The sequence below is a fragment of the Wolffia australiana genome, chromosome 4 (genome assembly GCF_029677425.1).
Source record: "Wolffia australiana isolate 7733 chromosome 4, ASM2967742v1".
Classification (NCBI taxonomy): Eukaryota; Viridiplantae; Streptophyta; class Magnoliopsida; order Alismatales; family Araceae; genus Wolffia; species Wolffia australiana.
Genome location: NC_135838.1, coordinates 10,039,357 through 10,111,445, shown reverse-complemented (window position 1 = coordinate 10,111,445; position 72,089 = coordinate 10,039,357). Strand labels below are relative to the sequence as shown.

The 72,089-nt window shown below is 40.6% G+C and overlaps 5 long non-coding RNA genes, 1 other non-coding gene and 1 pseudogene across 10 annotated transcripts; all 7 read right to left on the bottom strand.

Annotated features, from left to right (window-relative positions):
* Nucleotides 1-21,745: 21,745 nt before the first annotated feature.
* Nucleotides 21,746-21,851, bottom strand: LOC144702833 (small nucleolar RNA R71). Its single transcript, XR_013581407.1, has one exon. It is a non-coding gene; the product is annotated as a small nucleolar RNA R71 (small nucleolar RNA).
* A 14,934-nt stretch (nt 21,852-36,785) lies between these two features.
* On the bottom strand, nt 36,786-42,965 carry LOC144701882 (uncharacterized). Of its 2 annotated transcripts, none has more exons than XR_013581133.1 (2): nt 42,953-42,965; nt 36,786-37,328 (listed from the first exon to the last, which is right to left on the bottom strand). It is a non-coding gene; the product is annotated as an uncharacterized LOC144701882 (long non-coding RNA). The 2 variants fall into 2 exon arrangements; XR_013581132.1 differs by lacking the exon at nt 42,953-42,965 and adding an exon at nt 37,613-37,704.
* Nucleotides 37,838-38,481, bottom strand: LOC144702608 (uncharacterized). Its single transcript, XR_013581277.1, has 3 exons — nt 38,434-38,481; nt 38,204-38,332; nt 37,838-37,921 (listed from the first exon to the last, which is right to left on the bottom strand). It is a non-coding gene; the product is annotated as an uncharacterized LOC144702608 (long non-coding RNA).
* On the bottom strand, nt 38,672-39,505 carry LOC144702607 (uncharacterized). The gene is made up of 3 exons (XR_013581276.1): nt 39,397-39,505; nt 39,029-39,112; nt 38,672-38,926 (listed from the first exon to the last, which is right to left on the bottom strand). It is a non-coding gene; the product is annotated as an uncharacterized LOC144702607 (long non-coding RNA).
* Nucleotides 42,966-45,966: 3,001 nt separating the features above from the next.
* LOC144701883 (uncharacterized) lies at nt 45,967-47,060 on the bottom strand. Its single transcript, XR_013581134.1, has 3 exons — nt 46,747-47,060; nt 46,516-46,644; nt 45,967-46,231 (listed from the first exon to the last, which is right to left on the bottom strand). It is a non-coding gene; the product is annotated as an uncharacterized LOC144701883 (long non-coding RNA).
* Nucleotides 47,061-48,486: 1,426 nt separating this feature from the next.
* Nucleotides 48,487-64,514, bottom strand: LOC144701881 (uncharacterized). 4 transcript variants are annotated; one of them, XR_013581131.1, is made up of 9 exons: nt 64,048-64,514; nt 63,832-63,922; nt 63,655-63,719; nt 57,506-57,562; nt 55,625-55,688; nt 55,452-55,538; nt 49,120-49,203; nt 48,889-49,017; nt 48,487-48,606 (listed from the first exon to the last, which is right to left on the bottom strand). It is a non-coding gene; the product is annotated as an uncharacterized LOC144701881 (long non-coding RNA). The 4 variants fall into 4 exon arrangements; XR_013581129.1 differs by having other exon boundaries at nt 63,832-63,888; nt 64,048-64,513; XR_013581130.1 differs by lacking the exon at nt 63,655-63,719 and having other exon boundaries at nt 64,048-64,512.
* LOC144701880 (uncharacterized) lies at nt 49,832-55,445 on the bottom strand (annotated as a pseudogene).
* Nucleotides 64,515-72,089: the final 7,575 nt, after the last annotated feature.

Sequence of the window (72,089 nt, the reverse complement as noted above, 5' to 3'; positions counted from 1 at the left end):
CTTGATTGTGTGTGCTATTTAGAAAACAGTTCACTAAAATATGTCTATGGTCCCTTATTGAGTTTATCATAAACCCCAATAAGATTGAGTCGTCTTACATTCGTCAAGATGACACATCTGCCTTCCTATAAAAAAATATTAATTGTAGAGATAATATTCATAACATCAAGTTAGATCAATAAAGTTATGCTTTTATCCTTCTTTTTTTTACCACTTGTTATCAGATATTTACGTTCATTATTCACCATTAGGATAAGATGAAAAATATATCTTTTTTCTTTTCCTCTATTTACAATTTTTGAAGGCAGTCCCCACTTGACTCCGCATACTCAAGTGGCTTTCTCGCATCTTCTTGGAAGTTCATTTAAGGTATCACTTATGTATTAGGCGACGATGCGATGGAACGATGCGAACACTTCTCTGAGCACCTGAAAGGTATCACTTATGTATCGTTTCCTTTCTTGCACATGGGCATGGACGAGTGGGATCCGAGTGTAATTGGGATATTTATACTCGCTCCACGCGTATAACAATTGATAAACACTTAACTTTGTAAATAAAATCCCCCTAGGTGGCGTCTAGGGTGCAGTTGGATCGGTCTACGGGCACAACCACAGGGTTGGCCATACTCGTCACCGTGTTTTTTGCCAAAAAAAAGAGGTCAACACACAAGAAGCCCACTCTATAAACTCAATCAAACCCCTTCTCAACTAAAGTCAATAATTTTGGAACTAACCCATAATTTGAATTTGAATGGCCTGTTTTCAAAGCTGAGAAAACGGACAATGGATCTAGGTTGGAAATAATGTGATCCTAACACTTTAAGCATTGGAATGAAATCTAATGGCTGGGACAGCTTACTTAATCTCTTCTTCCCTCTCTTTGTATATTGTTTTTTATTTCTGCTCTTAACTTGTTATTGGATAACTTGTGCATCATATTTCTTTGATCCATTACTGTTTATCTTGAGAGTGGGAGCAAAATTTCAATGATGAATATCAAGATCGGGGAAAGAGCAGAACTTGGTCGTTCCTAAAAGTGACAACATGCATTGTACGATCTTTTGAACATTTGATTTAACTATCTCCTAATTATTATAGATAAATCCTCGTGTGGGTAGCCTAACCGTCAAGCTCTGTGACGACTAAACTAACAATTAAAAGTTACTGCTATATCAAATATAAAACATATTTTAACCACTACTCCTTTCTACCAAATTCTGTTGCCCACGTTTGTCAAACAGGGAAGGGCAGTCTAGGGTTTGATTTGTGCTTGATATTTATTTACTCGACAAATAAATACCAAAAATATATGTTATTGTAAAAGATATAAATATTGATTTCATTGCTTTTAACTAGTTTTGACTAATTTCCCTTGACTTTCTTGATTTCCTCATTAGATAGCAGTTAAAAAATTGAAGTAGATATAAAATAACCTTAAAAACCTTTTTTACTCCTAATTACCCTATTTGAAATTTAAGTTACTCTCCCATTACCTTCTGATCTTGGATTTGACCCTTAACTACCCTATTTTATGGAAACTTTTAGAAATACTGTTGCATAAGTCAGCGCCTTCAAATGTCTTATTGTAACGAAATTTCAGGTTTATTAAAAATTCATTAAATTGCTCACCATGGTAGTGGATAAATGGTATAAGGTGTTTTCCAAAAGTGTACTTTGCTTATCAGTTCATCCAGGAATAACTACTGATAGCTTGATGGCTAACCATACCTCGTGTTAGTTGTCAGACTGATGAGCTCAAAGGATTATATATGTGGGGTAACTAAGAATGTTTAAGGTTACTTGAGAGAGTTCACAAATACTTTTTATATTCTAGAACAATAGGTGTACTTGGCACTCGATGGGCGAACAGCTTACGCCGTTGAAAACTTTTAATTGATCACTACATTATTAATTTATATGCTAACATGATTAATGAATGCGGTTAGTCCTCAAATTAAAACCTAAACTGATACATGTGCCATGAGGGTCACACACACGCGACTAGCAGATGTTGTGGATATACTTGAAGGTATATATATATTTGATGAAAATGATCGGATTCAGTATTAATAATGGAGGATCTAGGATTGTGATATGATCGCCTAGGTATATTTCTTACTCTAATTCATATTTCATTATTTTGTTGGGTTTTAGGGCCATGATCAACATGAAACTATTGTAAATGTTATAATGGAATGACTAAAACAAAATGCTAATGAACCATTAAACCTAATTTTCAAATCCCCTTGTCAGATATCAGATCTGTAATTTCTCTATTTATTCAGTGAGACCATTAAGCTGGTCAAGTGTGTATCCTCATTTCTTAATTCTTTATGTCCTTCTCGAATAGCTTTTACTTCAACAATATTATACTGAAACATCTAAAAAATTAAAATATCAGTCGAAACATATTATAATCATTTTAAGGTTCTCAAACGCATGTATGATGTTTCATGTAACTAAACATGAAGTATCAATAATTTAACTTTAATTGTGAGAAGGCCACAGGGTGTGATATATGCCTGTAGAGTGGAGGATGTCATGGTGGATAAAGGGAACACATCTCGGCAGTCATAGACAATATGAATGTCAAATCTTGGTGGCCATGTTGGTTGTGGGAACAAGATGCATTCACCAGTTTGGGAAAATGGAAGCTTAAGGGCAAATTCAAACAAGGAAAAATCAACTCTAAGGCCTCGCCAAATGAATCCATTAAAATAGTGGCGTATTTAGAGGGAAATACGGGCAGACAAATAACTTGAAATTCAATATTTAAAAAAAATCGGATATTAAATTATTATAATAATTGAAATTCAACGGCTGTATTCCATGTTTGCAATGATGACTTGGCATCATCTAGATTGTTTCCTCTAAAAGGAGAACCAACTCTTTAAGTGATGGGGCAGGGATGCTACCCCAACCAAATTTTCCTGTCCTGAAGTATCTCTGGTATGGAAGAACTAGAATTGCACGCAACAAAATTTGTTTCTCTTTATACATAAAAATGTCATACTTTTGTTGTTTTATCTAGTTTGAAAACTTTGACCATTTTATTTGTTTTTTTTATGCGTGCCATCCCTTCACAGATAAACATCATTATTGTTTATATTACAGTATTATGGAACCCTTTTATATCCCCTTGACTATAATCCAAGTTCTGTAACCATTATTAATCTGTGCTTGTCTTCCATATCATGCTATCGAATCGGTCATCTCATATATTCAAACCTTCAAAAGCCATAAGAACAGAGAGAATTGGTCCAAGTGTTTCTCAATATTTATCGGTCTTCATAACATGATAAATAAATGGAAATTTTTTTACATTTTAAATGAATAGGACATTATTAATTCATAATTTATCATATTATTGTTTGAATCACCTAATATTTATGCATACGCTATAAATTCTAATTTTTATACATTATGGATTTATTTTACTTAACTACTTGACTTCTTTCAAGTCAATAAGTTTTATTACAGATGAGTATTCTATAGTTTCACATGTGGATCAATTCACATGAATAAGAATATACAAATATTCGAAAGTTGAAGACTTTTGAGAGTTGAGTGTTTCTCAAAAGGGAGCTTGAAATGATAAAAGTGGTATTTTGGGCCTTCAAATGAAAAATCATAGGAAGCTGAGCCACAAACTGACCTGTTCATTGGACTCCAAAAAGCCTTTCAAAAAAGGAAATCCCTGATTACAAGGGGAAACTCTCAACATATGGAGAAAAAGAGGCAAAAATGGGAAGAAAGAGAAAGTAGAACATACCCAAGGGGCTTTTAAGTAATTTTTCAATCTATACTACTCTTCTCTCCCTTGTTTTCCCTCATCCTTGATGTACTCTAGCAATTGTCTGGCCCGCAGGACAATGCATATTACAGAATCCTGGTTGTTCAACCTATTTAATGTAAGTTTGTTGAAGTCTTCATTTAGTCTCACCTCATATTTGCATTGAAAATGCCTGATCCTTGAAAAATATAAAGATCCAAACTTGAGAGTAAGTATTGAGGGCACACCATACTTGCATTGAGGTTTTGGTAACATAGGTTTCCATTCTCATATCATCATCTATCGCTGTCCCTTAAAATCCATTATTTTCTCACTCTAGACATTTGCTTTTCCCTGCTTTCTCTCCATAGAATAATTTTATTCCCCCACTCTTTATTTATACATATCCCTAGTTTATCCTCTCAATGTTCCATAAAGAGTACCCTTCATTTTCACCTTCAAATTCTATCTCATACTTCTTCTACACCCTCTCTTCATTTTCTCTCTCTATCTCTTCTTTTTAAAAACTTTTGTCTCGCTAAAACTTTTAATTTTTTCTCTTAAATCCCTTCCATACTATCCCTAGGTCATCCTTAATCCTTCTTTTCAAATTTAAAAAAAACATTGCGCTTGAGCCCATCATTTAGGGAAAAAAATGTGGTGTGTGTAGGACTTAGGCAAATTCAAAAGAAAAAGAAAAAAGGACTTGGTCAGATTGACTAAGTCCTGACCATATTGGTTCAAGCTCAATAGGGCTTAGCCCATTTGGCTCAATAGGGCTTAACGGGTTTGGGCTAAACCTTAGTGGGTTGATATCTAGCGCCCCCGCCACCGGCGATATCTAGAAAAAAATATTTTCCTTTATTTTATGTATTTAAAGATTAGAAAATAGAAGAACAGAACTCTAAAATTTATATAACTAATATTCAGTATTTTTAACATCTACACAAAAGTTTAAAAAAATAGCTCCCGTTTTTTATATTTCTAGTCTTTTTAGTGTTTATTAAAATCAATAAAATTCAAAAAAAATATTTATCTCGTGTTTCTAATGTTAAATGAAATTATGAAAAATTCTTCAAAATATATTTAGTGTTTTTCTATGAATTTGTTCTTCAATTTAGATCATATGAATTTATGTAAATTGATTATAAATCCATAAAAGACTCATAAATTATATTTCTCACTTTTAAACTCAGTTTTTCATTCCAAGCTTGAGAAAATTCTGAAAATTAAATTTCTGACTCTCTATGGATCGACCCCTTACTTGCCGTACATTAATTATATAGTATTTAAGGGAAATTTGCATTGAACGGGTTGGTTAAGTCTGAATAAAAGTAGTGACATAAAACCCTTAAATTTGGACTTAACAAATGGCGTCATTGCCGGGGAGACAACGCCACTTTGATTTTTGATTTCCTTTTTAGCTTTCGGATTTATGCTTGTTTTCTTTTCTATGTGCTTTACTGAAGTTGAACTGTATATATATACTTGCTTGTGCAATGAGAGAGGATCACTAGGTGATCGATAAACTTTTATCTTTAGATAACTGATTTAGTTGTTTTTGTTTTGTCTGTATTAGTTCTTTTATGCAGTGTAGAAGATCTCTGAACCAATGTTTAATAGCTATAGAATGTGTTGGAAAAACTAAGAATTTAGAAGAAAATTGTGCAGATTTTGCAGAGACGTTTGTGCTATAAATTAGGGATATGGCGAACATTCGTAATGATGTGAATAGAGTGATGAGATTGATGAAATTTTATGAGGCAACTGAGAGTGACATTCATCACGGGGTCCATGGGACCATAGATGTGAATGTGGATTATAGAATAAACTCTCATCTTTACCAAACGTCCCATCATTTGATGAAAACATCAATAAAGATAATTATGAGTACTTAAATGAATTTGTGGAGAAGTGTGCTTCTAATAGCACTGCGCGAGTGACTTCAATTGCTTTGAAAATGAGCTTTTTCCCTCATACTTATAGGGATATAGCAAAAAATTCGTTCGGGCCTGTGGGTAATAGTTTTTAAAGTTGGAGTGAAATGGATAGATGTTTTTTTCAACAATGTTATTCAGTTGGAATTAATAATGCCTATATGAAAGCAATTGGACTGAATCTTTTAATGATGCAAGGAAAAGACTGAAACACCTTACTAGAAACTTTCCTAATCATGGTCTTCCTGATTGGCAAATAGTTCACTTTTTTCTGATGGGTTGAATGGCCATTGGAGAGGTAGAGTAGATATTGCTAGCGGTGGCACTTTTATTGATAAAGAAATTGATGAATTTCCTAATGTTATTGAGCAATTGGCACCTAGTTGTGCATATCATCATGGCTTGAGTAACAATGGGAGACGTTTAGGGCTAGAATGTCGAGGGCTGGTTGATGTTAGTGCATCCGAACCTGATTTGTGAAAAGATAAGGTAGAGAGGGACTTAGGCAAACTGGGTAAGGCTGTAGCAGAGCTTGCCCATAACATGAAGAAGATGATGAGCTCCTCTAGGTCATTTACTTCCCCTTCTACTAGCCGTAAGCATCCTTCTCCTCTTTGTTCCATTTGTAAAAGTATTCATCATACTAATGACATTTGTCCTACTCTTGAACAGGTGAATGCTTATGAGGGAAGTAACCTCCTGTATGTTTGGAATCAGAGGGGAAATTATGAGAATTAGGGATGAAGCACAGAACGGGAAGCCTTCCAGCCACATCCATATGATCAGCAGAACAACAAAAATTATCAAAATTTTGCTTCTAGGCCTTGTCCTACTTTTATTTCAAATTCGCAAGATTCATAATCTAACTCCATGATGGAGATATTGAAGCAGATGGTGCTGAATCAAGAGGAATTTTTGGATAATCAGAGAATAGTGGATGCCAGACTAGAGAATTTGGAATGGAGAACTGGTGGACAAGAAACACAAATTCCTCAAGGAAACTTCTGAGGTGACAAAAAAAAATTGTAAAATGGATGTTGTTGGCACCATTAGCCAATATTCAGCTCGACTTTTAACCCAACCCAGTGTTAATCCAAGAAATATTTATTTTATTGATCATGATATTGAATCATTTTAATATCATGAATCTTATCATGAACATATGCATCTAAATAGAATTTCCAGATTACATAATGGGAAGGAACTAGCTGGTTCATTTGAGAAAAAACCTTGTGATGAACCTGATATGGAGACAGAAGATAGAGTTGTTGATGATCTGGAAGAAGATCTGGAAGAGTATCTAGAAACAAAAATCATACTAAAACCTAACCCAATTCAGAATATTTATTCATAATCAACATCTTTGAAAAATATTTGTACTCCATCTTGGAAGCAAAATATGATTCAATTATCTAGGAGTGTTAGTTATATTATATTAAAACAAAATCCTAGGAAGGAATGGGACCCAGGAGCTCCATTGATTAAATGTGAAATTAGGGAATGATATTTGGTAGCTCACTTTTTGATATAGGTCAAGTGTCAATATAATGCCAAAAGATATTTATGATAAGTTTAATTTTTTAGAATTAGAGCCGATTTCGATAGAATTGCAGGTAGTTGATTGATCAATTAGACAACCATATGGGAAGCTGTTGAATATGATCGTGAGAGTACATAATTGTTTTCTTCATGTTGATTTTATTGTAGGTGATATTACACTTACTAAAAATTTGAACCATGCACCTATACTCTTTCGTAGGCCTTTTTCTAGCAACATCCTAATGAACCATTGAGTGAGGCCAGGGACAGTTTAACTCAGAGTTGGCAATAGAAGATAGAGATTCAAATTTCTAAGCTTTTGAAATTCCCAGAAAAGCAGACCAGGGTGAACGTGTTTGTGATCTTGTTGATGAAAAATATTTTGAGTTCCGCGCATCCGCTCTGAATTCAATTGCACCTAATGAAGATGAGAAGGTTACAACTGATCTAGATGTTGATGTTACACATAATATGGGTACATCTAAATTAGAACTCAAACATCTACCTAGCTCTCTCAAGTACGCATTTTTAGGAACTCACAGAACTTACCGTGTTATTATTTATTCTCATTTATCTCACAGTCAAGAAGATGCATAGTTAAAAGTTTTAACTTTGCATAGTTAAAAGTTTTAACTTTCACTTGGTCTAATGATGGTATTAATGGCATTAGTAGAGAGGTCTATGAGCATAGAAGTTTTATTGCAAATAACATCAAACCATCTAGTGAAGTCCAACGGTGCCTAACCCCAGTAGGTGAGGTTACATGGCTGCTGTACCTGGGACCCACGAGTGACTGGCAAGGGCATGCATGGCACATCACTAGCAAGGGTGTGCGGGCGCGCGAGTGCGTGGTGTAGGGGGCGTGCCAACACGTGGATATGTACAGCGCACATATGAGCGAGTGTAGTGAGGCGTAACGCAGGGAAGAAACGGGCATGCAAATATGTAGGTGTTGACGTGCAAATACAGGAGAGCACATGATGTGGGAGCACGTGGGCATCTAGCGAGTGCTGGTGAGTGCGGGCTCATGGTGCACCGACGAAAATTGCAGATTGGCCACAATGCATAAGCTTTGGATCAGCGGAGGGCACATGGTAGTGGCGAGAAGGTTAGTTTTGATTGGGATTTCAGGATCACCGTGCAGAGTTCAAGAAACATGTTCTTAGAAGGTTACAGCCCACTAACTGTGTCCTTCGTAAAAAATGAGGCAGAACCAAAACTATATTAAGGGCTGCAAGTCTTGGGCGACCAATAACAGGTCTTGAAGAATCTTCTTACAGGCTGAACAATTATTGGAGGGCGAATTATTGAGCACTCCAATAGATGAGATGACAATTGGTGAGAGTACGAAGACGTGCCTTTCTTTCGCGGAGTGTTCTCCTTGTCCTGATCTGGTCAGTGTGCAGACATATTCTCCAACGAGATACTATATAAAAATAGTAAATGGTAGTCTTCCAAAAAGGAGAAGACGGTAGCCCAATTGATGAAAAATCCAACTTATTTCCAACGGGGTTCCTTGGGTATGTTTCCCTTATATAGGGTCGGGAGGATGCCCAATTGCATCAAATAAGGGGAACTGTCTCACGACGCGAGATTCCCCCTTTACTACATTAAAAAAATAATGAAGATGACTATAGATCAGGCCCAAACGCGAAGCCCCATTCAACAATTCAGAAAGAAAAACCAAAGTACATGGATATAGAAACAATGCCTAGGCCCATTGTTAGGACGTCTATTGGAAGCCGGGGTTGTGGACATCGAGACGAGTGTCATGGCGTGGTTGATGTCATCCCGTGTCTTTGTTGGCATAATGGTCCCCCATCACTTTACGTTTGGAACGACCTGGATAATCCATTGTCCGTATGGCTTTGAATTCTCTTCATACACGACTAAATCCATTAAGCGTGCAGTATAAGTGGCAAATGGATCATTCCATGCATAATGATCTCAGTGAGCTTATCTCGCATTGCGTTCAAGAAGAGGATAGATTGAAGTCTTAACACTGTGAAAGTGCTCTCCTCACTGTTGCCTCTAGAGGAAATTCAAGGACAAAAGGACATTGCAACGGAAACCAAGCTCCTGATGATCGCCTTAAAAGAAAGAATATAAGGAATATGCTTGCTTATTTTGCAAGCGTCGTGGACATGTGAAGAAATAATGTGCTATATACATTGCTCGGTGCAAGAAAAAGGTACATATTCTTCCCTTGTTTATTCATGTCCACACATGGTGCACAGATTCTGGTGCTACTACTCACATAAGTTTATCAATGGGGAGCTGCCTCAACCATCGCAAGACGAATGAAGATGAATGACTCATCTATCAAGGTGATGGGAAATCGATGGAAGTTGACTCTATTGGTGTCTTCAAGTTAAAGTTAAGTATTTGTTATCATTTGCATTTGAATCAGACTTTTATCATTTTTAGTCGACACTATCACAACTTCATTACACCAGACATTACAAATTAGTGTCCTGGTACGAAACACATATTATGTAATGGAAATTAATCCTCTTTATGGCATAAAAAGTTGCGCTATGCTTACTTCAGAAATAGTTTTCAATTTCTTTTTTTTACCTTAGTTGTTTTCAAGATGGAATGTACAAGGGAGTTTGCAATAATGTTTTCCTTTGCTGACCAATCCATACAAATGTTGTACTTTTACATTTGTTCTTTGAGTTTGACCAGTCAACCTCACAAAAATGGGATCGGCCTGGGTCTGAATGAACCGATCCTTACGTAAGTTTTAGGTCAATGTTAAAGTTACTAACCGGACCAGACAGTCAAACCCTAGAAGGATCAAACATATGTGCCAGACGTGGACGTTTGCTACCGAAGAACGTTTAAAATGTACAATGTAAAAGAGCAAGTTTTAAGAAAGTACACGTAGACCACCTTTTGCCAGACAGTTTCAAACATCAGGTTACAAAATCCCCTATAAAAAAGACTACTCAAATGAACTCTGCATGCAGTTTGGAATTCTGAATTTCTTTCCTTCCTTTCATTTGTAATCGCCTTGTAAATGTATCTTTGTTGTCATGGTATGATGATCATGTCGGCACTGTTATTGTAACCACATAGTAATGACCCCTACACTCTGGATGGAGAGAGATTGAGGGAAAAAAGTTGACTCAGAAGGTGAGAAAGCAAGTGAAAGAAAACAGAGTACGAGATTAAAACACATGAAAGAGGATGATATTGCTAGAGTTTGAGAGAGAGAGAGTTAGCAAGAGGGGGGAAGATATTGCTAGAGTTAGCAGAATATGGTAAAATCAAAAATGAGACTATGGGAGCGTGAGATATTAAATTATATACCCCATAAATAAAAATTAAATATGTAAAGCATTGCATGATTCTAGTCCACCATATATATTCGAATCAATTTGATTACCTTTTGCTAAGAATAGAATTTAGGCATCCCTTATTCCAAGTGGTTATTAACATTTTGCACAATTTTATTCTAATTGTAAGGTAATAATAAAATGAGACATAATAAACGTGATTGATTTTATCTTATTTATTATTAGGGTCTAGATCCTTGGTCACACAGTTGTTGACTTTGCGCAGCCATTCCATTTCATGAAGCAACTTTCGACAACCATAGTTTGCGGATCTAACAGAATTTCAATCAAGATTATTTGGTTCTCTAATTGAAGAGATCTTGGATATTGATACAGTTTATATTGAGCACTAACATGTTTGTGCTTATGAGTTGGGGCAAGCCTCCTACTGACGCAATCAGTAGTGTCAGAGCTAGGGTTGACTTTTTAATGGGGTATATAGTGTAGAAGGCTTGGGCCAATTCATAGTCAGTTTTAATATTGAAAACAAGAGTTTGCAATTAGCTCTGCAAGTATATTAAAGGCATAAAATAAGATAGTGGAGGTCAATGCTCTGAAAATGTTGATGGATCAGATAAATTATATGCAATACCTTTCAATAAGTACCTAACAGAATACATAATTGTTCCAGAGTAAAAGACGCCAGGATCATCATACATGAACATAGTAGCTGAGATACAAAGTCAAACATCTGGCATGTGATTACAAGATCACCGCTTTTAGACACATGAACCACAACATAGTTAATCCATATACTTGTATTGGCTATCCTAATCATATATTTAGCTCATACAGAAATGTCAGTGTATCAAGCATTGAAAGGTAGCCAAGAGGTTCATGAGACATCTTCGAACAAGAAGAGGACTTAGACGCGCATATATGAAATTGGATCATTGAGAGACCCGTATGTATTATTATAGTGATTTTGAAGTTTACTATTTTCTCCAAATAGCACCAAATTCATAGAATGATACAAAGCATTAAGTCATGAGAATTCGTTAGAGAACTCTGTCACATGTCTGGGGGTTATTGGTAAATGAAAATAAATTTCCTTAGAAATATTGATATTTTTTATAAAGGAAATAGTTCACAATAGCTAGGTATATATGATTGTTGTAACCTCAACCCTCACTGAGTATGAAATTTTACGAACATCTCAGATTGTTTGGATAATCTTATATATATTTAAGGTTGTTTGTAATGTTAGGTTAATAAATACACAACTTAATTATGTGAGGGATTTTTATATTTGTTTCTTAAACTATGTTAACTTAAATGTTAGTTTACGTGGCCAAGGAATAACCTGGGGGGGAGTGAATTAGTTTCTAGATTTATATTTTAGTTAGCCTAGGATCTTTCCACCTAACAAATGAGTTAGGGGGAATGGGAGATATAGCTATTTGGGAGTAGCCGTCCTGAGATGGTGATGTACCCTGACCGAGTTTGTGTGAATCCCTCCCAAGAAAATCACTTGCAAATAGGACTGAACAAAATTATCAGACAATGATAAAGTCCTTGAAGCTTTCTCTTCCTCAACCCTCAAGACTTCATGAGATGACATTGCTGGGGCTACTTCGACATGGCCCCCAAAGCCTTCTTCTTATGGCCTTTATAGCCTAAACCTGAGTGAACACAAATATATAGTAATAAATGATGTCGACGTTCGATACCACCATATATTATTGGTACTAAGCCATCATACTTGGTGTCGTTCGACATAAGAAACCCTAACAGGTTTATGTAACTACGACATGATGAAGATGCGTCCTACGTGTAGTACGTGCAGGATCTGACTCGAGGGAGGCACCGAGCTCGAAGCTTGGACGTGATTGCCAGGTGACGACGATGGTGTCCTCTCAAATCCTATCGGAGCAAGGAAGGTGTCAAAGGCAAATGCAACCAATCCGTAGTCTAAGACACTTGAACTACACTCGTAGTTTTCTCTTAATCATCTCTTCTCTCCCTTATCTAGTCTGATCACGCTCGGATCAAGACAAAAGTATACCGTAGAAGCTAAACTAACAAGTGGCAGAGAGAGGCTGTACGTCATCAACGGGGGCTTGTCGTGCAGGTTGTTCCTCGATGTGATGGCCGGAATAGGTGCGATGGAAAGGAGCCGAAGAGTGCTGGCAACTCGACTAGCAAAGTAGCGTAGGGGCAGTAAGACTTTAGGGGCAAGACCAGGCAAGGATGTCAGGCCGTGATTGCACCCGTAAAATGGCCAATTGGCCACCAGCTGCCGGCTCGATCGATGACTGAGCAGCGGCGCTGAATAATGATGGCACCTCAGAAGTCTCGTGACCTGTGAGTCCTCAAGTCAAGTCGTGCTGACGAAAAATCCACGGCATGGTGGGCTCAAGCAAGGCTCTACACCAGGCACGTGTCGGCGATAGTGGGACCGCAGGGGTAGACTTGGGGGCAACCTTCAAGATTACCATGAATCCCAGGATGCTGCCAAACAAGTCTGGAGTCAGCACAAGGACCCTCGTGGTCAATTCGTAGTCTGATCAAGGGACGTAGGGGGGGAAAACTTGGGCTAGTGCTTAGAAATTTCTGTGAATTCCAGGATGCTCCTTACCCGGTTCAAAGTCATTACAAGGGACCCTCGTGGTCAATCAGAGCCTAGTCGCAACACCGCCGGTTGTGGTAGAGTGGCACATGACGTTATTTACCAGAGGGTCAATGCAAGACCAGTGGCGGCAGCCTTGCATAGAACCACCAAGTAGGTGGACGATGAAGCCTTAATGAGTCATTAAACAGAACTCCTATAACGTAGTCCAATGAGCAGATTGTTCGGAAAGGTATTTTTTGTCATCCCTAGTAGAGATCTTATCGATTCAGCCGAGTAAAATTTGCCAATAGGGCGGATGTCCATCGGAGGAGTGCAGCAAAAATTACGAGGAATTGGGTAGGATTCACATCTGAATTCTGCTCGGGGTAGGCAAGGAGGATCAATCTCTCATTGGCAAACCTCATGAAGGGACAGATCTACTAAAAGATTATCAGCATTGGGTGTCGCTTCCCTAGTTCTTGGTCCCTCCTCTTCTTTATTCAAGGAAAGGTTGGAGGGAGGCGGGACCTGCTTTCTTCTAAACAAAACATACCGTAAGACAAAAAGTCTGCCTTCTTTAGGGCACCCATTCTTCCCTTACGTAGAGGAATTAATGGGCCCGTAAAAGATCAATAAGGGGGGGGGGAGGGGAATAACTGTCCATTAAGGGATCCGTATATACTACGCCCCTTCATTACAAAATAAAGGGGAATATAAGAAACATAAAAGAAGAAAGGGTGAGATGGGGAAGAAGGGAGGGGGAGTCCAAATTACTAAGGACCCCCCTCCACATGACAACAAAGAAACATGGACCTATGGGACACATCAGAATGTGACGAAAACAAATAGACAAATGTGAAAAACACAAAATGATGCTGGGGGGTGGGGGGGCGTGGACGACGTCGTCGACGGCCCTTGATGGGGTGTGCCATCAATCCTCTCAGGGTGGGAAGAACTCGGCTCTGTCAAGTTCGGGTAAGCGGCAGGGACGTCGGGTGAGGGCCTGGTTGGCGTGGCATAGATCGCTCTCTATCGTGAGCAGGTCATTTGGACCTGCAGGTTAGAGCCTTCACGATATCCTATCCCATGGCATCATTAATTACGCCGAACAATATATGATCGACTGACTCCTACCAATCGGGCGAGGTCGTCATGAAAATAGTGACGGTAAACTCGCTCATATTAATGGGGTTTAGAAAGTCAAGGGTGGGGGGAGATAAGGGGCTTGGTACAGGATAGGGCCCACAATGTTAAATGAGTAGCTGGTCCCCCATGAAGGAGGGACTTTGGCGATGTAGGCGTGTGCGCCCAATCATAGGAGGGTCGAGAATGCGTCGGCGCTATGAACATGTAGTATTCTGGCCGACTCGGGAGAGTAATTCTTCAACAAAATTCTCACCAACACTCAACTTCCCACATCGCACCCTCAAAGTCCACTCTGCGAGTCAGTAGCCTGCTTACACTTTGCATGCCTATATGCAGATCTAACACGATGATAATGCAATGACAAAAATGATGGGTGAATGCATGAAGATGACCTTTTATGGGTGCTAGGGTATCGGGTTGTCGAGCGACTTGGTCACTAGCGATATCGGTTGGGCTCAATCCATTGGGGTGGGCCTTTAGGGAATCAAGCGCGTGCTCGGTGCGCGGGGGAGGGAAACAATGATTGGCCATTACATTGCAGATTGTACAATCAATCAGCGCAATGTGTCCGCTGCTCATCATCCTGGTCATGCAAGAGTGCGGGGTCCGCACTGGGTTGAAGAAACTCCTGAACGAGTACAATGGGGACGACACATGTGTGCTTCAGGAGAATGGCACGGGCCACCGGCGGGTGGCGCAGTTTGTGGGACGACTAGCCCGGCTGGCTCTGGTAGCTAAGCGAATGAGACGGGGCGGTGCTATGTGTAGCATGGTTCTCTTGACTCATTGCACGGGCGGTCTGCCAGGCGGCACAACTGACTAGGTACTATAGCACATTATCGTCATTGTATCTAGCTCTTAGGGAGCCACAGGATAGCATACAATCATAAGATCCACCGTGCGGGTTGAAATACTCTTCGAGGTCGGCTTCATAGTGTAGAGGTATCACGCGACTAGTCGTCCCTAATGCAGAAATGAACACGTGTTGGCTTTGTCGGCTAAGGTGACATGGTGATCATAGATCTAGGGATGACCCAAGATAAAACTTCCTATTTTCAGACAAAGGACGTCACACAGGATGGTCTCATCGTACATAGCCATCTTTAACGAAATGTGGCATTGTCGCTTTACTAGCAATGACCCAATGTCACTCCACGACAGGTCAAATGGAGTAGGATGAGGCAAGGTGGCAAACCCTATTCGGGCCACAAATGTGTGAAATGACATTAACACAATGCCACTATTCACAGTCAAGTGACACTCTTTGTGATTGATCTTGAATGGAGTAGGATGTGTAGAAGACTGATGTCCATATAGTCGTGTCACATAGTGGGGATGTCATCTACGCGACAAGCCCAAGGTGAACCTGCGATCTAACGTCAAGTGGGATGGACGTCCCAATTGGTGCGTGGGAGGTGAGCGATAATGCTTGTCACTCGTCGAGCGTTAGGGCATGGAGCGGGTGCAAGAGTCGCACCGGCATCCATTATCTCGATGTACCTTACCCGCGGGTCAGGTGACTCGTATCCATTCGGGATCCTCATCTACGTGGTAGTCGTCGTTGTGTAACGGCTTCAGTTCTCCCTTCTTATCATGCTCGGCCTCTCCCATACCGATCAGGATGGCCGAGGATGGAGATTGGCTAGCCCATGCCCGTCCCCTTTGCACTTAAAGCACATAACTGGTGCTTAACTAACGGGGATGTTGCTGGCCGAAGTACTGCTCATGAGGGCCCAAACGGGTTGGGTAGAACCTACGGAGGTGGCGCGGGTGATCCCTTGGCCTTAGGTGTTCTGGAAAACCCAAATAATCGCGGGTACTACAGTGCAAGCGGGCATGGTTTGAGGCGTAGAGTGAGTGGCATACCCGGCGGCCTCGTCACTTGGATGCTCCATATGCTCCACTCGGTAGTAGGCTTTGTCGACCTCGGGGGGGTTGGACTTAAGAACCTCACTATACAGAGTCCACAATAGCCCGTGGGAAAATAGATTGATGATCATTCCCGGGTCCTCTGCAAATTGACATTGCATTCTCCACTCCTCGAATGCCTTGATTTTTGTGGCAACGACGTCAATGCAACATCTTCAGACCCGCCGCCACCGTCAATCAAGACACCCCGCATCCTGACTCATCACGAACATCAACTGAAGAACCGCCATGATAACGACCAAGTCAACGCACCAGCACTAGACGCATCGGCAATAAATGCGTCTCCACTTACGCACGACATGTCTCATGTCATGACACGTTGTCAACGCCAGATCCAGAACTGCCCCTTGACGGGACACGATAACACGTCATCCACTTTATTTTATTTCACGTATTTTTTTTTTCCTCCAAGGCCTCTATGTAGGACAAAGTTGTAAGAACCACTTAGTGAATTTTCTTTTGAATTTCAATTCTTCAAAAAGAAAGTTTGCCCTAGTTGTCCCCTCTCGAGCTGCCGTCGCTAACCCCTCTTGTAGTTGTCGCCACTGCCATCGACCACTCCTGCCCCCCAATCGTGGACTGACCACCACCCTCACCCTACACCCCGGCCACCCGTGCCCTCACCTCGACCGCCCGCGCCCACTACACGCTCGGCCCCCGTACACCCACTGTGTGCGTGACCGCCCGTACCTATCACGCGTCCGGTCGCCTGTGTCCCTCGGCGGCCCGTGCCTGTTGCGTCCCGTCTGCTTGTGCCCGTAGAGTTCCCGGCCGCCAGCGCATGCGTCGTGCACGCCGATGCCCTCGCAGCCACTAGTCACCGCGCATACCTTTTAGGTGTCGAGGTGCTGGCCCACACCCTGCAATGGGATGACTCCCCCCTTGATCCCCCTCCAACTGACTGCGCAGTTGGATCCGCAACACCCTATCACAGCGCATGTCAATCGTCCCGCCAACAACACGTTGAGAATTTCTTGCAGCCTCATCACGCACTTTTGAATGCTGAGGTACTTCTACGCTTTTTGGTACCGTGTTCTTCGTCCAGTATTCTTTGAGTGTTCATTCACCGCCGTCGAATTAGATTTGGATTTTGAATTTTCAAGCAAATAGATTCAATAGGCCTTTGAATCTTCTATCGATCGCCCGATCGAAGTCATTGATTTTGGTATTTTACATCACCACGGTGGTTGTAGGACAGTACTCCCACCCTCGACGAGGAGAGGGGCTGCACCATCAGTATTTTTACCAAATTTAATTTTCGAACTCGACCGCGTGATTTGTGGTCTGTTTTATCCCATCACCCCTAGTTGTCCTAGAATCCAGTTCCCATCATCACCTAGCTCCATCACATCTAGTCATCCTGCACCAGAATTACTCCGTCAAAATAAGTCAACCTTGCCTAAGGTCGAGCCACGTTGGTTATAACAACATTTGGTACTTTTGAGGCACGTACTTGCTCCTCAACTTCAACGCTATTTTGGCTTAGGACATGATGGGGTATCCTCATCTGTCGACGGCCACAAGCTTGTTTTCCCAAAAGATCTTTGCATGTTTGTGAAGTTTGGTCTCCTCATACTTGATGCACAAGCCGTCATCCATGCAGCACCATAAGAAGTAAGAGTTCATGCTCGAATCTTAGTCAATGAACTCCTTGAATTTCCTTGGCTCTTCGAAGATGGCGATGTTGGCACACACGCTCTTCTGGATGCGAGCGCGGTGCTCTTCTCCTTGAAGCTGGTCGTCTTTCTGGCACCACTTGGGCGCCAAATAATCCTCTTGAAGTGGGCGATGCGTCGTTCAGGCGGGGTTGGACTACGATCGTGATCATCCCATTGTGAGGGATGACTATCGCGTGGCGCACAGATGTCGGGCATCATGCATGGTGGGTATCACGGATCCTCGTCAGGATCCTCGTACAGGCGATGGTGGGGCCAAAGGTAGTCCTCACGATAGGCCATTGGATTGGCGTCATGTCTACGATCGTCGGGAGGGGCATAGTCATCGTGATTAGCTGATAGATCGGTGTCATTTCTACGATTTTAGGGCCCGGTGTGATCCTCACGTCGGGGCAGTAGGTTGGCGTCCTAGTCAGGATCATAGTGCTGGACTATTTGTCCTAGCAGGCCAGTGTGTCGGGCTCGTATCCTTGATCGTGGTGTTGAACATGTTCATCTTGGCAGGCCGGTAGGTTGGCCGCGTAACCACAGTCTTCTTGTCGGACGCATTGATCTCGACGGGCCGCTAAGTCGGCCTTGTACCCTAAATCATGGTGCTGGATGTGTTCACCATGAAGGGCCGGTAGGTCGGCAATGTAACCATCATCGTTGCGTTCGACGTAATTATCTCAGCGGGTCAGTATGGCATCCTTTGGTCTTTGATCATATTGTCGGATGTCTTTGTGTTGGCGGACTGGCAAGTGAGACTTGTACCCATGGGGAAAGTCATCCCGTGGGTATTGTCTATCCCCAACCTGGGCGTATGGTGGGTCGCGTGCCAGGTGTTGTGCCGTGTGCCGATTTAGAATCTCCTCATCTGGACTCTGATCATGCTCCATGTACTCGTTGTCATCGTAGAGACTCCTGAAATGATCTAGGTGTTGCCCGACCTGAGGTGGGTCGGGGCTCGCCCTTAAGCCACGAGCACCAGTATGAGGATAGGTACTAGAGGTAGTGGGCGTGGGAGCATGTGCCCTACGCGCTCGGCGATGGTGGCCATGGTGCGGAGACACGCTCTTGCTCCTCGGAGGGCTCCTCCCGGGCTCGGTGCTATTGGCCCGGTAATCCTCGGCCACGTATAGTGGCAGCTGAGAGTATAGCATCGTCAACGGGAGCTTTCGCATTGCCCTATCCTTATTGTCATTAGATGACAAGACACCAAATGACCGCGGGGAGTGATAACACCCTAATTTTGGTCTTTATTTAATGTTATTAGCATGGTTTATGCATTTAAAAGGCTTAAAATTGGGTTGTTATCATATATTTACACGAAAATAATGCTTCCAAGTAATTTCTGATTTTTCCCAAATTTTCTGTTAAATATATGATTTTGTAAGGATTTATTGAAGCTTGAAATAATTACTTTTGGATAAAAATGGCACATTATAAAGTTTATTTCGACATTTATCAATATGGGAATTAATCAGGTAATTTTCTAGAATTTTCTAGAATTTTTTACAAATTTTTAGGAATTTTAGTGATTTATTTCAAGAAGAAATGCATTTATTCTATTTAAAAAGGGCATATTTATAAGAGAAAAAAATGTATTTATGCAATTTCTAGACTTTTTGGGGCTTTTTTGCAACGTTTCGTTGCAAAAAGACCCTGAAAACAGCTCTCGGTCACCACGGCAGGCATAAAGATCCAATTTAAAATCATTCAGAGATTATTTGCAATTGCATTATTAATTTTAGAGAAAATCGGAGGAGAGAGAGTGCCCAAAGGGCATATACACGAATATTTTTGGGCGGCGTTCGTTTACAATTGCTTGTTTTATTAAGGGCTTTCTTGAAAAAAAACACAAAGAGCCTCCCGCCTTGTCGACGTGGCGCAACTTTAGCCGTTGGATAAAAATCCAACAGCGATTGCACATGTGTATGTGGCAGGAGGTAAGTTCACCGCTCGTGCGGCGCATACAATGCGCGTGCATGGGCGGTGACGTGGCGACACACAAGTAGGCAAAGGAACAAAAAAACGCACGTGTGCGTGCGTATCAAAACGTACGCAAAATGCGCACTAACGAAAATTTAATTATTTTTTTATTCTCTCGTCAGGGGTACGTGGCGCGATGAGAGAGTGCCCGCCAAAGTAGTTGAAACGCCGCAGCCAATAGGAAGTCGACACGTCATTGCGTGTATTAATAAATAAATCAATTTTAAATCCAATGGACTAAATTGGTTTAAAATTGATTTATCAATAACTTTTGATCCTGATGTCCGATTGAGATGATTTTTTTATGGATTTTCTCGTCTTGATCCCCTCTTTCTATCTGTATGGTAGGATTATTCAGATCTAGTCTAAATTGATAGATAAAAATTAATTACTAAACAGGGGTAAAATGGTGATTTTCACCATGTGACCTAGGTATAAAAGCTGAATTTCGAGAGGAGGGGCTCATTCTGGAGGGTGCTTCATCACAGCTGCAAGACAGAGAGGAGTCCCAGCCTAGATCAACAGTTTTGGTATTTTTTTCTTTCATTGTATTCAAACTTTTGTGCATTTTGAATGAAATAGGTTAAGTTGTTTGTTTCTTCATCTCCATTCTAGTCTGAACTTCTAAATCGCTTGGCTTGAGCGGCATGTACAAGCCCTGATTAGGATTGAGAGGAGAAATTGAGAAATTTTACCAGGGCATTCAATTGCATTACCAAAAAAATTATAAAGAAATTTAGTTTTAATTCTTAGAATTCTCAATTTCCCCATTTTAGTTCTGAATTATCAATCTGCAAAAATCAACCCAACTCATTTTAAGAACCCTCTTTCAACCTCTCTAAATGACTTCTTGGATCCTTTAATTAGGATCAAAGAAGGAAATTTAGAGCCCTTAATTCTTCTAGTCTTCTCATCTCTTCTATCCCCCTCTCTAAATGCTCACTTAATTAGGGTGACTTGATCCTCATTGAAGATCAAATTCACTCTAATTAGGATCTAAAACACAAAAAAATAAAATCAAATTGAAATTCCTACTTGCCTCCCTTGGACGACACTCATACTTATCACTATACATATTAAGTAGAGTTTTATAAATTTTATTGCAGAAGCCAAAAATTGACAACGACAAGGGCTAAAAAACGCGCGTAATTTTCACCCCTATTTTTGGCTTCTCAATTGGCGCCGTTGCCGGGGAGACAACACTTAGGAATTCAACATATTTTTATTTGTAAACACAGTGGTCAATTGTTGCTCACGAGTTCGTTAAGTCTCCTTATTATTGATCTTGATTTAAGACGGTATTTGGTTTTTAACGACTAACGAGTGTTGTGTTTTAATTAGTGGTTTTGTATGAAGCTTAGGTCTGGATTTGAATCAGGGAGCAGTGACAGAAATCCCCCTGTAGTAGATTCCACCACACCCGAGTCGTCTTTCACCGAACCCACATTTGTAGTGGAGATATTGATTAGACCCGTACCAATGGACCCAATAGGTAATGGAAAAACCCTGAGGTAGTTAACGATAGACGGAGGAGGATTAGAGAGTATTCCACACCAGCAGAAACCCCCATCTTAACCAGGATATCTGCCCCGATTGGAGAAGATGTGATGTTTAGAATCGATCCACACCAATTTCAGCTATTACCGTCCTTTTTGGGGAAGGCAAACGAAGATCCCTATGACTTCTTAGAAAAATTTTACGAAGCATGTGATAGTTGCACTTACCCCAGAATTTCCAAGGAAGTTGTGAGAATGAAACTATTCCCTCATGCCCTTAAGGATAGAGCCAAGGATTGGTTTAGAACATTGGGAACAAATTTTGAATCATGGAATGATATGGAGAAGAGCTTCTTAAAAAGATATTATACAGTGGCTAGGACAAATTCTTTCAGAAGAGAGATTAGAAATTTTCAGCAGGGAAATGATACATTTAGCGAAGCATGGGAGAGATTGATGGAGCTCATTAGGAAGTGCCCCCACCATGGCATTCAAAAATGGGAGTTAGTGCAAATTTTCTATGAAGGCTTAAATGATGTGGAGAAAGGCAGAGTTGATATCTCAAGTGGAGGAGCAATAGCTGACATGTATGAAGATGAAGCTATGGCACTACTACAAAAAATGTCCGATAATTTAGCCTATCACCAAGATGCCTCTGATCATGTTAGGGTTACCCCTCGGAAAGGTGGACTGTTGGATGTTAGAGGGGTTGAACCCCAGATTACTATGGATAGAATTGAAAAACAGATAGGTGTAATGATGGGAAAAGCCATGGAAAAGATGAATGAAAAAATGATCTCACTATGGCGAGGTCAGAATAGCGGAAGAGCACCCAACCAAATAAATCGATGTGAAATGTGCTAAAGTGATAGCCACACCGGAGAAGAATGCCCTATGATATCAGAAGTGAATGCTATAGGCAGGCAAGAAGGGAGCAATGTCCAATGAGGAACTAGAGGAAACTTAGGAGGACAGGGATGGAACAACAACAACCGACCACCCCAACAACAGTTCCAATCCAAGGCGAACAATCCCCACCACCAACAACATTATCAACCTTACCGAAATTTTTCGGATCCCACTAATGCGACTCTCACCAAGGTCATCGAGGAGCTGCATGAAGACAAGAAGAGGATGCTCAAGCTTCTTGAAGAAATGGAGGAGAGGCATCGGAGGGAGATGGAGAAGCTCAAGGCGGAGATCTGCCTTCGCAGCGGTCAACAATTTGTGCACGGGGGAGCACCGCAAGGTACGTGTGAAGACCCTATGAAGATGGGCGCCAAATCAGGTAAACTCCCTACTCAGGCCTGTATTAATCCTAGCAATTTACTTTATGTTCATGACATGTGTAGTGTAGTTAATGAGCATATTCATGACATGCATGCATTGACTGAACAACAAGAAATAGGAAGGCTGAGTGCTATATCAAAACTTAGGAGTGGGAAAGAGTTGGCTAATCCATTTGCAGCTTTAGAGAAACGAAATGAAGTGGAGGATAAGTTAGAGGAAGTAGAAAAGGATGAGGATGAAGGGGTAGAGGAAAATCTGGAAAAGGAACCCAACCCCAAAACATATTGCCCACCTATGCCTTTCCCTAGTGCCTTACAAGCGAAGAAAGAAAAATCGAAAGACAGCCCACTTCTTGAGTATTTGAAAGAGGCTACGGTCGAAATTCCTGTTTTAGATGCGATCTAGTACATCCCTGATTATTCCAAATTTGTGAAAAACCTGTGTACACCTCCTAGGAAGCAAAAGAGGATTCAACTTTCTGAGAATATTAGTTCAATTTTTCTGCATGAACTACCTCAAAAGCGCAAGGATCCGGGAGCACCAGTGATCAAATGCGAAATTAGGGGGGAGGTATTCACCAAAGCCTTACTTGATTCAGGAGCAAGTGTGAATATCATGCCTAAGGCCTTATTTGAGACTTTTAAATTTGGTGAATTACAACCTGTAAATTTAGAATTGTAGTTAGCGGACGGATCAATTAGAAGACCGTGTAGACAGTTGGTGGATGTGGTGATGAAAGTAGAAAAGTGTTCATTTCCTGTCGATTTTATAGTAGTGGATGTAAAAATTTCAGGAAAAATTAGTCATGCACCGATTATTTTAGGACGGCCATTCCTAGCTACCGCAAGAGTGAACACAGATTGGAATGGAGGAAAAATTAAATTGCGCATGGGAAAAGAAGAGGTTGAGTTACCAATCTCTCAATTGATGAAGTATCCCAATAGTAGCCAGGAAGACATTTATACATGTTCCCTAGATGATGAAAATGATGAATGCCATGCTATAGGGAAAGTAATATATGAGGTGATGGCGGTGAATGAGAGTGCTTATGAGGGGGAGAAGGACGACCATGGTGAAATGAAGGGTGAAAACATGAATAACTACAGATCTACGCCCACTGAAGAATTAGAATTGAAACCTCTTCCTTCTCACCTTAAATATGTTTTTTTAGCTCCAAGAAAGACATCCATTAATCATCTCTTCAACCCTCACTTTAGAGCAGGAAGTTAACCTATTAGATGTGTTACGACAGCATAAGAGCGCTATTGGATGGACTATAGACGACATCAAGTGAATTAGTCCTGATATCTGTCAGCATAGAATTTTTATCGAGGAAGGATCCAAACCATCAGTTCAGCATCAACGTAGATTAAATCCTTATCTTTACGATGTGGTGTCGAAAGGAGATTACCAAATGGCTGAAAGCAGGATTTATTTACCCAATTTCAGATAGTAAGTGGGTGAGTCCAATTCATGTAGTACCTAAAAAAACAGGGATTACTGTCCAAAAGAATCAGGATGGAGAAGAGATCCAGACGAGGGTAGCATCGAGTTGGCGAGTATGCATAGATTACCGAAAGTTAAATCTAGCAACAAAAAAAGACCATTATCCTCTACCTTTCATTGATCAAATACTTTGAAAAATTAGCTGGACAGAGTTTTTATTGTTTCTTGGATGGGTACTCAGGATATAATCAAATTAGCATTCATGAAAGTGACCAAGATAAAACTACGTTCACATGTCCTTTAGGAACATTTGCTTTTAGAAAAATGCCATTTGGACTTTGTAATGCACCAGCAACCTTCCAAAGGTGTATGAGTGCAATGTTTCTTGATCTAATTGGTACATGTCTTGAAGTTTTCATGGATGACTTTTCCGTGTTTGGTGAATCTTTTGAGTCTTGTTTGTCTAACTTGGATAAAGTGTTACAGATTTGCGAAGAAAACAAGTTAGTGCTCAGTTGGGAGAAATCCCATTTTATGGTGGACAGGGGGATCGTCCTAGGTCATCATATCAGCAAGGAGGGGCTGGCTGTGGACAAGGCAAAGATCGAGATCATCAAGGAGCTTCCACTTCCATCGACCCTAAAGCAACTTAGGGGTTTTTTGGGCCATGCCGGCTTTTATCGTCGTTTTATTAAAGATTTTGCCAAAGTGGCTAAACCTCTCACTTTGCTTCTATCTAAAGACAAAGAAATTATTTTGAATGATGAATGCAATTTGGCTTTTAATTTGATTAAAGAAGCATTAGTTACGGCTCCCATCTTACAAGCTCCAAATTGGAGTGAACCCTTTGAGATTTTTTGTGATGCTTCAGATTATGCAGTGGGAGCTGTTTTGGGACAACGCAAAGACAAGAAACCGACAGCTATTTATTATGCAAGTAAGACTCTCTACGCCGCTCAGGTAAATTACTCTACCATAGAGAAGGAATTACTTGCAATTGTCTTTGCTTTGGATAAATTTCGATCTTACCTAATAGGGAGTAAGATTATAATCTTTTCAGATCATGCTGCACTTAAACATTTGTTAAGTAAGAAAGAGACAAAACCTAGATTAATGAGATGGATCCTACTTATGCAAGAATTCGATATTGAAATTAAAGACAGGCGGGGAGTGGATAATGGTGCGGCTGATCACCTCTCCCACCTATCATTGCCAGCCCTAACTCCCATCACAGATTCTTTTCCTGACGAGCATATTTAAGAAATTTCTACACGGAAATTGCCTTGGTATGCTCATATAGTAAACTACTTAGTAACTGGGCAATTGCCACAAGGTTGGGATTATGATGATAGAAAAACGTTTTTTAAGGATATCAAGTATTACCATTGGGATGAGCCTGAATTATTTAGATCAGGCGTCGATCAAATTTTTAGGAGATGTATACCCGAGGATGAACAATGGAGAGTCTTGGAATCGTGTCACTCATCCTTGTGCAGAGGACACTACGCCTCCAAGATAACGGCACATAAGGTCCTACAATGTGGATTTTATTGGCCTCATCTTCATCGTGATGCATATGAATTCTGCAAGAGATGCATTCGATGTCAAGCGGTGGTCAATGTAAGTCGCAATGCCTCTATGCCTTTAAAACCTATCCTTGAAGTTGAGTTGTTTGATCTTTGGGGCATTGATTTCATGGGACCCTTTCCTCCTTCTTTGGGCTATGAATATATTTTGGTAGGTGTGGATTATGTCTCTAAGTGGGTAGAAGCCATACCAACACGAAAAAATGATCATAAAGAAGTTGTTAAATTTGTCAAGGATAATATTTTCTCTCGGTTTGGATGCCCACGAGCCATTATTAGCGATGGTGGAACTCATTTCAATAACAAAGTCTTGAAAGACTTATTAAAACGATAAGGAGTTCATCATCGGCTTACCACTCCGTATCATCCTCAAGCCAATGGCCAAGTAGAAGTCTCCAATAGAGAAATTAAAAAAATCTTGAAGAAAATTATTAACCCTAATGGAAAGGATTGGTCGAGCAAATTGCCGGATGCGTTATGGGCATATCGGACGGCATATAAAACCCCGTTAGGAATGTCGCCATTTAGGTTGGTGTTTGGAAAAGCTTGTCATCTCCCTTTAGAAATCGAACATCGCGCTTTATGGGCTATCAAGAAACTTAACTTATCGTTAGATGATGCAGGTGACCATCGCTTATTTCAGCTGCAAGAATTGGAGGAGTTGTGTAACGAAGCATACGAAAATTCACGCATCTACAAAGTCAAGATGAAAGCATTCCATGATCAACACATACACAGGAAGGTTTTTGCCCATGGCCAAAAAGTATGGTTATATATTTCTCGACTTAAACTGTTTCTAGGAAAACTTAAATCAAGATGGGATGGACCTTATGTAGTATGTCAACATTTCGACAATGGGTCTGTTCTCGTTCGAGATCCAACACATGGAGCTGAATTCAAGGTCAATGGGCAGCGTTTGAAACCCTTCCTTGAACACGAGCTGCACCCCCCTAATGAAGACATTTCTTTAGAAGCGGCGACATCACCCTCTACTTAAGAGCATCAATAAGATTTGTTTTCTTTTCATTACGTTTTAGGATTCATTTTTTCTTTGCATTATTTTCTTTTACTGTTACAGCTCCTTACTTTTAATGCATCTCTTGTGGTAACTTTGACCAGGTTGCGGGAGTATGTAATTCAGCAAATCCGAGTTATCGCCAGGATCTCTTGTTCATAATGCTAAAGGGCCCCATATCCTCCATATCACTGTTTGCCCCTCTAACCTCAATTTTATTCTTCATGATTTTAGTAGCTTTGCATTGAGGACAATGCAGGTTTTAGTGGGGGGGAGATAGTTCATTTTTAGGTGACAAACTATGGTTCATGCATTTAATTTTACAGAATTCTCCATGAAGTGAACCTGTTTTTCTTTTTTTAACAATCTTTAGCATGCACAGTCATGAATTAATTCTCTTTCATCCAATGGTTTGGGAACAAGTGTGGAGAAGTTAGGCTCCTAGAGCGGATCAAGAACATGTTAAGGTGCAACACAAGTGATTTGTGGCGATGTGGATTCAATTTCAAATCGGGGAGGGTCTCTAGTAGGTGATTAGATGATGGAGAGTCAAGGGTAGAAGCTCTATGCTTCAAAAGGGGAGTGATGAGTGAACTGAGAGCCCCCATTCCATAAAGTCTAATAGCCGATCCCGCTTACGCATTTCGTCTCCCCGTTAGCCTACTTTCATTCCAAAATAGTGAGCAGCCATTCTCCGAGTCCTATGCACGGAATCCACCACCTCATTCACCTTATTGTTCCACACGCTTCACGCCATATCCATCACAACTTGACTCCACCACCTTGCTTCCGCTACCGAGGATATGCTTATCTCCCAAGTACGTCTATCTCCCTTTCCACGGTATCACTACGATACTGCCTCTTTGTATCTTTTCTGTCAATAATTCGCTCTGCATCATCTAAATCTCGTTCTTCTATCTCTTCTCCCTAGACCAATGTGATTGTTATGGCACTCATGCTAGTTGTGATAAAATATTTGAAAAACCATTCAAGTCATGGAAAGTGTTTCATTTGTTGTTATCCTCCTTGTTTGATATACAAAAAGAAAAAGAAGCGAAAAAAAAAAGAGGAGTTTGAAAAAAAAAAAAAAAAGACAAGAGGAAGGAGAAGAAGACAAAGAGAAAGGAGGGGTTTGACTTGCACGATTTCTGGTTTTGACTTTCAATTCAGGGGAAGATTGTCTTTATTCTCTATATCATCACATTGGTCTCATCTCTTCTATCTCCCTCACTTCTTCTAAAAATCTTGGGAGTAGGTTATCCAAGGTAGCACAGCACCCGTTGGACCATAAATCTCTCATAGTTCATGCTCACCCTAATTCTTTCACAAAGTCTCATTCTCCCCCATCACAACTCTATCATAGATTCTTCTCGTTGTGTTCCATATTCTGTGCTCAACAAGAGGAGGAAATGGCTTCTTCTATTCTTTGGAAAGAGAAAAGGCTAATGGAGAGGCAAGTACTAGGTGGCCGCCACCCCGAGAGAGAGTGATCTTGCTCGCTAGAGATGTGAGACCAGCTGCACATGAGTGGAGAGAGTTTACCTGAGGAGTATAGCGTCATACCTAGAAACAAGTACACTCCCTTCGCATCCACTTAGGCATCCACGCCAAGGAGAAAGAAACCCCACATTCCTGAAAAGGTCGGAGCTCAAAATGTCATTTAGGGTTTTAGTTCGGCTTGTGATTGATACCCTTAACACTTCCCACACTTGTTGTCTGACCTACAGGATGAAAGAGATGATAATTCACCAAAGTACTTAGATGTTGCTAAGGGACTAGCAATGTCTAAGTAGGGGGGTACATGATAACACCCTAATTTCGGTCTTTATTTCATGTTATTAGCATGATTTATGCATTTAAAAGGCTTAAAATTGGGTTGTTATCATATATTTACACGAAAATAATGCTTCCAAGTAATTTTTGATTTTTCCCAAATTTTCTGTTAAATATATGAATTTTTAAGGATTTATTGAAGCTCGAAATAATTATTTCTGGATGAAAATGGCACATTATAAAGTTTATTTCGACATTTATCAATATGGGAATTAATCAAGTAATTTTCTAGAATTTTCTAGAATTTTTTACGAATTTTTAGGAATTTTTGTGATTTATTTCAAGAAGAAATGCATTTATTCTATTTAAAAAGGGCATATTTATAAGAGAAAAAAATGTATTTATGCAATTTCTAGACTTTTCGGGGCTTTTTTGCAACGTTTCGTTGCAAAAAGACCCTGAAAACAGCTTTCGGTCACCACGGCAGGCGTAAAGATCCAATTTAAAATCATTCAGAGTTTATTTGCAATTGCATTATTAATTTTAGAGAAAATCGGAGGAGAGAGAGTGCCCAAAGGGCATATACACGAATATTTTTGGGCGGCGTTCGTTTACAATTGCCTGTTTTATTAAGGGCTTTCTTGAAAAAAAACTCAAAGAGCCTCCCGCCTTGTCGACGTGGCGCAACTTTAGCCGTTGGATAAAAATCCAACAGCGATTGCACATGTGTATGTGGCAGGAGGTAAGTTCACCGCCCGTGCGGCGCATACAATGCGCGTGCATGGGCGGTGACGTGGCGACACACAAGTAGGCAAAGGAACAAAAAAACGCACGTGTGCGTGCGTATCAAAACGTACGCAAAATGCGCACTAACGAAAATTTAATTGTTTTTTTATTCTCTCGTCAGGGGTACGTGGCGCGATGAGAGAGTGCCCGCCAAAGTAGTTGAAACGCCGCAGCCAATAGGAAGTCGACACGTCATTGCGTGTATTAATAAATAAATCAATTTTAAATCCAATGGACTAAATTGGTTTAAAATTGATTTATCAATAACTTTTGATCCTGATGTCCGATTGAGATGATTTTTTTATGGATTTTCTCGTCTTGATCCCCTTTCTATCTGTATGGTAGGATTATTCAGATCTAGTCTAAATTGATAGATAAAAATTAATTACTAAACAGGGGTAAAATGGTGATTTTCACCATGTGACCTAGGTATAAAAGCTGAATTTCGAGAGGAGGGGCTCATTCTGGAGGGTGCTTCATCACAGCTGCAAGACAGAGAGGAGTCCCAGCCTAGATCAACAGTTTTGGTATTTTTTTCTTTCATTGTATTCAAACTTTTGTGCATTTTGAATGAAATAGGTTAAGTTGTTTGTTTCTTCATCTCCATTCTAGTCTGAACTTCTAAATCGCTTGGCTTGAGCGGCATGTACAAGCCCTGATTAGGATTGAGAGGAGAAATTGAGAAATTTTACCAGGGCATTCAATTGCATTACCAAAAAAATTATAAAGAAATTTAGTTTTAATTCTTAGAATTCTCAATTTCCCCATTTTAGTTCTGAATTATCAATCTGCAAAAATCAACCCAACTCATTTTAAGAACCCTCTTTCAACCTCTCTAAATGACTTCTTGGATCCTTTAATTAGGATCAAAGAAGGAAATTTAGAGCCCTTAATTCTTCTAGTCTTCTCATCTCTTCTATCCCCCTCTCTAAATGCTCACTTAATTAGGGTGACTTGATCCTCATTGAAGATCAAATTCACTCTAATTAGGATCTAAAACATAAAAAAATAAAATCAAATTGAAATTCCTACTTGCCTCCCTTGGATGACACTCATACTTATCACTATACATACTAAGTAGAGTTTTATAAATTTTATTGCAGAAGCCAAAAATTCACAATGACAAGGGCTAAAAAACTCGCGTAATTTTCACCTCTATTTTCGGCTTATCAGGGAGCTACGTGGGGATTTTTGGTGTCCATGGTGAACACGGGTATGCTCACATGGACCGGACCGTTTGGTGGCACCCACATCGGCGGGTGCGGTCCATGAGGGCTCCGTAGGTGGCTGTGATGGGTCCCTTACGGACATCGGGGGACGGTGTTTTGAGAGGGCTGTAGGATGGCCTCCCTAGTCAAGCGACAGGTTGGTGCATCAAGGGAAGGTGGAACCTCCTTGTTGAGCCTTATGCTTCATCGTGTCTTGATGGCCATGTTCCATAGGGTTGCTAGATGGTTTTCATCTGTAATGATGCAATGCATAAATGGTGGCTATGCGGAGTTAAAGACGTTGTGTGCGCGACGAAAGCCCGGCTCTGATATTGATTTGATGCTAGATGTCATCTCAGATGTCATCCAATCATCGGCGAGTATGATGGCTCCATAACGATAACAGATGGTGGTATCAAACGATGACAGTTTTGTCGTCTAACAGATGAAACCCTAGTGCGTTGATGTAACTACAACATGATGAAGATGTGCCCTACGTGTCATATGTGCACGCTCGTACTCGTGGGAGGCACCGAGCTCCAAGCTTGAATAGGGTTGTCTAGTGACGGGGATGGTGGCCTCTCAAACCTGGTCCGAGTGATGAAGGCATCTACGGCCACTAGGAACCAATCCGTAGGGTTCGCACGTAACTCACATATTCGTCCATACCTGTAAGACACTCAAACTACCTTTGTAGTTTTATTTCAATCATTTCATCTCTCACCTACCTAGCCCGAGCGCAGTGGAATCAAGACGAAAGTATACTACAAAAGGTCACCTAATAAGCCGCAGACAAAGGGTGTACCACATCAACAGCAAGCTCGTCGTGCAGGCTATTTGTCGATGCGGTTGTTGGAGCAGGTATGATGGAAAGGAGCCACAAAGTGATGTTAGCTCGACTACAGAGCAGCACAAGAGCATTAAGAGGTTGGGGGCAAGACCAGGCACGGATGCTAGGCCTTGATGTGATAACATGCATTTTTAGTACCTTATATGATCACATTTACATGCTTATTTGCATTAAATCACTCATACGCGCGTGTTTTCAAGCTTAAAATGATTAAATCTATCTTTAAAATGATTTTCTGAGTTTTCTACACTTTTTGGGGTTTTTCTAACAATAATATTCTTTAAGAATATAATATTTGATACAAAATATCATTTTTTTTGGAATAGTTTCGCATTAAATTTGGAAAGATATAATTTCTTGAGTCAGAATATATATCTATAAGTTTTTTTTTGGGGTTTTATTTTATTTAAAATAAATTTTTAAGTATCTTGACTTTTTATGACATAGGGTGACGTGGCACGCAGACGCGGCACCACGTCAGCACCGAGAAATATATTTTTCTTTGTTTCTTGTCCTTTTGTCATGTACACAAGGCACGGAATGCGAAAACCCACGGAATACAAGAAGCCACGGAATACGAAAAGACACGAAATATGAAAAGCCATTCGGAATATGAAAAAGCCAAAAAAATACGAAAAGCCAGAGAATACCAAGTGCATTGACATCTTAACAAGCACAAAACCGATGACATTGATGAGGAGAGACAATAAATTAAAGGCTCGGGTTGCTTCAACTTCCAATGGCCATAACTTTTGATCTTCCACTCATCTTTCTATCCACACCCTCTGATCTGTAAATACATACCTGGATCATTGTAAAAATCATGTTGAACTTGCTTCCTACTTTTGTGGGCTGATTGAGAGATAATGAATATTGAGATCCATCAATAGTGTTCTTGGTGTCTTGCTGATAATCTCAATTTTTGGGTTAAAATTTGTCGTTGGTGATTGAGATTATTCAATAAAATATATTTGACCGTACTTGAAAATACTTAGTTAGTGATGAGTACGGATCGTCTCCACAGGGAACGATGATTAAAGAATTACTTTCTTAAACTAGTGATGATCAATGAGCGATCGGCAAAAACACAATTCAAGGATATGAGCGAGTGATATCGATTAAGAAGTACTTAATTTATATGTTAATTTAACTTAAATAAAAGAGTTAATGATTGTGACGGACACGATAATGAACTATGGTATGAATGAGGATAGTGGTTGGATATGGAGTCGTACGATGGCAAGGATGTAGAGATGAGAGAGTGGGGACGTAAGTAAGTGAAGTGATAAATGCAACATTGATAAAAAAAACTATAACTATGATAACGATGATGTTGGGAGAGAAACAACGTAAGGCGAAGACACTTACCTTAGATCCTTATGTTCCGCCAGGATCACGGCGATTAGCGAGTGCCGGTAAGCTCCTCCTCTTCTCTTTTGTCTCTTCCCACACACCCAAGACACCAAGAACACTCTTGATGGATCTCAAAACTCACTCTCTTTCAATCAGCCCACAAAAGTGGGAAGCAAGTTCAAGATGATTTTTACAATGATCCAGGCCTCTATTTATAGATGAGAGGGTATGGATAGAAAGAGGAGGGGAAGATCAAAAGTTATGGCTGTTGGAAGTTAAGAAGTCAAAGCACTTGGTATTCTGTGGCTTTTCATACTCTGTGGCTTTTTGTATTCCGTGGCTTTTCATATTACATGGCTTTTCGTATTCTGTGGCTTTTAGCATTCCGTGGCTTTTCGTATTCCATGGCTTTTCGCATTCCATGCCACATGTACATGACAAAAGGAGAAAAAATAAAGAAAAAAATATCTTTCTCGATGCTGACGTGGCGGCGCATCGGCACGCCATGTGACCCTATGCAATAAACAACCAGAATATTTCAAATTTCTTATTAAATAAAATAAAGCCCAAAAAAATACGTATAAATATATATTTTGACTCAGAAAAATCATAGTTTTCCAAAATTATTATCAAACAATTCCAAAAAAATCATATTCTGTTTCAAAAGTTATATTATTTTAGAATATATTGTTAGCAAAATCCGAAAAATGCAGAAATTTCAAAAATTTGTTCTAAAAATAGATTGAATCATTTTAAGCTTGATAACATTAAAATATGAGTAAATTAATGCATAAAGACACATAAATGTAATAATATAAGGCACTAAAAATGCATGTTATCACTTGGGTGTGGGGAAGGGACATAAGAGAAGAGAGGGAGCTTAGTGGCACTTGCAAATTGTCGTGATCTTGGCAGAACATAAGGATCTAAGGTAAGTGTCTTCGCCTTACGTTGTTTCTCTCCTAACGTCATCATTGTCATAGTTATAGTTTTTATCAACATTTCATTTATCACTTCACTTACTTACATCCCCATTCTCTTATCTCTCCATCATTGCCATCATACCACTCCATATCCAACCACTATCCTCTTTCATACCGTTGTTCATTGTCATATCCATTACAATCACTTACTCTTTTCTTAAAGTTAAATTAGCTCATAAGTATGTATCTTTTATCAATATCACTAGCGCACGTCCTCAAATCTTGCTTTGGTCGATCCTCTCATCCATCGTCACTAGTATAAGAAATTAATTCCTTAATCATCATTCCATGTGGAGACGATCCGTACTCATCACTAACTAAGTACTTTTAAGTACGGTTAAATAAAGTTTTTTGAATAATCTCAATCACCAACGTCAAATTTTAACCCTATAATTGAGGTTATCACTATGGCTCCGGCAATATGGCTGATTGACCTTCGGCGGTGGGCTCAATCGATTGCGAAAGAGCGGTGAGTGACAAGGACGGTACCTAGGAGGCCTCACAGCCTGGGAGTCAATGGGCGAAGTTGTACCAATGCAAAATGCACGGCACGGTCGGCCGAAGCAAGGCTGCGGTTGTGGCACACTAAACAGATAGTGCCACTGAGGGGCAGACATGGGGGCAACGTTTAAGATTACCATGAATCTTCGGACGCTTTCAAACCGGTCTAGAGTTGGTACCACTAAGTATTACTAAGGTAGCGCTCTGGACCCCTGTAGGCAATACATACAGTGGTCATGACATGGGGACTGGGGGTAGTGATCAGGAACTATCGTAAATCCTAGGGCCCTCGCCACTTGGTCTAGAGTCGCCACAAGGGATCCTCACAATCAATTTAGACACTGGTCGCGGCCCCGCCACAACGAACGGTGTAGCCCATTACGTCCTTGACTAGAGGGTTTGGATGTTGAATGAGATATTGAACAAATAAAATGAAGACAAGTTCACATAAATACATGAACACTGTTAAAAGCTGTGTTTGCCTGAATGTCATAGAAAGTAGATGTCCTAAAAATATTATTTGACTCATTCAGTGCATGGTCTAACCAAGTAGCCTTTTGAATATATCTGAGGGTCACATTCTATTTTTACATATAGTCAGTGAACTATTTGTGCGAGGGCCGATTGTGCTTTGATCACAACCCAGATAAAGGCATGCATAGTGCCAAAAATGGGCTTAATTCTTAATCCTCATTACATGTTTATGTTTAATTAGATATAATTATGTTACGAGTTATAGGTTTGGGTTAATTTTCACATGTCCCAATGATGGAATTAATGCTTTTATCTAGAAGTCATTGTATGCATACTGAATTTGTAGAGGTTCTATTTGTCCTATTTCTAATGATGGGATGTGTCCGGCCATATGAAAAAGGATTAAGTTTCCCATCTTTGTATGATAAGCACGTCTTGGATGAAAATATATATGGCCGACAAGCCAATCACACATTCCACCTCTCTTTCCATGTACGTTAATACAATATATTCATTATAATGCATGTGTGATGCTTATAATGAAGTCCATGAACACATGATTGGACTAAGTAAATTATGATGAGATCGTAATACGATGATCAATAATCTTTAAGCATGTGTTCTAAACATTCCTATTTTAGGGGTCCACGGGGAGGGGATCAAAGTATCCAGATCGAATAGCATTATCTAGCCTCACACGTATGATGAGTATGGCCATTCCTGTAGCAATTAGTTTGAAGACACTAAGGATGGATAGTGGGTCTTCTTTAAAGGAAATAGTTCACTGAATTAATCCGTACGAATTCCTAAATAGTATCATACCTAACAGTCAATTAGGTTGATTCATGTCACGATTGGGAAAGTGGTCCTTAGACCTGAGAAATTGAAGTTATCTTATGGACAGATAGTTGTACTTTGGCTATGGCCAATGTGTCTCTAATCATGAGAATCTAAACAGACTTAGTTCGGGTACATCAAGAAGTTCACGAAGATGATTGAGTGGTCAAGATGGGATCGCCCACCTTCACTTCAAGAGGTGACAGCTCAAGGAAGACAATGCGATAAAGTCCTTGGCCAAGGTAGTGAAATATCAAAGAAGAGTTCTGCGATAATTTTTGAATGTTTTAGTACTAACTCGAATGATCGATTAGGGTTTGATAGTTTACCATACCCTAAGTTGTCCAAGGAGCATCAAGTGGACGAGGGATTATACATACACGATAAACGATGACGAACTGATCCGATATACTCCTTTGTAACTTCTAGAGCATGAGGTCGAGCTTGGCACCCCACGTGTTGAATACTCGACCTTATGATTAGGTTAAATTGACCTGATATTAATTAATCTATTTTGTGATATAGTTAATAAATTTTGAAGGCCAATAAAGATTATTGGGCCGCTTGAGTTGTTTACTAGACTAATACATGGGTCTAGAAGGTAACACGCAAGTGGTCTTTTGGACGTCAAAAGATATACTAACATTTTGGGAGTTTTCATGAAAAATACTCACTTAGTATGAATTGGGGAAGTCCCTAAAAAAATTTACCCAGGTCAGAGTTGTTCAGGGGCCTTCCCATTCTTCTCCACTACACTTCTCTCCATGCTCGATGCGATTTGAATGGCGTTACGATGGCAGTGGAGGTAGAACAAGGATTCTCAACGAGGATACAGAGATGGGATGTGCAGAGGATCCGTGGATACATCTAAAGGCTGCACACATGAGCAGCTTGACTCGCCTCACTCGGAGATCCAAAAAATCAGAGATGCAATCTGTGGAAAGGTACTTTATTTCAATGGTTCTGCTGTTGGCGTTGGATTCATTCAAGTCTTCTCCTGCAAATTGTTTTGATTTGTTCATCAAGATCTTGGCCTCTAGAACCCAACAATCCATTGGTCATGGCCAATCCAAATGTGATGCATAGATTAATAAATCTTTAAAGTTTTTTGATATGACTGTAGTAATGTTAGTCCTGCTTTGTATGGAATTAAGTTGCAATTGCAATACATCTAATCATGGGATTCTATATAATAACGTATTATTTACTAAGTTGCAATAGCAAACTTTAAAACAACCTAGTACACAGATTTCCTCTATATTTTTAAAACATGTTCATTCGCAGGACTCGACAAGCCGCTTTGACGGCCGAATAGAAGTTAGGGAGTTCCAAACAACAAAGCAAATCTCAACTCAAAGTTACATAGTGGAGGGCAGTAGTCTGTGCCCTGTTTAGAATACCAGTTATGATATTATTTCATCCTGCAAACACGCGCCCAAAGTAGCGCTTCGTGCCTCATAACAAGCCAAACATAAAGTGCCATGCAAAATGATTCCTCTTGTATTATGACCTTTACCACGGGGAAGCAATACATCGATAAATTAATTTCGAGGATTGGATTCCAATTTCTGTCTATGGCTCCGTTGCTTGTGCTCGAGGTAAACCTTTTATATAAACTAGTGTGGCCGCTCACAATGCTCGCTTGGAGTAGACGGAGAAGGATAAAAGATGATTGATATCCACCAATATCAGCCGTTGACTGCTATAATGAAAAAGGCGTTGGGAAAAATCCAAAGAGCTCACCAAATAAATTGATTCAGGTAAAGCAAACTCAAAATCTGAGCCAACGATTGATCTAGATATTCGTTGATTGTAGAGTAAATTGTTGAACTCGGAAGATCACCAACTGCGACACATCAATTCCACCTGCCAAGAGAGACAAAGTCATGATCATCACCAGACATAGATTCCCGATTAGGAGGCAGTTACGTGCGAGGAAATATGAAAAGTGCACGCTCTTAAAAAATAACCAAAAATGTGGAAGAAGCTAGCAGAACTCCAGCGAAATTGTAAAAGGAGCGCTAATTGTTTGGAGGGAAAAATTTCTGAGAGCAACAGGACAACTAAAGTGCGCCGATTATGAAAAAATTGCAGAGAAATCCTTGTAGAGCAACATACGAAGATAGTTAAACGAAGGACTGTAGACGTACCCATCAAAGAGTAGGTCGCCTCCGTCGAGCTTGGAGACAGATGAAGGTGAATAGAAGAGAGAAACCTACTTCATTTGGAGAACATGTCGAGGTAGCGTAGAGAACTGGTGGGCGCCGCAATGCTCGCTGGAGTAGACGGAGAAGAATAAAAGATGATTGATATCCACCAATGTCAGCCGTTGACTGCTATAATGAAAATGCGTTGGGAAAAATCCAAAAGCTCACCAAATAAATTGATCTTGATATTCGTTGATTGTAGAGTAAATTGTTGAACTCGGAAGATCACCAACTGCGACACATCAATTCCACCTGCCAAGAGAGACAAAGTCATGATCATCACCAGACATAGATTCCCGATTAGGAGGCAGTTACGCGAGGAAATATGAAAAGTGCACGCTCTTAAAAAATAACCAAAAACGTGGAAGAAGCTAGCAGAACCCCAGCGAAATTGTAAAAGGAGCGCTAATTGTTTGGAGGGAAAAATTTCTGAGAGCAACAGGACAACTAAAGTGCGCCGATTATGAAAAAATTGCAGAGAAATCCTTGTAGAGCAACATACGAAGATAGTTAAACGAAGGACTGTAGACGTACCCATCAAAGAGTAGGTCGCCTCCGTCGAGCTTGGAGACAGATGAAGGTGAATAGAAGAGAGAAACCTACTTCATTTGGAGAACATGTCGAGGGTAGCGTAGAGAACTGGTGGGCCGCTCGCAATGCTCGCTTGGAGTAGACGGAGAAGAATAAAAGATGATTGATATCCACCAATGTCAGCCGTTGACTGCTATAATGAAAAATGCGTTGGGAAAAATCCAAAAGCTCACCAAATAAATTGATCTTGATATTCGTTGATTGTAGAGTAAATTGTTGAACTCGAAGATCACCAACTCGACACATCAATTCCACCTGCCAAGAGAGACAAAGTCATGATCATCACCAGACATAGATTCCCGATTAGGAGGCAGTTACGCGAGGAAAGATGAAAAGTGCACGCACTTAAAACATAACCAAAAACGTGGAAGAAGCTAGCAGAACCCCAGCGAAATTGTAAAAGGAGCGCTAATTGTTTGGAGGGAAAAATTTCTGAGAGCAACAGGACAACTAAAGTGCGCCGATTATGAAAAAATTGCAGAGAAATCCTTGTAGAGCAACATACGAAGATAGTTAAACGAAGGACTGTAGACGTACCCATCAAAGAGTAGGTCGCCTCCGTCGAGCTTGGAGACAGATGAAGGTGAATAGAAGAGAGAAACCTACTTCATTTGGAGAACATGTCGAGGGTAGCGTAGAGAACTGGTGGGCCGCTCGCAATGCTCGCTTGGAGTAGACGGAGAAGAATAAAAGATGATTGATATCCACCAATGTCAGCCGTTGACTGCTATAATGAAAAATGCGTTGGGAAAAATCCAAAAAGCTCACCAAATAAATTGATCTTGATATTCGTTGATTGTAGAGTAAATTGTTGAACTCGGAAGATCACCAACTGCGACACATCAATTCCACCTGCCAAGAGAGACAAAGTCATGATCATCACCAGACATAGATTCCCGATTAGGAGGCAGTTACGTGCGAGGAAATATGAAAAGTGCACGCTCTTAAAAAATAACCAAAAACGTGGAAGAAGCTAGCAGAACCCCAGCGAAATTGTAAAAGGAGCGCTAATTGTTTGGAGGGAAAAATTTCTGAGAGCAACAGGACAACTAAAGTGCGCCGATTATGAAAAAATTGCAGAGAAATCCTTGTAGAGCAACATACGAAGATAGTTAAACGAAGGACTGTAGACGTACCCATCAAAGAGTAGGTCGCCTCCGTCGAGCTTGGAGACAGATGAAGGTGAATAGAAGAGAGAAACCTACTTCATTTGGAGAACATGTCGAGGGTAGCGTAGAGAACTGGTGGGCGCCGCAATGCTCGCTGGAGTAGACGGAGAAGAATAAAAGATGATTGATATCCACCAATGTCAGCCGTTGACTGCTATAATGAAAATGCGTTGGGAAAAATCCAAAAGCTCACCAAATAAATTGATCTTGATATTCGTTGATTGTAGAGTAAATTGTTGAACTCGGAAGATCACCAACTGACACATCAATTCCACCTGCCAAGAGAGACAAAGTCATGATCATCACCAGACATAGATTCCGATTAGGAGGCAGTTACGTGCGAGGAAATATGAAAAGTGCACGCCTTAAAAATAACCAAAAACGTGGAAGAAGCTAGCAGAACCCCAGCGAAACTGTAAAAGGAGCGCTCATTGCTTGGAGGGAAAAAGTTCTGAGAGCAACAGGACAACTAAAGTGCGCTGATTATGAAAAATTGCAGAGAAATCCTTGTAGAGCAACATACGAAGATAGTTAAACGAAGGACTGTAGACGTACCCATCAAAGAGTAGGTCGCCTCCGTCGAGCTTGGAGACAGATGAAGGTGAATAGAAGAGAGAAACCTACTTCATTTGGAGAACATGTCGAGGGTAGCGAGAGAACTGGTGGGCGCCGCAATGCTCGCTTGGAGTAGACGGAGAAGAATAAAAGATGATTGATATCCACCAATGTCAGCCGTTGACTGCTATAATGAAAATGCGTTGGGAAAAATCCAAAAGCTCACCAAATAAATTGATCTTGATATTCGTTGATTGTAGAGTAAATTGTTGAACTCGGAAGATCACCAACTGCGACACATCAATTCCACCTGCCAAGAGAGACAAAGTCATGATCATCACCAGACATAGATTCCGATTAGGAGGCAGTTACGTGCGAGGAAATATGAAAAGTGCACGCTCTTAAAAATAACCAAAAACGTGGAAGAAGCTAGCAGAACCCCAGCGAAATTGTAAAAGGAGCGCTAATTGTTTGGAGGAAAAATTTCTGAGAGCAACAGGACAACTAAAGTGCGCGATTATGAAAAATTGCAGAGAAATCCTTGTAGAGCAACATACGAAGATAGTTAAACGAAGGACTGTAGACGTACCCATCAAAGAGTAGGTCGCCTCCGTCGAGCTTGGAGACAGATGAAGGTGAATAGAAGAGAGAAACCTACTTCATTTGGAGAACATGTCGAGGGTAGCGAGAGAACTGGTGGGCGCCGCAATGCTCGCTTGGAGTAGACGGAGAAGAATAAAAGATGATTGATATCCACCAATGTCAGCCGTTGACTGCTATAATGAAAATGCGTTGGGAAAAATCCAAAAGCTCACCAAATAAATTGATCTTGATATTCGTTGATTGTAGAGTAAATTGTTGAACTCGGAAGATCACCAACTGCGACACATCAATTCCACCTGCCAAGAGAGACAAAGTCATGATCATCACCAGACATAGATTCCCGATTAGGAGGCAGTTACGTGCGAGGAAATATGAAAAGTGCACGCTCTTAAAAAATAACCAAAAACGTGGAAGAAGCTAGCAGAACCCCAGCGAAATTGTAAAAGGAGCGCTAATTGTTTGGAGGGAAAAATTTCTGAGAGCAACAGGACAACTAAAGTGCGCCGATTATGAAAAAATTGCAGAGAAATCCTTGTAGAGCAACATACGAAGATAGTTAAACGAAGGACTGTAGACGCACTCCATCAAAGAGTAGGTCGCCTCCGTCGAGCTTGGAGACAGATGAAGGTGAATAGAAGAGAGAAACCTACTTCATTTGGAGAACATGTCGAGGGTAGCGTAGAGAACTGGTGGGCCGCTCGCAATGCTCGCTTGGAGTAGACGGAGAAGAATAAAAGATGATTGATATCCACCAATGTCAGCCGTTGACTGCTATAATGAAAAATGCGTTGGGAAAAATCCAAAAAGCTCACCAAATAAATTGATCTTGATATTCGTTGATTGTAGAGTAAATTGTTGAACTCGGAAGATCACCAACTGCGACACATCAATTCCACCTGCCAAGAGAGACAAAGTCATGATCATCACCAGACATAGATTCCCGATTAGGAGGCAGTTACGTGCGAGGAAATATGAAAAGTGCACGCTCTTAAAAAATAACCAAAAACGTGGAAGAAGCTAGCAGAACCCCAGCGAAATTGTAAAAGGAGCGCTAATTGTTTGGAGGGAAAAATTTCTGAGAGCAACAGGACAACTAAAGTGCGCCGATTATGAAAAAATTGCAGAGAAATCCTTGTAGAGCAACATACGAAGATAGTTAAACGAAGGACTGTAGACGTACCCATCAAAGAGTAGGTCGCCTCCGTCGAGCTTGGAGACAGATGAAGGTGAATAGAAGAGAGAAACCTACTTCATTTGGAGAACATGTCGAGGGTAGCGTAGAGAACTCAGGCCGCCGCAATGCGCGCTTGGAGTAGACGGAGAAGAATAAAAGATGATTGATATCCACCAATGTCAGCCGTTGACTGCTATAATGAAAAATGCGTTGGGAAAAATCCAAAAAGCTCACCAAATAAATTGATCTTGATATTCGTTGATTGTAGAGTAAATTGTTGAACTCGGAAGATCACCAACTGCGACACATCAATTCCACCTGCCAAGAGAGACAAAGTCATGATCATCACCAGACATAGATTCCCGATTAGGAGGCAGTTACGTGCGAGGAAATATGAAAAGTGCACGCTCTTAAAAATAACCAAAAGCGTGGAAGAAGCTAGCAGAACCCCAGCGAAATTGTAAAAGGAGCGCTAATTGTTTGGAGGAAAAATTTCTGAGAGCAACAGGACAACTAAAGTGCGCGATTATGAAAAAATTGCAGAGAAATCCTTGTAGAGCAACATACGAAGATAGTTAAACGAAGGACTGTAGACGTACCCATCAAAGAGTAGGTCGCCTCCGTCGAGCTTGGAGACAGATGAAGGTGAATAGAAGAGAGAAACCTACTTCATTTGGAGAACATGTCGAGGGTAGCGAGAGAACTGGTGGGCGCCGCAATGCTCGCTGGAGTAGACGGAGAAGAATAAAAGATGATTGATATCCACCAATGTCAGCCGTTGACTGCTATAATGAAAATGCGTTGGGAAAAATCCAAAAAGCTCACCAAATAAATTGATCTTGATATTCGTTGATTGTAGAGTAAATTGTTGAACTCGGAAGATCACCAACTGCGACACATCAATTCCACCTGCCAAGAGAGACAAAGTCATGATCATCACCAGACATAGATTCCCGATTAGGAGGCAGTTACGCATGAGGAAATATGAAAAGTGCACGCTCTTAAAAATAACCAAAACGTGGAAGAAGCTAGCAGAACCCCAGCGAAATTGTAAAAGGAGCGCTAATTGTTTGGAGGGAAAAATTTCTGAGAGCAACAGGACAACTAAAGTGCGCCGATTATGAAAAAATTGCAGAGAAATCCTTGTAGAGCAACATACGAAGATAGTTAAACGAAGGACTGTAGACGCACCCATCAAAGAGTAGGTCGCCTCCGTCGAGCTTGGAGACAGATGAAGGTGAATAGAAGAGAGAAACCTACTTCATTTGGAGAACATGTCGAGGGTAGCGAGAGAACTGGTGGCCGCCGCAATGCTCGCTTGGAGTAGACGGAGAAGAATAAAAGATGATTGATATCCACCAATGTCAGCCGTTGACTGCTATAATGAAAATGCGTTGGGAAAAATCCAAAAGCTCACCAAATAAATTGATCTTGATATTCGTTGATTGTAGAGTAAATTGTTGAACTCGGAAGATCACCAACTGCGACACATCAATTCCACCTGCCAAGAGAGACAAAGTCATGATCATCACCAGACATAGATTCCCGATTAGGAGGCAGTTACGTGCGAGGAAATATGAAAAGTGCACGCTCTTAAAAAATAACCAAAAACGTGGAAGAAGCTAGCAGAACCCCAGCGAAATTGTAAAAGGAGCGCTAATTGTTTGGAGGGAAAAATTTCTGAGAGCAACAGGACAACTAAAGTGCGCCGATTATGAAAAAATTGCAGAGAAATCCTTGTAGAGCAACATACGAAGATAGTTAAACGAAGGACTGTAGACGTACCCATCAAAGAGTAGGTCGCCTCCGTCGAGCTTGGAGACAGATGAAGGTGAATAGAAGAGAGAAACCTACTTCATTTGGAGAACATGTCGAGGGTAGCGAGAGAACTGGTGGGCCGCCGCAATGCTCGCTGGAGTAGACGGAGAAGAATAAAAGATGATTGATATCCACCAATGTCAGCCGTTGACTGCTATAATGAAAATGCGTTGGGAAAAATCCAAAAGCTCACCAAAGAAATTTAGCTTGATATTCGTTGATTGTAGAGTAAATTGCTGAACTCGGAAGATCACCAACTGCGACACATCAATTCCACCTGCCAAGAGAGACAAAGTCACGATCATCACCAGACATAGATTCCCGATTAGGAGGCAGGTACGAGCGAGGAAATATGAAACGTGCCCGCTCTTAAAAAATAACCAAAAACGTGGAAGAAGCTAGCAGAACCCCAGCGAAATTGTAAAAGGCGCGCTAATTGTCTGGAGGGAAAAATTTCTGAGAGCAACAGGACAACTAAAGTGCGATTATGAAAAAATTGCAGAGAAATCCTTGTAGAGCAACATACGAAGATAGTTAAACGAAGGACTGTAGACGTACCCATCAAAGAGTAGGTCGCTCCGTCGAGCTTGGAGACAGATGAAGGTGAATAGAAGAGAGAAACCTACTTCATTTGGAGAACATGTCGAGGGTAGCGTAGAGAGAACTGAGGCCGCTCGCAATGCTCGCTGGAGTAGACGGAGAAGAATAAAAGATGATTGATATCCACCAATGTCAGCCGTTGACTGCTATAATGAAAATGCGTTGGGAAAAATCCAAAAGCTCACCAAATAAATTGATCTTGATATTCGTTGATTGTAGAGTAAATTGTTGAACTCGGAAGATCACCAACCGACACATCAATTCCACCTGCCAAGAGAGACAAAGTCATGATCATCACCAGACATAGATTCCCGATTAGGAGGCAGTTACGTGCGAGGAAATATGAAAAGTGCACGCTCTTAAAAATAACCAAAAACGTGGAAGAAGCTAGCAGAACCCCAGCGAAATTGTAAAAGGAGCGCTAATTGTTTGGAGGAAAAATTTCTGAGAGCAACAGGACAACTAAAGTGCGCGATTATGAAAAAATTGCAGAGAAATCCTTGTAGAGCAACATACGAAGATAGTTAAACGAAGGACTGTAGACGTACCCATCAAAGAGTAGGTCGCCTCCGTCGAGCTTGGAGACAGATGAAGGTGAATAGAAGAGAGAAACCTACTTCATTTGGAGAACATGTCGAGGGTAGCGAGAGAACTGGTGGGCGCTCGCAATGCTCGCTTGGAGTAGACGGAGAAGAATAAAAGATGATTGATATCCACCAATGTCAGCCGTTGACTGCTATAATGAAAATGCGTTGGGAAAAATCCAAAAGCTCACCAAATAAATTGATCTTGATATTCGTTGATTGTAGAGTAAATTGTTGAACTCGGAAGATCACCAACTGCGACACATCAATTCCACCTGCCAAGAGAGACAAAGTCATGATCATCACCAGACATAGATTCCCGATTAGGAGGCAGTTACGTGCGAGGAAATATGAAAAGTGCACGCTCTTAAAAAATAACCAAAAACGTGGAAGAAGCTAGCAGAACCCCAGCGAAATTGTAAAAGGAGCGCTAATTGTTTGGAGGGAAAAATTTCTGAGAGCAACAGGACAACTAAAGTGCGCGATTATGAAAAAATTGCAGAGAAATCCTTGTAGAGCAACATACGAAGATAGTTAAACGAAGGACTGTAGACGTACCCATCAAAGAGTAGGTCGCCTCCGTCGAGCTTGGAGACAGATGAAGGTGAATAGAAGAGAGAAACCTACTTCATTTGGAGAACATGTCGAGGGTAGCGTAGAGAACTGGTGGGCCGCTCGCAATGCTCGCTTGGAGTAGACGGAGAAGAATAAAAGATGATTGATATCCACCAATGTCAGCCGTTGACTGCTATAATGAAAATGCGTTGGGAAAAATCCAAAAGCTCACCAAATAAATTGATCTTGATATTCGTTGATTGTAGAGTAAATTGTTGAACTCGAAGATCACCAACTGCGACACATCAATTCCACCTGCCAAGAGAGACAAAGTCATGATCATCACCAGACATAGATTCCCGATTAGGAGGCAGTTACGTGCGAGGAAATATGAAAAGTGCACGCTCTTAAAAAATAACCAAAAACGTGGAAGAAGCTAGCAGAACCCCAGCGAAATTGTAAAAGGAGCGCTAATTGTTTGGAGGGAAAAATTTCTGAGAGCAACAGGACAACTAAAGTGCGCCGATTATGAAAAAATTGCAGAGAAATCCTTGTAGAGCAACATACGAAGATAGTTAAACGAAGGACTGTAGACGTACCCATCAAAGAGTAGGTCGCCTCCACGAGCTTGGAGACAGATGCAGGTGAATAGAAGAGAGAAACCTACTTCATTTGGAGAACATGTCGAGGGTAGCGTAGAGAACTGGTGGGCCGCTCGCAATGCTCGCTTGGAGTAGACGGAGAAGAATAAAAGATGATTGATATCCACCAATGTCAGCCGTTGACTGCTATAATGAAAAATGCGTTGGGAAAAATCCAAAAAGCTCACCAAATAAATTGATCTTGATATTCGTTGATTGTAGAGTAAATTGTTGAACTCGGAAGATCACCAACTGCGACACATCAATTCCACCTGCCAAGAGAGACAAAGTCATGATCATCACCAGACATAGATTCCCGGTTAGGAGGCAGGTACGTGCGAGGAAATATGAAAAGTGCACGCTCTTAAAAAATAACCAAAAACGTGGAAGAAGCTAGCAGAACCCCAGCGAAATTGTAAAAGGAGCGCTAATTGTTTGGAGGGAAAAATTTCTGAGAGCAACAGGACAACTAAAGTGCGCCGATTATGAAAAAATTGCAGAGAAATCCTTGTAGAGCAACATACGAAGATAGTTAAACGAAGGACTGTAGACGTACCCATCAAAGAGTAGGTCGCCTCCGTCGAGCTTGGAGACAGATGAAGGTGAATAGAAGAGAGAAACCTACTTCATTTGGAGAACATGTCGAGGGTAGCGTAGAGAACTGGTGGGCCGCTCGCAATGCTCGCTTGGAGTAGACGGAGAAGAATAAAAGATGATTGATATCCACCAATGTCAGCCGTTGACTGCTATAATGAAAAATGCGTTGGGAAAAATCCAAAAAGCTCACCAAATAAATTGATCTTGATATTCGTTGATTGTAGAGTAAATTGTTGAACTCGGAAGATCACCAACTGCGACACATCAATTCCACCTGCCAAGAGAGACAAAGTCATGATCATCACCAGACATAGATTCCCGATTAGGAGGCAGTTACGTGCGAGGAAATATGAAAAGTGCACGCTCTTAAAAAATAACCAAAAACGTGGAAGAAGCTAGCAGAACCCCAGCGAAATTGTAAAAGGAGCGCTAATTGTTTGGAGGGAAAAATTTCTGAGAGCAACAGGACAACTAAAGTGCGCCGATTATGAAAAAATTGCAGAGAAATCCTTGTAGAGCAACATACGAAGATAGTTAAACGAAGGACTGTAGACGTACCCATCAAAGAGTAGGTCGCTCCGTCGAGCTTGGAGACAGATGAAGGTGAATAAAAGAGAGAAACCTACTTCATTTGGAGAACATGTCGAGGGTAGCGAGAGAACTGGTGGCCGCTCGCAATGCTCGCTGGAGTAGACGGAGAAGAATAAAAGATGATTGATATCCACCAATGTCAGCCGTTGACTGCTATAATGAAAAATGCGTTGGGAAAAATCCAAAAAGCTCACCAAATAAATTGATCTTGATATTCGTTGATTGTAGAGTAAATTGTTGAACTCGGAAGATCACCAACTGCGACACATCAATTCCACCTGCCAAGAGAGACAAAGTCATGATCATCACCAGACATAGATTCCCGATTAGGAGGCAGTTACGTGCGAAATATGAAAAGTGCACGCTCTTAAAAATAACCAAAACGTGGAAGAAGCTAGCAGAACCCCAGCGAAATTGTAAAAGGAGCGCTAATTGTTTGGAGGGAAAAATTTCTGAGAGCAACAGGACAACTAAAGTGCGCCGATTATGAAAAAATTGCAGAGAAATCCTTGTAGAGCAACATACGAAGATAGTTAAACGAAGGACTGTAGACGTACCCATCAAAGAGTAGGTCGCCTCCGTCGAGCTTGGAGACAGATGAAGGTGAATAAAAGAGAGAAACCTACTTCATTTGGAGAACATGTCGAGGGTAGCGTAGAGAACTGGGCCGCTCGCAATGCTCGCTTGGAGTAGACGGAGAAGAATAAAAGATGATTGATATCCACCAATGTCAGCCGTTGACTGCTATAATGAAAATGCGTTGGGAAAAATCCAAAAGCTCACCAAATAAATTGATCTTGATATTCGTTGATTGTAGAGTAAATTGTTGAACTCGGAAGATCACCAACTGCGACACATCAATTCCACCTGCCAAGAGAGACAAAGTCATGATCATCACCAGACATAGATTCCCGATTAGGAGGCAGTTACGTATGAGGAAATATGAAAAGTGCACGCTCTTAAAATATAACCAAAACGTGGAAGAAGCTAGCAGAACCCCAGCGAAATTGTAAAAGGAGCGCTAATTGTTTGGAGGAAAAATTTCTGAGAGCAACAGGACAACTAAAGTGCGCGATTATGAAAAATTGCAGAGAAATCCTTGTAGAGCAACATACGAAGATAGTTAAACGAAGGACTGTAGACGTACCCATCAAAGAGTAGGTCGCCTCCACGAGCTTGGAGACAGATGAAGGTGAATAGAAGAGAGAAACCTACTTCATTTGGAGAACATGTCGAGGGTAGCGAGAGAACTGGTGGGCGCTCGCAATGCTCGCTTGGAGTAGACGGAGAAGAATAAAAGATGATTGATATCCACCAATGTCAGCCGTTGACTGCTATAATGAAAAATGCGTTGGGAAAAATCCAAAAAGCTCACCAAATAAATTGATCTTGATATTCGTTGATTGTAGAGTAAATTGTTGAACTCGGAAGATCACCAACTGCGACACATCAATTCCACCTGCCAAGAGAGACAAAGTCATGATCATCACCAGACATAGATTCCCGATTAGGAGGCAGTTACGTGCGAGGAAATATGAAAAGTGCACGCTCTTAAAAAATAACCAAAAACGTGGAAGAAGCTAGCAGAACCCCAGCGAAATTGTAAAAGGAGCGCTAATTGTTTGGAGGGAAAAATTTCTGAGAGCAACAGGACAACTAAAGTGCGCCGATTATGAAAAAATTGCAGAAATCCTTGTAGAGCAACATACGAAGATAGTTAAACGAAGGACTGTAGACGTACCCATCAAAGAGTAGGTCGCCTCCGTCGAGCTTGGAGACAGATGAAGGTGAATAGAAGAGAGAAACCTACTTCATTTGGAGAACATGTCGAGGGTAGCGTAGAGAACTGGTGGGCCGCTCGCAATGCTCGCTTGGAGTAGACGGAGAAGAATAAAAGATGATTGATATCCACCAATGTCAGCCGTTGACTGCTATAATGAAAAATGCGTTGGGAAAAATCCAAAAAGCTCACCAAATAAATTGATCTTGATATTCGTTGATTGTAGAGTAAATTGTTGAACTCGGAAGATCACCAACTGGGACACATCAATTCCACCTGCCAAGAGAGACAAAGTCATGATCATCACCAGACATAGATTCCCGATTAGGAGGCAGTTACGTGCGAGGAAATATGAAAAGTGCACGCTCTTAAAAAATAACCAAAAACGTGGAAGAAGCTAGCAGAACCCCAGCGAAATTGTAAAATGAGCACTAATTGTTTGGAGGGAAAAAGTTCTAAGAGGAACAGGACAATGAAAGTGCGCTGATTACGAAAAAATTGCGGAGAAATCCTTGTAGAGCAACATACGAGGATAGTTAAATCAAGGACTGTAGACGTGGCCATCAAAGAGAAGGTCGCCTCCGTCAAGCTTGGAGACAGATGCAGGTGAATGGAAGAAATAAACCTACTTCATTTGGAGAACATGTCGAGGACAGCTTAGAGAACTGGTGGCCCGCTCGCAATGCTCACTTGGAATAGACCGAGAAGAATAAAAAATGATTGATATCCACCAATGTCAGCCGTTGACTGCTATAATAAAAAATTATTTGTGAAAAATCCAAAAAGCTCACCAAATAAATAGACCTTGCTTGGTCCCCATGCGACCGTTTCGCCGATCCAGTATTTGGCGCTCTTTTTTTCGTTCTCGAGTTCTCTCTTTCGTTTTTTCCCTAATATTGCCGATAGAGATAGAGAAAGAGAATGAGAGGAAAAGAGGGGAGGCAAAGGGAGAGAGAGTTAGAGACGGTGAGAGACGAATAGAGTGAGCGTATGAGGGGGACAGATAGAAGGAGATGCGCCGTGGTAGGGAAGGAGGAGATTTTATATAGAGATAGAGGGAGCAGTGGAGGGGGAGAACATAAGAAAGAAGTTTTTTGCCTTTTTTATGTGGAGGTGCGTTGTGCTGTATTGCGACGGTGGGAAGGTCAGACGATGAAGATTGTTTCTCATGCTGTTTTTGAGACGTACAATACAAATGAATGCAACCCCGCGCTGGCACGTCACATTGAAGAATTGCTAGGCCTGGGCCTCTTTGACAGGATAGATTTTATGACTCGAAGATGGTGTAATAATGATGTGGACGATGATGACGTTGTTCTGTTTAGTGGAGCGCAGATGATGGAACGGCTTCATGGGAGCTGAAATTAAGAAGTAATTTAATTCTTGTTTTTTATGGGGATGAGAATTGAGAGGGGGAGTTTGATGTTGTACCTGAGATCGGAGAAGATCGTCTTCTACAGCCTTCTACCTGACATCTCCTAGTGGAAAACCTCTCTGTAAACAATGTTGGTCACAGGCAGGCGGTTTGTGCTGCCATCGCAGAACACGATTCCGGTTGGACCGATCCGTGTCCTTGATAGAGCGACGTAGAGTTGGCCGTGAGTAAAAAGTGGGTTTGGTAGATATAACCCCACTGTGTCTAAGGTCTGGCCTTGGGATTTGTTAATCGTCATCGCAAAGGCCAATCGAAGTGGGAACTGCAGGCGCTTGAATCAAAATGGAAGCCTCGATTGAGACGGGTAGAGCGCAATCCGTGGTAAGAGATGGACATCACCGTAGAAATTGCCTTGGCTGATGATTGTGGCTTGTATCATTGTTGGGAGAAAGCTGTCCACTCGTAGCCTGGTCCCGTTGCATAGACCTTGTATTGTGTTCAAGTTCCAAAGGAGGATCACGATGCAACCGATCTTGAGTCGGAGCTTGTGGAGTAGCATTGTCGCATCATCAATTGTATTTAAGAACTCGGTTGGATAGAGAGATTCGTTGTTGACTTCGCCATGAGGGATTGCGTCAAAACTGAAGTACTCCATAACTTCACCTGGGAAGACATCGAGAACCATGTTGTTGACCTTGACCACATCAATGTTTAAGGGCGTCAAAATTGTCTTCGCTACCAACGAAGTTGCGGTATCATCAAAGGTTCCATAAACTTTGGCAATCAGATCAAGCAAGGAGGGGACGCGCTGAACCTCAGGAGGAAGATGGACATCAGGGCCAAGGCATTCTTCTCCTACCGCAAGTAGGAACTCGCTCCACGCTTGTTGCTCTAGTGAAACATGGACATTGGTTCTGAGGCTGAAAACAGAGCAATGGCGCCATACATCGCTTCGGCTAAGAGATGAACTGATGATCATTGACCGTGAGCCTTTCTATATGACTGGAAGCATCTGTCTAAAGTCGCCTCCCATGACAACAACCTTGCCACCAAAAGGAACATTTTTCAAAGTTGCATCTATGGTCTTCATCACATCTCGAATAGATCGATCCAACGTCTCGCAAACATGGCGGTGCATCATTGGAGCTTCGTCCACAATTATAATACTTGATGACTGAATTTTTCGGCCAATCACGGAGTCAGGTGAGATTCCACACGTTGAGATGTGTGTGACAGGAATTGGAATGTTGAATGTGGAGTGTAACGTTCGACCTCCTTCCAAAAGAAGCGCTGCAATACCACTTGTCGCAGTCGGTATGGCGGTGAGGCGAGAGGCCTTGATTTGGGCGATAATAGCTGAGTAGAGGAAAGTCTTTCCAGATCCACCAGGCCCGTCAACAAAGAATACACTGGACTCCGTAGCATGATTTCCTGATTCGATGGCATCAAATACTGCGTCGTAAAGTTGTCTTTGTTCCACATTCAAATGCAGACTTTGATGGAGATCAAATGGCTGTTCATGTACCCTTATCGTTAGAAGCTCAAGCAGCATGTCTCGTAGGCGTTCTGTTGCGATCATTGCATTTTGATTGTCGTTTCCATGGCTTGGACTGCATCCTGCATCTATAACTTGAGGTTCAACGACTTGGGGCAACACTGGGTATGCTGCAAGAGAAGATCCGTTGTGGTAAAGGATTGAATGGAGCGCCCTCAATACTTTTTGTCGTATATGGTTAGACACTTGTGAAGCACAGTTCTCTAAACGGATGTCATCTGACATTGCGTCAAGATATTTTCCAAAAAGCACAGGTGGTTGGGAGAGTTCATAGTAGAGTAGTATCATTGCGAATAGCTCGCGTATTTGACGGGGAGAAGCAATGGCTGAGGCTAGTGCGAGGTCGTTGTCAAACTCAGCGTCAGAGTGAAGTAGGCCAAGGGCTTCAGCGGCACTCTGATATGTGTCGTAAACAACATTTTGAACGGTGCGCAAATCTTCGTAAGACCTCGCTCCTGGAATGCGATGAAGCATCATCCAGAGATAGTATCGCGTAGTGTCGCGGGAGCACACAAAGTGCAGCCTACCATGGCATTGCAGGCGATGACGTCGTGACCATCGTCGAGTGGAATTGGTCCACGTGTAATAAGACGGGAAGTCACCGTACAACGTTCGCCTGGCTAATTCGTCTTCTGGATGCTCCCTATTATAGCGCATCCACTCAGTGAGTGGGGTGCGTGCTGCCCTGTCCATGACTTCACTAACCGGTTCACCTTCTTCGTACACCATGGATTGCATATTCTCATCGTGTACCTGGAGGGCATAAACACTTGGATACATTTTATGCATGCTAAATTCGCAGATACGCTAGAAGGCTTCTGATGCGGACACGTATCGGGCATCGAGATATTGTTGGGCTTCATCATTGGATGTAGTGTTTTGAGGTGCACGTAGAATGGAATCGTTCACTGGCAGAACCTTTGAAGATAATTTTGCTTGAATGCGATCGTGGCCTTTATACACGTACTTGTACAGGTACTTTACGGATTGGATAGAAGAGCAGATTTCAACGTTGATGTGACAGTTGAACACTTTGCACAAATACTTATTGTACGGAACGACCCATCGATTGTCAATGAGATGTGAACCTTTCTGGACAACACGACCATTATTGCGACACGAGTAGAGAGGGTACCCATCGTTGTTTACCTATGTTGAGTTGACAAACTCTTTGGGGTATTTCTTGGAGCACTTTTCATTCTTCATACATGGGCATCTTGGGTTTGCAGAACCGCAAGGACCGTGGATCATATGTGTCGCCACACAATTAAGTAACTCGGTCTCATTGGGATCTGGTAACTCGGCACACACAATCTTGTCAATGTCTTCAGTGGTTCTTGGCTTGTACGGATCATCTAGTATCCATAACATGTGCGCATGTTGCAGATCACGTTTCTGAAACTCAACAACGTACACACGGCCTTTTACTTTGCCGAATATTTCCTTGTCGATGATTAAATGGAGGAGCTCCTTCAATTTGAATCGGAAAATGCGCCAACATAGGTCGAATCGATCTTGCGACTTCTGTCCGGGTAGCAGAGCTTCGGTGATCTCGGACCATTTCGGGTTGCAAGTCATTGTGATGAATAAATCAGGCTTTCCCATCTTTCTTACCGTAGCATGGCATCCTGGTACAGCCCTTGCATATAGCGCGGGCCGCCGGTGAAGGATAGTGGGAGAATGATCATCCTCCCTACAGGAATAGCAACATCGTCAGTGGCAACTTGGTCAAACAACCCGCGGTAGAGGCTTGCACGCAATGTCCTCTAGTTGCATCGAATCCACAGTAAGCGTGACTCTTCAATCTTGGCGTAGGCATCCACAACATATTCTTGGAAAAGCCAGCCAGAAAGATGAAGCACTCGTGATGAGTCTCGAACCATGAAATGGTAAGCATAGAACTAATTCATCGTTACCTTGGTTCTTTCGTTTAGTTGCATGCTCCACCCTTGAGTGCCATATGGGAAGAGGAGCACAAAGTGTAGCGGATCATAATTTCCGTCAAGCTGATTCACGAACTGTAGGCCCCCCTCCACGCTTTCGAAGAACAACGTTGCGCCTACCATCTCCTTCATTACCATCTCCATGCATAAGTATGGCTACTTCAGATGCTATGGGTTCATCATAACGACGGTCGAGGATAGAAGGTTCACCGATTCGTAGCTCAAATTCTTGGGTGGATGCACTATGGAGCACTTCTTCATTGTTATCTTGAAACTGCCGAGCAAAGGGATTCACCTCACGCAGACAGTGGTGGATCTTTTCAAGGATGCAGCGATGTAGATCAGGGAAGATAGAGTTTCGTCGGACAATCTGGTAGTCTGTGTCGTATATGTAGATTTGAGCAAAACAGGGAGCTTCACCAATAGGGGGCAATAGGGCTTTGGAGATATGATGGTAAACAGCTCCTTGTATGCGATATGTGTAAATGCCAGCATGGTTGTCGGCAAGGGTACGGTCAAAATTTGCCCCGCTGGATGTGAATCCAAAAGCTGAATTGTAGGCTCGAAGGAAATCGCGGTAGTGCTTCGCCTCCTCTGTCGTCCCCTCCAACAGAGCGAGAAGCATTCCCGGTGGATTGGGGAAAGCCGGAAGCATCACCTCGCCATTCTTGCAGCATAATTGGAACACTGGGTTCCTCTGACCAGAACCATGTTTGCGTTCTTGCATCCACATCTTAGATTGGCACGAAGCGCATGTCGCAGGCATAACTCCTAGAGAATGTGGTTGAACATTCTCCACCGTACGCGAAGCTGCGAGGAAGGTACTCACGTTGGCTGATTCTGTAGATCGACGGTATGCGATCCGCTCGGTCATACGGTTGTAAACAATGGTGGGCGCAATAAGCGAACAAAAGGGCACATGAATTCCTAAAATTATTAGTGGACATTAGTAGTAGTCAATGGAACAAAATCTAGGGATGAATTCCTAAAATTATAAGTTGACATCAGTAGTGGAGAGTGGAACATATTGTATCAAGCTTGATTTCAAAATTTTTACACTCTTCAGCAAGAGCATAATTATGCTAGGTCAACTACACATCAAATGAGCAGTCATTAGAATCTGCACATCAGATGAGCAGTCAACTGCACATCATTGATTGATGGAGAAGTTCGATGTCCATCTATCAGAATCTACATCCATCTCTTCATCTATAGCAATCATTTCAATTGGGACAACGGGGAAGGGGGAAGAGAGGAGCAGTGGTCTCCGCCCTTGATTTCATCTCTCAGCCGGTGCGTCAACAGCGACTTGTCCGCGCTATGGACGATGTACGAAATAGTTTGGTCTCTCGTCTCATTTTTTGGTCTTAGAAATTTTTGTGATTCACTCAATTCAGTTCTCTTCATCAACTCATATTGATCAAGGTGAGAGAAATCAATATTGGATTTCTAGTTCGTGAAGCTTGAAATTTGAGGAGAACCACAATCTCGATTACTTAAAAAAATTCTGATCATGGTAAGGGTGTGAAGCCAAGTTTTGAGCTTGAAATCAGGAAATGCAAAATCAAGAATTTTTTAACCAAATAATAGGAAAATAGGAAAGCATATTGGCATTGATTCAGGTAAACAATAATTAGATGGGATAACCAACCTTCGACAGATAATCAAGTTGTTTTAGTTTCCTAAAGGAATGCTCCCTTCATCAAGGTTTATCTCACTTTCTGAGACGACTCTCAAGCTGCAGAAAGGGAAACAGCAAGGTCAATGTAACATTATATTTAACTTAGTTCCACGTAAGTGTTCGATGTGTAAATCAGTACATACCACGGCATGGTGAATTAGGCAGCCCATTTTCTTATCTTATTCCTCCACTCATTTGCAGTATCGTCTGCAGTTAAACTATCAGAATGAATAAAAAGTTCAACAATTGATTGATATCCAGCACTATCAGTCTTTGAATGATGTAATCATAAACGACTTTTTTTAAAAATCCAAACAGCTCAACAAATAAAGTGATCCAGTTAATGCAAACTCTAGATCTGAACGAATGATCTCAACAAATAAAATGTAAATTACCCAAATGAATTTTTGATATTTGTATCGATATGTAGCCTGCCTTAGTGAATCAGGCGGCCCTTGGTCTCTTATCATGAGTCGATGAGCGATGTAGAATCGCGCCTCTGATCGAATTCGTGGGAACAAATTTTTAGAAGCATTGAAAACCAGAACTGGAATTGCACTACGGATCAATTTATTAAAAAGGGAATTTTGAATTATGTGTCAGATCGGATCTGAAAAGATTATCCATAACCTTAAAAATTACGTCCAATCGAATATAAGAAAATAAATTTGAATTCTATCAAGGTTATGGAATAAGAAAGTATTTACCGGCAACTCGTTGGCCAAGTTTTAAGGCTGGGATGTGTTAAAGAAAGAGCTTTAAGAGAAGATATAAATTACTGACTATCGTACAGATGGCGTGATTAATCGACCCATGAATTAGATCAAGTTCAAAACTAAATAAATTCATAACCTGGCCAGATGGTGTGCCGTGTGCCTAATGTATCCATGAATTCAATTGAGAGACTGTTTAGTTTATTTGGAAATCTAAAAAAATTATGGATTATGGTACGTATTGTGTAACCAATCGAGCCACGAAGTTCATTGTAGATTCAGAGAGATAGTTTACGTCAGAATTTATACAGGGTTTACGTCACGAATTTCATCACAGAATTTATTTCCGATATACAAACAACAAAAAAATATTGAGTATCACTCTAAAACGAAACATTTATACAGGGTTCAACACTGCAGACATCGGTCCCTAGAACCCTCAGAAATTTAAAAACTGAATGTGCATTGCTCGCTTGGATATGGAGACCCAGGATGTTTATTGGAAATCTAAGTCTGGAGGCATTTGTCAGACAGTAAGAGTAAGAAAATAATGGGTTTGATAGTGGGTAGAGAGAGAAAGAGATAAGAATTGAAAAGAGATACAAATAAGAGAGGAGAGTGAGAGAGAGAAAGAGAAGGAGAGGGAGAGTGAATAAGTGGAGAAAGAGAGTAAGAGAGGGAGAGAGAGATAGTAAGGGGGAGAGAGTAAGAGAGAGAATGTGTAAGCAAAGTAAGAGAGTGGGAGAGAAAAAGAGAAAGAGTGAGAGAAAAAGTAAGAGAGAGAGAAACAGGGAGAAAGAGAGATAGAGAGAGTAAGTGACATTGTGAGAGAGAGTAAGAGAGAGAGTGAGAGAGTAGGAGAGAGTGAGAGAGGGTAGGAGACTGGGAAGGGGGATAGTTTAACCTAGAAGTAGAAAGAGAGAGTAAGATACTAACAGAGATATTGAGTAAGAGATTAATAAGAGAGGAGACTGAGAGAGAGAAAGAGGAGGGAGAGAGAGAATAAGTGGAGTGAGAGAGTAAGAGAGGGAGAGAGAGAAGAGAGAGAGTGTAAGCAAAGTAAGAGAGAAATGATCAAAAGTTGGAGAACGAACGAAATGATCAAAAGTCGGAGAAAGAGGAAAGGTCGGAATTCAACTTGGTGACAGAATTCGACTTCTTCAAGCATGAGACACTGTAAAAAATGGGATTTCGAGATAAAACTGTGACGAAAAAAAAACCATCCAGTTAAATACAAATATAATTTTCAAGAAATGACTAATCGTAGGTCCTAATATTACGAAAAGAGCTGAGGAATCACGCCGAACCCACCGATCGTGTTGAAGAACTTCAGCTGGCCAAGGTCGCAAATAGAGCTGATTTGGATGTCTACAACAGAAGCCAAGGCAACCCTCATGAGAGACTGTGCAACCAAATATAGATATGTAAAAAATAAAACACTGAAATCATAACAATTCGGAAGAATAGATTGAAATTGATCCCATTAAAAGGATATGAAGAATCCGGGGCCGAGATCGGGAAAATACCCATTATGATGAGGGAAAACTATGAATTTAACGCAATGGATAGGAGGGAAAAAAAGAAGAAGCGATGAGGAGAAGTGGTTTGATGAAAGGGAGAGGGAGAGTGAATATTTCTACACATTATCGCAATACAGAGAAAGGAAAAAAGATATGAGTGAATAAGAGGGCACCTAGAAATAGAAAGAGAGAGTAAGATACTAACAGAGATACGGAGAAAGAGATTAATAAGAAAGTAGAGTGAGAGAGAGAAAGAGAAGGAGAGGGAGAGAGAATAAGTGGAGAAAGAGAGTAAGAGAGGGAGAGAGAGATAGTAAGGGGGAGAGAGTAAGAGAGAGAGAGTGTAAGCAAAGTAAAACAGTGAGAGGGCAAAAGAGAAAGAGCGAGAGGAAAAGTAAGAGTAAGATACTAAGAGGGAGAAAGAGAGATAGAGAGAGAAAGTGAGATTGTGAGAGAGCGTAAGAGAGAGAGTGAGAGAGTAAGAGAAAGTGAGAGAGGGGAGGAGACTGGGAAGGGGCATAGTTTAGCCTAGAAATAGAAAGAGAGAGTAAGATACTAACAGAGATATTGAGTAAGAGATTAATAAGAGAGGAGACTGAGAGAGAGAAAGAGAAGGAGGGAGAGAGAGAATAAGTGGAGTAAGAGAGTAAGAGAGAGAGAGAGAGATAGTAAGGGGGAGAGGGAAGAGAGAGAGTGTAAGCGAAGTAAGAGAATGAGAGAGAAAAAGAGAAAGAGTGAGAGAAAAAGTACGAGTAAGATACTAAGAGAGAAAACTATGAATTTAACGCGATGGATAGGAGGGAAAAAAAGGAGCGATGAGGAGAAGTGGTTTGATGAAAGGGAGAGGGAGCGTGAATATTTCTGCACATTATCGCAATACAGAGGAAGGAAAAAAGATTTCAGTGAATAAAAGGGCACCTAGAAATACAAAGAGAGAGTAAGACACTAACAGAGATACTGAGACAGAGATTAATAAAAAAGGAGAGTGAGAGAGAGAATGAGAAGGAGAGGGAGAGAGAATAAGTGGAGAAAGAGAGTAAGAGAGGGAGAGAGAGTTAGTAAGGGGGAGAGAGAAAGAGAGAGAGAGTGTAAGCAAAGTAAGAGAGTGAGAGGGAAAAAGAGAAGGAGTGAGAGAAAAAAAAAGAGTAAGATACTAAGAGGGAGAAAGAGAGATAGAGAGAGTAAGTGAGATTGTGAGAGAGCGTAAGAGAGAGAATGAGAGAGCAAGAGAAAGTGAGAGAGGGTAGGAGACTGGGAAGGGGATAGTTTAGCCTAGAAATAGAAAGAGATTAATAAGAAAGGAGAAGGAGAGAGAGAAAGAGAAGGACAGGGAGAGAGAATAAGTGGAGAAAGAGAGTAAGAGAGGGAGAGAGAGATAGTAAGGGAGAGAGAGTAAGAGAGAGAGAGTGTAAGCAAAGTAAGAGAGTGAGAGAAAAAAACAGAAAGAGTAAGAGAAAAAAAAGAGTATGATACTAAGAGGGAAAACGAGAGATAGAGAGAGTAAGTGAGATTATGAGAGAGCGTAAGAGAGAGGGTGAGAGAGTAAGAGAAAGTGAGAGAGGGTAGGAGACTGGAAAGGGGGATAGTTTAGCCTAGAAATAGAAAACATTAATAAGAAAGGAGAGTGAGAGAGAAAAAACGTAGGAGAGGGAGAGAGAATAAGTGGAGAAAGAGAGTAAGAGAGGGAGAGAGCGATAGTAAGGGAGAGAGAGTAAGAGAGAGAGAGTGTAAGCAAAGTAAGAGAGTGAGAGGGAAAAAGAGAAAGAGTAAGAGAAAAAAAAGAGTAAGATACGAAGAGGGAGAAAGAGAGATATCGAAAGAAAGTAAGATTGTGAGAGAGCGTAAGAGAGAGAGTAAGAGAGTAAGAGAAAGTGAGAGAGGGTAGGAGACTGGAAAGGGGGATAGTTTAGCCTCAAAATAGAAGAGATTAATAAGAAAGGAGCGTGAGAGAGAGAAAGAGAAGGACAGGGAGAGAAAATGAGTTGAGAAAAAGAGTAAGAGAGGGAGAGAGAGATAGTAAGGGAGAGGGTAAGAGAGAGAGAGTGTAAGCAAAGTAAGAGAGTGAGAGGGAAAAAGAGAAAGAGTGAGAGAAAAAAAGGAGTAAGATACTAAGAGGGAGAAAGAGAGATAGAGAGAGTAAGTGAGATTGTGAGAGAGCGTAAGAGAGAGAGTGAGAGAGTAAGAGAAAGTGAGAGAGGGTAGGAGACTTGAAAGGGGGATAGTTTAGCCTAGAAATAGAAAGAGATTAATAAGAAAGGAGAGTGAGAAGGAGAAAGAGAATGAGAGGGAGAGAGAATAAGTGGAGAAAGAGAGTAAGAGAGGGAGAGAGAGATAGTAAGGGGAAGAGAGTAAGAGAGAGAGAGTGTAAGCAAAGTAAGAGAGTGAGAGGGCAAAAGAGAAAGAGCGAGAGAAAAAGTAAGAGTAAGATACTAAGAGGGAGAAAGAGAGATAGAGAGAGAAAGTGAGATTGTGATAGAGCGTAAGAGAGAGAGTGAGAGAGTAAGAGAAAGTGAGAGAGGGTAGGAGACTGGGAAGGGGGATAGTTTAGCATAGAAATAGAAAGAGATTAATAAGAAAGGAGAGTGAGAGAGAGAAAGAGAAGGAGACGGAGAGAGAATAAGTGGAGAAAGAGAGTAAGAGAGGGAGAGAGAGATAGTAAGGGTGAGAGAGTAAGCGAGAGAGAGTGTAAGCAGGGTAAGAGAGTGAGAGGGCAAAAGAGAAAGAGTGAGAGAAAAAGTAAGAGTAAGATACTAAAAGAGAGAAGGAGAGATAGAGAGAGAAAGTGAGTTTGTGAGAGAGCGTAAGAGAGAGAGAGAGGGAGTAAGAGAGAGTGATAGAGGGTAGGAGAGTGGGAAGGGGGATAGTTTTTTCCTAGAAATGGAAAGAGAGAGTAGGTTACTGACAGGGATATTGAGTAAGAGATTAATAAGACAGGAGAGTGAGAGAGAGAAAGAGAAGGAGACGGAGAGAGAATAAGTGGAGAAAGAGAGTAAGAGAGGGAGAGAGAGATAGTAAGGGTGAGAGAGTAAGCGAGAGAGAGTGTAAGCAGGGTAAGAGAGTGAGAGAGAAAAAGAGAAAGAGGGAGAGAAAAAGTAAGAGTAAGATACTAAGAGGGAGAAAGAGAGATGGAGAGAGTGAGTGAGATGCTGAGAGAGCGTAAGAGAGGGAGTGAGAGAGTAAGTGAAAGTGAGAGAGGGTAAGAGACTGGGAAGGGGGATCGTTTAGCCTAGAAATAGAAAGAGACTAATAAGAAAGGAGACTGAGAGAGAGAAAGAGAAGGAGAGGGAGAGAATAAGTGGAGAAAGAGAGTAAGAGAGGGAGAGAGAGATAGTAAGGGAGAGAGAATAAGAGAGAGAGAGTGTAAGCAAAGTAAGAGAGTGAGAGGAAAAAACAGAAAGAGTAAGAGAAAAAAAAGAGTAAGATACTAAGAGTGAGAAAGAGAGATAGAGAGAGTAAGTGAGATTGTGAGAGAGCGTAAGAGAGAGAGTGAGAGAGTAAGAGAAAGTAAGAGAGGGTAGGAGACTGGAAAGGGGGATAGTTTAGCCTAGAAATAGAAAGAGATTAATAAGAAAGGAGAGTGAGAGAGAGAAAGAGAATGAGTGAGAGAGAGAATAAGTGGAGAAAGAGAGTAAGAGAGGGAGGGAGAGATAGTAAGGGGGAGAGAGTAAGAGAGAGAGAGTGTAAGCTAAGTAACAGAGTGAGAGGGCAAAAGAGAAAGAGCGAGAGAAAAAGTAAGAGTAAGATACTAAGAGGGAGAAAGAGAGATAGAGAGAGAAAGTGAGATTGTGAGACAGCGTAAGAGAGAGAGTGAGAGAGTAAGAGAAAGTGAGAGAGGGTAGGAGACTGGGAAGGGGGATAGTTTATCCTAGAAATAGAAAGAGATTAATATGAAACGAGCGTGAGAGAGAGAAAGAGAATGAGAGGGAGAGAGAATAAGTGGAGAAAGAGAGTAAGAGAAGGAGAGAGAGATAGTAAGGGGGAGAGAGTAAGCGAGAGAGAGAGTAAGCAGAGTAAGAGAGTGAGAGGGCAAAAGAGAAAGAGTGAGAGAAAAAGTAAGAGTAAGATACTAAAAGGGAGAAGGAGAGATAGAGAGAGAAAGTGAGATTGTGAGAGTGTGTAAGAGAGAGAGAGGGAGTAAGAGAGAGTGATAGAGGGTAGGAGAGTGGGAAGGGGGATAGTTTTGCCTAGAAATGGAAAGAGAGAGTAAGTTACTGACAGGGATATTGAGTAAGAGATTAATAAGAGAGGTGAGTGAGAGAGAGAAAGAGAAGGAGAGAGGGAGAGAATAAGTGGAGTAAGAGAGTAGGAGAGGGAGAGAGAGATAGTAAGAGAGAGAGGGAAGAGAGAGAGTGTAAGCGAAGTAAGAGAATGAGAGAGAAAAAGAGAAAGAGTGAGAGAAAAAGTAAGAGTAAGATACTAAGAGGGAGAAAGAGAGATATAGAAAGAAAGTGAGATTGTGAGAGAGCGTAAGAGAGAGAGTGAGAGAGTAAGAGAAAGTGAGAGAGGGTAGGAGACTAGGAAGGGGGATAGTTTAGCCTAGAAATAGAAAGAGATTAATAAGAAAGGAGAGTGAGAGAGAGAAAGAGAAGGACAGGGAGAGAGAATAAGTGGAGAAAGAGAGTAAGAGAGGGAGAGAGAGATAGTAAGGGAGAGAGAGTAAGAGAGAGAGAGTGTAAGTAAAGTAAGAGAGTGAGAGGAAAAAACAGAAAGAGTAAGAGTAAAAAAAGAGTATGATACTAAGAGGGAGAATGAGAGATAGAGAGAGTAAGTGAGATTATGAGAGAGCATAAGAGAGAGAGTGAGAGAGTAAGAGAAAGTGAGAGAGGGTAGGAGACTGGAAAGGGGGATAGTTTAGCCTAGAAATAGAAAGACATTAATAAGAAAGGAGAGTGAGAGAGAGAAAGAGAATGAGAGGGAGAGAGAATAAGTGGAGAAAGAGAGTAAGAGAGGGAGAGAGAGATAGTAAGGGGGAGAGAGTAAGAGAGAGAGAGTGTAAGCAAAGTAAGAGAGTGAGAGGGCAAAAGAGAAAGAGCGAGAAAAAAAGTAAGAGTAAGATACTAAGAGGGAGAAAGAGAGATAGAGAGAGAAAGTGAGATTGTGAGAGAGCGTAAGAGAGAGAGTGACGGAGTAAGAGAAAGTGAGAGAGGGTAGAAGACTGGGAAGGGGGATAGTTTAGCATAGAAATAGAAAGAGATTAATAAGAAAGGAGAGTGAGAGAGAGAAAGAGAAGGAGACGGAGAGAGAATAAGTGGAGAAAGAGAGTAAGAGAGGGAGAGAGAGATAGTAAGGGTGAGAGAGTAAGCGAGAGAGAGTGTAAGCAGAGTAAGAGAGTGAGAGGGCAAAATAGAAAGAGTGAGAGAAAAAGTAAGAGTAAGATACTAAAAGGGAGAAGGAGAGATAGAGAGAGAAAGTGAGATTGTGAGAGAGCGTAAGAGAGAGAGAGAGAGGGAGTAAGAGAGAGTGATAGAGGGTAGGAGAGTGGGAAGGGGGATAGTTTAGCCTAGAAATGGGAAGAGAGAGTAGGTTACTGACAGGGATATTAAGAGATTAATAAGAGAGGAGAGTGAGAGAGAGAAAGGGAAGGAGAGAGGGAGAGAATAAGTGGAGTAAGAGAGTAGGGGAGGGAGAGAGAGATAGTAAGGGGGAGAGAGTAAGAAGGAGAGTGTAAGCAAAGTAAGAGAATGAGAGAGAAAAAGAGAATGAGTGAGAGAAAAAGTAAGAGTAAGATACTAAGAGGGAGAAAGAGAGATAGAGAGAGTCACTTCTTAGAGTGATTTTTTTATCAGCGAGCCTTAACTCCTTTAAATTAATCATGGACGGTAGCGACGATCCAAGCGTTTGGATCTTACAATTTGACAGCGAGAACTGTGATAATAACTCGAGTTTAGTCATCATAGAGCGAAATGATCAAAACTCGGAGGAGGAAAGGTCGGAATTCACCTTGGTGATAGAATTCGACTTCTTCGAGCATGAAACAGTGTAAAAAATTGGATTTCGAGATAAAACTGTGACGGGAAAAAAATAACCATCAAGTTAAATACAAATATAATTTCCAAGAAATGACTAATCATAGTTCCTAATATTAGGAAAACAGATGAGGAATCACGCCGAACCCACCGATCGTGTTGAAGAACTTCAGCTGGCCAAGGTCGCAAATAGAGCTGATTTGATTGTCTACAACAGAAGCCAAGGCAATCCTGATGAGAGACTGTGCAACAAAATATAGATATGTAAAAAAGAAAAACACTTAAATCATAACAATTCGGAAAAATATATTGAAATTGATCCCATTAAAAGGATATGAAGAAGCGGCAGCCGAGATCGGGAAAATACCCGTTGAGATCAGGAAAAACTATGAATTTAAAGCGACGGATAGGAGGGAAAAAAGAAGGAGCGATGAGGAGAAGTTGTTTGGCGGGGGGAAAAGGGGGCGGAGGGCTGGGAGAAAGGGGGCGGAGGGCGGGGAGAAGGGGGGCGGGGGGGAGGGGGGGAGGGCGGGGGGTGGGCGGGGAGGAAGGGGGGGGAGGGTGGCCGCGGGGAGAAAGAGAAAGAGAAAGGGGGCGGAGGGCTGCCGTGGGGAGAAAGAGAAAGGGGGCGGAGGGCCACGGGAGAAGGGGGTTGGCGGTGGCGGGGAGGGGACACGGGCTGCAACGGGAGGAGGACGGGCCAGCGTCGAGAAGGGGGGCACGGCGGCTGGGGAAGGAGGGCGGGGCGGCGGTTGGAAGGGGGCGCTGAACACTGAGAAGGGGGTAGCGGGAGCGAGGAGGGGGCGCTTTCGGCGGGGAGGGTAGCGGAGCTCCTCATATTCTCTCTCTCTTCTCCCTCACTCTCTCTCTTCTATGTCATTCTCTCTCTTTTCTCCCACTACTTTTTCAGCCAATCAGAGCGCAGAAGCGCACGTGTATTTCTATTATAGTAGTTTAGATCTATGGCCGTGTCATTCAGTATTTAGCTTTCAGTTATTTTTCTTCACAAGAGGTGAAATATAATATTCCGGTTGAAGCGTAATGATCATACACTCGTACTATATTGTATGTCCCATAAGCGGCCTTGTATTCTACCATTAATTGTGAGTCGATGACTATTCATAGTTATACATTGCCACCAAAGAAGAGTTTGACCCAATCCTTTCTTTCAGTCCTAGTTGATAATGACTCAACATTAAAAGGTAGTGTACTTGAAGGTAATCGGTAAGGTTATCCAGTTTCGAATAAGGGTGTTTGCGCTTATCACTGTCCCAAATGTATGAGTCGATACTAGACACTCCTTCCATAAGAAATCGTACAAGCTTTGCAATTACTTTTGTTTTTTGTTAACGTGATTAACTAAAGAAGGACCATTTACTTTGCAAAACTACTGCTTGTTGAAATTAGGTCGTTCAGAACAAGTCCATAAGGTTTGAAGTATAATCCTGGTCCAATAACTCCATAAAGAGGAGACTGTGATTATGAAATAATTAGAGCATTATTTGATGTAGATGAAATTGGAAACAATAATTTTTATTGTTTGGTTAATTAATGGAAATTCCATTGAATCAAGAAGCACATTGCAACAGAGATATATGTTGACATGAGCCCGAAAACAATACATTGAACTTTTAAAAAGTTCCAAACTGCAATCAAATTGCAGATGTTGATTGCGCTTAAATGCAGATCAAAGTCCATCAAAGACCACCAAAGTCCATCCTCTTCTACCTAACCACCGACTTCTAGTTGAGGTTGAATGCCACAAGTGATCCTACAGCCCTTCAAAGATCCCAATGCTGTGTCGGACCTTATACCTTCGTCAAAGGTCCCTCGTCAACAATTAAAAGGGGTCTTCTTGACTAAATATTCATTCTATCATGGAAAACTAGAACTGCAATGATTGTGATGTGCGAGTTTTGTTTCACGGTCTAGAGCACTGGACAGCTCCACGATGACTTGGCTAATTCAGAAAACTATCAAAGTTCATGAATGTGAATTAGTGCACCATTCTGGTTTTAGACTATCTCAAGCAAACAACAAACCAATGTGTGCATTAAACACTCCATTGGTAATTCAATGTTTGTGTATTAAGTAAGAGTGAACTAAAGGCATGTTTCATTCACATTCCATATGAAATCATCCCTTGGGGCATGTGCGTTCAGTGAACTGTCATGGTAGAACTCTCCACACATATTCATGTTTTAAATAGTATAAAAGTATAGTGATTTTCACTTAATGTGGCCCACATGGCCAATCAGCCAAGCCGGCTGGTTTTAGCCTCTTCCTTAGATAAACTTGGACTTGTTTTAAAGACTAGGCAAATTGCTCTCATGAAAGAACCAAGGGACAGTTCATACCGCCAAAGGAGATCTCATTGGGTTAATGAGCCTTTCTCGTCAGAGGAAACGCGATAAGAAAATACAAGAGACCCTTTAAAAGGGTTCAGATTTTAAGAAAGGGGCACTAAATAGGCAAATTTGCTTGGCCCAAACTCACCCATCAAATTCATGCCCTAACTAAGGGATGCCGTTAAATGCTTCAGACTTCGTTGTGTACGTCATCCTGAGTCCCTGATGTGGAGTTTTAGTGAAAGGGTGAAAAGATTCTTTTCTCCCTCCCTCTGGCTTGACAAAGTTCTGAGAGTTAGTGAGGGCCAAGTGGAAGGTGATCTGACAAGGCCTAGGTGGGGGAGGAAATTATCCTATCACTAGTGCTGCCAATGGTTCCCTCTCTCTCTCCCTCTCTGCATTGGTGCTGCCAAGGGATACATGCATTGAGAAACGTCAAGAGTTTGTGAAGGTGACAGGAAAGGCCTTCCAGCTAAACAAGTATCTCTGACAATACGCGCTTGGTTGTCGACCATTTTACATTTTATTTAGAGAAAAATGCGACCTGGAATGTCAAATAATAACAGATTAGAAGCTTACCAAGAGAAGCTGTCAAATGTTATACGCCATTAGGCGTCACAAATGGCCGGGGATAATAGATATCCACTGCGTCAGACGGAGGGATGGGCGGCCAAGTGGATAACATACTATACATTTCGTAAGGTTCATACAAAGATGAGCTAACCATGATGTATGATTTCCAAAAACTATCGGTGCACACAGTACAATAAATTGTTCATTTTTAGCAGTTTTATGGCGATTACTAGGGTTAACCATGTACCGGAATTTGAACTGCTTACTTGGGAGATTTTGGATACCAGCAATGTCATAGATTAGATGGGGCTATAGGCTGAAGTCTTAAATTTCACATCCATAAAGCTAAATACGTGCTAGTGAGTATATTTGGTTAAGATGGTTCTACATCTATTATTTTCCTTTGATAGAAGGTGGCCCGCTCTGAATTTAGTACTTAGAATTTTCTCGTGACGATAGTTACACCATTAAATGACAATAAATTCTCAACTTCATAAAATTAAGTTACCAAGAAAGAATTAAGACCTTGGTGCACCACAAAAATTACATTTTATGCAGCTGGGTTTAATAAGTCCCAATGTGTGAGTGCCACATATTTCACAAAAAGACAGAATAAAAGGTCGTTAAGTAGAAACTAATGTCTGATTAAGATTATAACACGCTTTTAAAACATATCTTATATGTTGTAACCCTTCTATATATCAATCAACACTTTATACAGGAGACACTCATCTTTCATGACAAAAGTTCCTCTATCATTGTAAATAAATATATGAACTTGTCTAGCAGGCGTTGTTGGGAGACTTTCCCACATTAGGATACACTATGTTAGAAAATATTTTAGAAGTATAAAAAGCACTAATAACTAACTGACATCAAACGTTTTTTCAAGGCTCAACATATAAAATGTGATTTGTCGATCATTGTTTTATAGTCTATATTCCTGTTTAACGCAATATTACATTGGTACAATTTCTTCCCTTTCCAGGGATCAGCTGTTATGGTAACTTCTGCCTCAAATAATGAAATATAGTGATAATAAGCATGAAAATTGAATATTTGGCAGCTTTTTATGCTTAATAACTAACGGCAATCAGTAAAAATAATGAGGTTGATAAATTGAGGATTAAAAACATGAAACAGAGTAACATAGATATATTTGAGAAGAATACCTCAAAGAGATCCCATCATATGTACGTTTGCAATCATTAGTCATAGTCATAGTGCTTGTATGCTTACATTTCTTCACTTCCCATTTCAGACTACTGGATATGTTTGTTATTTATGGTGTCCCACACGTGCAGTCTATAATTGAGGTCTGCATAATGCCAAAATAGCGAACGGTTAAGCTGAAAAATTTTAATCATAATTTTACTGCATTCCATTCAATGAATAAATAAACTTATCCACCTAAAACTATTAATATATACGGCTTCCAAAAAGGAATGCAACTAAGAATGAAACAAGAATACTGAACCCCAAACTATAAATGGGGTAGTCCTAGGTTTAAAATATAATTATTGAAACCGCAAGGTAATCATCTGATTCTTGATAAATTTGTTTTTGAACTTAACTGCTCTTGGGCCCAACACTAGTATATGTGAGTGAAATATCCCACAAAATATTTTTTCTATTAGATTAATCAACAATCTTTGTATTTGTTTGGGATATGTTTGCGATAAATCCACGGGGTCTACAAAGGTTAGTGAATTTCAAAGAGACCCAAATAGCAGCAGTTAAAGACAAATATTAGAGATGGCCAGTTTTCATATGAACCCCTATATTTTATTGTTTATTTTAAGTTACTTTTTTCCAACCCTATGATACAGGGCAGGTTACTGTTAGAGCATAAATCTATTACTACTTAGAAATGATTTATTTAAAACAAGTTAAATTAGGGTAAAGGATTTAAAATTGTGTTAATTTATGAGAGCATAACTGGTCAAAGTTTTTTTTCTTTTTACCTCCAACCTTTCAAGAGTAACACAATGACGTGCAATTTAAAATTGTCTCAATAACCACTACAAAATTTACTTCCTATATTTAAAATAACTGTCGTCACTAGCACTAATGGAAAAAATAGATACAAAACAAAATGTTTTGATGCACATCACTATCCATTCTCTCATTTCTGACATCCTTCGTACTGAAGTAACCTTTTATGTCATTATTAGTAGGTATTCACGTTGATTTAGAGTAACACATTTTACATTATTATTTTTGCATTCGAAATATAATTTACCTGTGTTGTAGTAATTATTTTTCTCTTCTAATTCAATGATACTATGAGAAGGGAAGACATACTGGTTCATTTCCCTGATTAATTATATGGACCTCCTTCTATACTAGTGTGTATCATAACACAGTTTCTGCCTTCTGGGTTGACAATTTACATGTTCTAATTCTTGAAAATAGACATATGTCCACTCGCACTCTTCATGTTCACAAGTGTCAAAATAGGAAAAAATGTCAAATTTTTGTTTTTCGATTTTTAATCAGTTTCATTTCAAACACCGTAGATTATATGTGTGACATGTTTTAAGGCCATGACATGTTTTTATTTTTCTATGCATCCTAAATCTGAAGTTTTTAAGAAATTTATATGGAAGGACTAATTCACATGCCCAGATTGAGGGGTAGTCCTCGTATTAATGTTATAATTCATTATGAACACTTTTTATAATTATGCCCGTAATCTGTATCATTTCATTTCTAGTTTATAATATGATCTCTTACATTTGGCGCAAACAATAAAACATATTGACAATATATACAACCCATCAGTTCATAAATGTTTTAATGAAGTCAATATTTTTTTCTAGAAAAATAATTTTCTGCAACATAAAACCTTAAAGTAAAATTATTCAGTTAGTCTATATGAACTGCTTAAAATTGTCATATGAACTGATGACTCTCACCATACATTCCTACATATTGCTGACATTTAAATATAATATTGTTGACTTTTTATGAAAAGATGCAAACTCTGGTGTCGGGATTGATAATTGTAATAAACTCATGAATGAACATTAAACATTATGTGCCTAAGATATATATCATGATTGGAGTGCTTATCGCAAGGCCTGCAGTTTTGATAAAAAAGTTATCGTCAATAAACAGCCATTAGTACTAAAATTACAGGTACTGATTGAAGATATTTAAATGAACATTACTGCCCTCTATCTCATTTCTGATATCCTTCATGAGAGAACGAAATAACTATTAGTAGACCACCATTATTATACATTTCTTCCAGTATCCCCAAGGTACGTCGTGTTCAAATCTTTATTTGAAATAGATGATGCCGATGACTATGATGGTGATGAGATTAATACAGGTTGATTGAAATACCTGAGGACTCTGGTGTAAGAATTCATCATAACGTAATGGAGCACAGAAAAAAAGAGACCTGACAATGTTATAAGGCATGTATAATCTGCTACATAGCAGACCGTGACCGCTGACTTTTTTTAATAATACCCACCTTTCATAACTTACACTTTGTACATTTTAATTGCCTTTATTTGTTAAGTTATTCGTCCAAGCATTTGATAACTTGCAAATTATAATGTTTAATTAATGAATATTGCATTATATTTATGCGATTTAATAGCGATAATCGTATGATATCATATATAAATAAAGATAACTATCTTACACGTTGATTCTTTTATTCTGTCCGACTTTTTAGTTGTTTTACATGGTATTTTACCTCTTTCCATTAAATAACTATTTTTTTACAGGGTTTAGAATACTTGGCTAAATGTTGGTAAGGGTTTAACTAATTTTCTGATATTTTTTTATAGTTGTTTTGATAGTTTTCTCACCAGTCTCTAGCCAATAAATGATTTTTAAGAACCAAAAGACTATATTTTATTATTGGTTTAGTATTTAAATTGAGATTTTATTAATTTTATTGCGTTCACATTATTCATCAAAAAACGCCAAGTAAATCAATGACAGGCTCATTATGGCATCGTTGGTCGTGATGCCCTAATGACCAAATCATGTACGTTGGAAAGGAGCGTGGTGCGATAGCCGAGAAGAAGGAAAAAGTACGTTTTTTTTATTGTTTTCGTGTATTTATTAATAAGAATTCTCGTACAGTCTAATATTCACGTGCATTGATGGCACGTGGCTACCGACACATTTGCATTAATTAAAAAGAGGAACTTTGCACCGTATCTACTGAACGTCCGTAGTCTATTTGCCGCGTGGATTAAATGCACGCAGAAATCAACTATGTGTTATTAATTCTAACGAACAGGAAAAATAAAGTATCGTTTGTCTTTTTATTTTTTTTTAAAGGGCGGAGTGGCATTTTCTTATCCATTCAAACGAGGAAATCCTTTCGGGATGATTGCGACCTTTTGAAGCGCAAAAATGTAACAGTCCACGGCGAGGGCGGTGAAAATAAGAAAAATACCTCGACGAATCAGAAAATGCCATCTTCTACCTTTTTGGATGAGAGATAAAATTAATCAAACGGCTAGGATTAATCCTCAGTAAAAGCCTGATTGAGATGAAATTTTGAGGGCATGTTTGTATTTTCCTCTCAATAGTGCATAAGGTTGGATCTTTAAATAGAGGTCTGGAAGAGATGAAATTCAGTTATTGAATTTCTTCCTAACCATTTGGCCAAGAAGGACACAGGAGTTGGTTTGGAAGTCCATAGATGTTGGTTCACGGTTGAAACTTGTAAGTTTCTAATTTGATTTTGAACTTCTTCTTGAATGATTCTAAGACGTGAAGGCATAGGCAAAATGTACATGCCCTTGAAGTTGTTTCGAAAAAAATTAGAATTGCATTTTGATTTTCATTCAAGATCTGTATTTTAATCTTTAGTTATACATTGATTTGTAACATTTCTCCAACTGTAGATTTTTAGATTACCGTCAAATTTGACTTTTTTCCCCAAATTCTTCTACTTTCTATCTCTATGTTAATTCGTCCACTTTCACTGTATAGATTTCAAAATTGATTGTTTCAAAATTCATCATCTAAAATACCTAAATCCAAAATTTCATAAAAAAATGTTCATCTTCAAGTCCAGTTTGAAAATCTCCTTTTGTGCTTATTAATTCCCAATTTTAAATATATGTAGATTGACTAATAAAAATTATTTTGACTGGGAAACTGAGAATCCGAATTCATTTGATATTATATTCATATTTATCATGCTCAAGAGTATCGACGGAATATAATAAAAAACAAAATTAAGTTTTTGCTTAATTTTGATTAATTATAAACATAGTTAAAGTCCATGAAATGCAACATTAATTCATTATTGAATTATATTATTTGAAACTCTGATAAAAATATAGCTTAGTGCCTCCATGTTGTTTGACCCTTTGCTTGCTATATATACAGTATTTAGTGATTAAGGACTATTATAAATTTTATTGCATAAGTCTACAAGCCCAAAAAAGGACGTAATTAAACATCATTTTTAATCTTATCAATTGGCGTCGTTGCCAGGGAGGCCTTA